General features: G+C 56.9%; 6 protein-coding genes across 14 annotated transcripts; 2 read left to right on the top strand and 4 right to left on the bottom strand.

Annotated features, from left to right (window-relative positions):
- Nucleotides 1–4,060: 4,060 nt before the first annotated feature.
- Nucleotides 4,061–4,998, top strand: LOC309793816 (transmembrane emp24 domain-containing protein 2-like). The gene has a single exon (XM_082604598.1). It carries the CDS (start codon nucleotides 4,151–4,153, stop codon nucleotides 4,754–4,756), a length of 606 nt encoding a protein of 201 aa, XP_082460724.1. The 5' UTR covers nucleotides 4,061–4,150; the 3' UTR covers nucleotides 4,757–4,998.
- Nucleotides 4,999–7,706: 2,708 nt separating this feature from the next.
- Nucleotides 7,707–21,560, top strand: PGAP3 (post-GPI attachment to proteins phospholipase 3). 6 transcript variants are annotated; one of them, XM_082602899.1, is made up of 9 exons: nucleotides 7,707–7,921; nucleotides 9,150–9,247; nucleotides 10,041–10,193; nucleotides 15,487–15,762; nucleotides 17,950–18,012; nucleotides 18,678–18,739; nucleotides 19,083–19,219; nucleotides 19,459–19,663; nucleotides 19,834–20,171. In XM_082602899.1, exons 1-9 carry the CDS (start codon nucleotides 7,741–7,743, stop codon nucleotides 19,895–19,897), a joined length of 1,239 nt encoding a protein of 412 aa, XP_082459025.1. In that variant the 5' UTR covers nucleotides 7,707–7,740; the 3' UTR covers nucleotides 19,898–20,171. The 6 variants fall into 6 exon arrangements, with proteins under 6 accessions (XP_082459025.1, XP_082459030.1, XP_082459026.1 ...); XM_082602904.1 differs by lacking the exon at nucleotides 15,487–15,762 and having other exon boundaries at nucleotides 20,007–21,560; XM_082602900.1 differs by lacking the exon at nucleotides 15,487–15,762.
- Nucleotides 21,561–22,147: 587 nt separating this feature from the next.
- On the bottom strand, nucleotides 22,148–23,780 carry PNMT (phenylethanolamine N-methyltransferase; the record flags this gene model as incomplete). The annotated part of the gene is made up of 3 exons (XM_082602866.1): nucleotides 22,148–22,714; nucleotides 22,839–23,046; nucleotides 23,579–23,780. The coding sequence occupies 3 exons, from the start codon at nucleotides 23,778–23,780 to the stop codon at nucleotides 22,273–22,275; spliced, it is 852 nt and encodes a 283-aa protein (XP_082458992.1). The 3' UTR covers nucleotides 22,148–22,272.
- A 1,845-nt stretch (nucleotides 23,781–25,625) lies between these two features.
- TCAP (titin-cap) lies at nucleotides 25,626–27,375 on the bottom strand. The gene is made up of 2 exons (XM_082604921.1): nucleotides 26,684–27,375; nucleotides 25,626–26,427 (listed from the first exon to the last, which is right to left on the bottom strand). The coding sequence occupies exons 1-2, from the start codon at nucleotides 26,791–26,793 to the stop codon at nucleotides 26,034–26,036; spliced, it is 504 nt and encodes a 167-aa protein (XP_082461047.1). The 5' UTR covers nucleotides 26,794–27,375; the 3' UTR covers nucleotides 25,626–26,033.
- A 1,218-nt stretch (nucleotides 27,376–28,593) lies between these two features.
- Nucleotides 28,594–51,100, bottom strand: STARD3 (StAR related lipid transfer domain containing 3). 4 transcript variants are annotated; one of them, XM_082603628.1, is made up of 15 exons: nucleotides 50,988–51,100; nucleotides 41,078–41,185; nucleotides 38,848–39,107; nucleotides 35,893–35,970; nucleotides 35,250–35,504; nucleotides 34,734–34,851; nucleotides 34,444–34,542; nucleotides 34,181–34,236; nucleotides 33,721–33,813; nucleotides 31,932–31,994; nucleotides 31,670–31,765; nucleotides 31,221–31,300; nucleotides 31,027–31,131; nucleotides 29,804–29,897; nucleotides 28,594–29,349 (listed from the first exon to the last, which is right to left on the bottom strand). In XM_082603628.1, exons 3-15 carry the CDS (start codon nucleotides 39,055–39,057, stop codon nucleotides 29,245–29,247), a joined length of 1,452 nt encoding a protein of 483 aa, XP_082459754.1. In that variant the 5' UTR covers nucleotides 39,058–39,107; nucleotides 41,078–41,185; nucleotides 50,988–51,100; the 3' UTR covers nucleotides 28,594–29,244. The 4 variants fall into 4 exon arrangements, with proteins under 4 accessions (XP_082459754.1, XP_082459755.1, XP_082459756.1 ...); XM_082603629.1 differs by lacking the exon at nucleotides 41,078–41,185 and having other exon boundaries at nucleotides 35,250–35,303; nucleotides 35,427–35,504; XM_082603630.1 differs by lacking the exon at nucleotides 41,078–41,185 and having other exon boundaries at nucleotides 31,932–32,047; nucleotides 35,250–35,303; nucleotides 35,440–35,504.
- Nucleotides 51,101–52,278: 1,178 nt separating this feature from the next.
- On the bottom strand, nucleotides 52,279–59,844 carry PPP1R1B (protein phosphatase 1 regulatory inhibitor subunit 1B; the record flags this gene model as incomplete). The annotated part of the gene is made up of 7 exons (XM_082604576.1): nucleotides 52,279–52,338; nucleotides 52,442–52,561; nucleotides 53,883–54,086; nucleotides 57,211–57,286; nucleotides 57,742–57,764; nucleotides 58,050–58,110; nucleotides 59,764–59,844. 7 exons carry the CDS (start codon nucleotides 59,842–59,844, stop codon nucleotides 52,289–52,291), a joined length of 615 nt encoding a protein of 204 aa, XP_082460702.1. The 3' UTR covers nucleotides 52,279–52,288.
- Nucleotides 59,845–63,894: the final 4,050 nt, after the last annotated feature.

Below are 63,894 nucleotides of genomic sequence, written 5' to 3'. Positions count from 1 at the left end.
AGGGAGACAGACAACTGCAGAGGAGAGGGGTGGCAGTACAGCAGAACTGCTGAGACGGCCTTTGGGTGGCGGGTGCTGGGTCTGCGGGCAGTGGAAGTGACTGCTGGCACTGAAGAGTCAGGAAGGGGCCCTGGCTTAGGGAGGTGACCTCGGGGGTCAACAGGCTGGGGTCTGGAACCAGCGGCCTGTGAAATGCCAGTCAATCATTGACCAGCCCCCGAGACTGGGGGCACAGGAGGCCGTGTGTGTGTGTGTGTGTGTGTGTGTGTGTGTGTGTGTGTTGGCACCAGAGTCTCCTCCTCTCTGCCTACCTCACCAGCCAGTCTGCGGTCAGAGGATTGAAAACAAACAGAAAATGGGAGGAGATGCGGTCCACAGTCCGAGGTCCAGGCCACAAACTGGGGCCTACCCCACAAGGCCTCTAGTCTGGGGCATAGTTTGCTGGGGAAGTGTCTGTATTAATTAGTTAGTTGGAAGGAATACCCTGAGAGTAGGCACAAGGCCTCTCTGGGGCCACAGGAGAGTAATCTAGAAGCTGCTGATAAGAAAACCTGTCCTTCCTAAAGGTGGCCTTTTCAGAACACTTGCAACCTAACCACTGGGAGGCCCCTCTGTGGGCCCAGGATTAGCCCCAGTCCCCAGGTTAGCAAAGGAGCAGGGCCCAAAGGGCACAGCAGACACGTTAGACCCTGAGCATGCCGATTGCCCCCCTCAGCCCCTCACCCTCGTCTCAGGAATGCAGGCCCAAGGCCTGCGTAGTTTGCCTTCCTCCCTCCCTAGGCTGCTTGTGCTCTGGGCCTCACCTGGCTTTAATGCCTGTGCATGAAGCACCGGGGCCGTCCATCTTGGCCTGTGCACACACCGCTGTCACGGTTTGTGATCCCGTGTCCTGTGCCGTCGGTGTGTTTGTACTGGCTGCTCACCATGTGTCCTTACTTTCTCTGGGGGTCTGTCCTCAGACAGTAGCTGGGCCGTGCGGCCTTGAATAAGGCTTCACCTTGCCATCTGAAATATGAGAGAGTTGGACTGAATGGTCCCTGGTCACAGTGTTTTAGGATTTGGTGTGGGGGTCGTGACCCTTTCAACCCCTACACTTGTCCCTTGAAAGCCCCATTGAGCATTCTGTTGGGCAGATTCCAGATTCCTTGTTTCACAAGCACTGGGTCTTCCTGCTCCATTCAAGCCTTCAGGACCCCAAGCTCACCCCACTTGCTGCTGTAGATACAGACCGCTGGGGTGTGAATGAGGACACTCTTGCCTCTGGCTTTTGGTTTGGGGAAGAGGAGGCTAGGAAGCTTCCAGAAGCATAAAGCTAGGGCAATCATGAAATCCTGATTTGGGGGGACAATTCCAGTTTCAGATGATTTCATTCATGGAACCCGCATTGTTTATGCCTGCCTTTCTTTGCCCTTTCCATCCAATCATCTTTAAGATCTATCAATTCCCCTTCCAATACATCTAAGCTTTTCCCACCACCAGTCTAAGCCTCTGTCAGTTCTCAGAGATGAAAGCGCTGGCCTTTGATCTTCGTTCTACAGCTCTTGCACCCTTTCAATCTGCCCCCTTTTCCCCCACAATACCAAAGTAAATGTTTTACTATAATTCAAAAAGATACATGCACCCCATGTTCATAGCAGCACTGTTCACAATAGCCAAGACATGGAAACAACCTAAATGTCCATCTACAGATGAATGGATAAAGAAGATGTGGTTGGGCTTCCCTGGTGGCACAGTAGTTGAGAGCCTGCCTGCCAATGCAGGGGACACGGGTTCGAGCCTTGGTCTGGGAAGATCCCACATGCTGCGGAGCAACTAGGCCCGTAAGCCACAACTACTGAGCCTGCGCGTCCAGAGCCTGTGCTCCACAACGGGAGAGGCCACAACAGTGAGAGGCCCGCGTACCGCAAAAAAATTAAAAATAAATAAATAAATAAATAAAAATAAAAAAGTAAATGTTTTAAACATAAATCAGATCATTTCATTCGCTTTGGTGCTAAAACACCTCCTAATGGCTTCCCATTGCCTAAACTCTTCCCTGTGACCCGAGACCTTCTAGAATCTGGTCTCTGGCCTTTGCTTCAGGCTCACAGCCTTCTACCCATGCAGCCTTCTTTTCTATTTTTCAAAGATGCCAAACTTGCTCCTGCCTTAGGGCCTTTGCACTGGCTGTTCCCTCAGCCTAGAACAATCTGCCCCCAGGTGTTAGCAGGGCTGGTTCCCTCTGGTCATGAGAGTTTCAGTTCAAATGTCACTTTCTCAAAAAGTCTCTGACCACCCAATCCAACGTAGCCTCCACCTCCCTCCCCACTCCCTTGCCCTCCCTCCCTCACTTACGTTGTTATCCAATTATATAACTCAATGCTTGTGACTACATGAAGTTTTTTTTTTTACATTTTCTCTTTCTTTTTAACTGATGACATACACAGATGGCAGAAATTTTTCAAAGTACAAGAATAAAAAATATCCCTCACTTCCCCATCACCCAGACACACAATTCCCCTTCTCCCCAGAGACAACAATTATTTCCACTTTCTTATATATCTTTCTAGATACAGTCTCTAAAATAACAAACATAATATATACTCTTATTTCTCCTCACATGAGGTGATGTGTAAACACACACACAGACACACACACTGTTCTTATACTTACCAAAACTATCATGAAGACTTTTCTATGTCAGGACATTATAAATCTGCCCCATTCTTTTTTTTTTTTGGCTATTGAAAATAATGTACAATGCTACCATGGACAGCTTTGTACTTACCCCATTTTGCACTTATGTAGGTATACCTAGAGATTGTGTAGCTATACCTAGGAGAGAAATTGCTGGTTAGAGAGTCTATGTAAATTACTGGACTACAGGGTATGTATATTTTACACAGTGCTAAATGATCCTACCTAGTGATCATATCACTGTGCCTTTACAGTAGCAGTGAAATTATCTTAGCCTTTTATTTGATACTCATTTATTGTCTGTCTCCCTCCTCTGACCACGAGAAGGATGGCACCTTGTTCATCACTGTCCCCAGAGACTTGCACATCGTAAACTGCAATACATATCGGATGAATTAGGAACCCTCATTGTAGACTATCTTCCAATTTTTATTCTAAGAATATGGTCAGTTTGCCTATGAGCCATCAGCGCACTATAATGTTTGCTTTGTCTTTCTCCTCCCTGGACTGGGCAGTATTTCTGATTCACCTATTTTTTTCCTAGTGCAATGGCTGACACCCAGCAGGGCTCAGTGAGCCTGAGTTGAAGGAATGAATCAATGACTTTGCAGGCTGTGAGTCACATAAGAAACCAAATGCAAGGTAGGAAGCAGATTAAGCTGAGGGGGCTCTGTGGGGAAGGAAAGGAGGGTCTCTGTGTTGAAAAGTGGGGAGATGGAGAAGCCTGGTAATTGTGTAGGGCTCTTCTGGCAGGCAAAACTCTCAAGAGATGTCCCAGAGAAACAACACCTCACCTCCCACCAGGACAACATGGCAGAGGTCTCCACCGCCCTCTCCACCTCTAACATAGGATTGTTTTCTCCATCAGGTAGCCATGAGTTTTCAAGGACCTATGAAACGTTTGAGACATGAACAAATTTTCAATGTTAGCTCCAAAATACGATAAGAAAACTACAAAAAATTAATATTTATTCAAAATGTACAAAATGTAACAATATGTCAACTATTTACAGCAACTCAATTCAACTATATATAGTTACTTATACACTTCTTTAATGTGGGTGTTGCCACATTTTAGTATGTTTGATATAATATAGGATGAGGCTTCCAAAATTGGAACCTTAAAAGTTTTAAAAGAGCTCTATTTCTACCTTGGTTTTCTCTCAAAGGGAGAATTCCTGCTTTGTCCGTATTTCATCCTCTTTAATCCTAAATTTCCCCACCTTTAAATGGGGATCCTCATAAAAAGGTTCATCCAAGCGTTATAGTAAGGACAAAATAAAATAATGTATTATAAAAGAACTGATCTATCATACAAAATTGTAAATAACCTATACTTCAATTAAAAACTAAAAAATAAAATTTTAAGATAAAAAAACAATGGGGTGGCGGCGGCTGAGACGACAGCGGTGGCAGCGGTGACGGCGGCTCTGGAGGCCGCAGTCCCGGTCCTGGCTTCGGCCCCAGACCGACCATGGTGACGCTCGCTGAGCTGCTGGTGCTCCTGGCCACCCTCCTGGCCACGGCCTCGGGCTACTTCGTCAGCATCGACGCGCATGCCGAGGAGTGCTTCTTCGAGCGGGTCACCTCGGGCACCAAGATGGGCCTCATCTTCGAGGTGGCCGAGGGCGGCTTCCCGGACATCGATGTGGAGATTACAGGGCCTGATAATAAAGGAATTTATAAAGGAGACCGGGAGTCCAGTGGGAAATACACATTTGCTGCTCACATGGATGGAACATATAAGTTTTGTTTTAGCAATAGGATGTCCACCATGACTCCAAAGATAGTGATGCTCACCATTGATATTGGGGAGGCCCCCAAAGGACAAGACATGGAAACAGAAGCTCACCAGAACGAGCTAGAAGAAATGATTAATGAGCTCGCAGTGGCGATGACAGCTGTAAAGCATGAACAGGAATACATGGAAGTTCGGGAGAGGATACACAGAGCAATCAGTGACAACACAAACAGCGGAGTGGTCCTTTGGTCCTTCTTTGAAGCTCTTGTTCTAGTTGCCATGACACTGGGACAGATCTACTACCTGAAGAGATTTTTTGAAGTCCGGAGGGTTGTTTAAAAAGCCTTTTCCTGATGATCTGAAACTCATAATTCACTGTTTACCAAACATCTTGGTCATAATAATGTCATTAGTTTCTACATTTTTATTTTCTAAACTGTACATTCGCAGCTTCTATTTCTTTGTGATTAATAGATATTGGGGAAAACACTTTTTTAGGAAAGTTATAGTGAAAATTTGACATGTGATTGGCATGATTTCATATTTCAGTTCTTTCTCCATATACAGGTCCTTCCAGAACTCAAACACTGTAAGTGGACTATAGGTGTATAGTCCTTATTATATCTTCTTTCCTTTTGTTTTCATAGTAAAATGCAGTCTGTTCAGGATAGTACTTTACTGATAGTACTTTACTAAAAATGATTGCATTCTTGGGATCCCTTATCCTGCAGTTCATGTCATTAAAGCTTCATTTTGTTGTTGAGTCCTTATCAGAAACAACAATCTGAATCTTGACATTTTCTATCCAGCCTAATGGCAGAGCTCTGTGACTAGAGGATGCTACGAGGTTGGTACTTTTATACTTTGTCTGTCTTGTTTTTGCTTTAAAGATAAGACTTAAACCAACAACCTTTTTCCCCTTTAAAGTTTTACTTTGAACCTTAGAACTCAATCACCTCCACTTAAAATTGTTGACACAAGCAGCTAATAACCATTTTTTGGTTTCTGCCTAACCTTGTAAGAAGTCTCTATTAAAGCCAATTCTCTGGGTGTTGCAGTGAACGGTGGTTCTTTTTCTTTCTATGCTGGCACATCCACTTTCTCTACTCTTGGAACGGAGGAGGTATGCAGTCACATAATTGGAAAAATCTGGATTTCTGAAGCCAAAGGGTTAAAAGCCTCTTGGATTTCTTTGCAGTGATATACAGCCACTATTTTATTTTTGATCAGTGGCATTTTGGCCACTGTTTAATTAGTGTACTGAGCATTACTGTCAGTACTAGCGTATTTGGGTCTTTCTTTTTTTGGCACATGTGAATTTTGTATAAAGCGAAATGACTTTCTCTTGGCCTCTGATGATGGGTTTAAAATTAAAGGAGCATCTAGTTTGGGTGTGGGGATGATCCAGGATTATGTTGTGACTGATGTATATTGATTACTTGTACATTTGTTTTGGATCTTTGCAAGGGGAAAACTACAAGTAACGAGTTTTATATAATTAATTTAAATTTGTTACAGGTTTTCATGTTCAGGATAAACAATTTTTCAACCTTGGGTGAAAATACTTGCAACAGTTTAAGGTGACTGTGTTTTACCTTAGGACAACTGTTGCATGCCAATTTGTGTGCGTGTGTGTGAAAACACTTCAAAATTGAGTAAAAAGATGTAAATGTAAAATTGGTTGTGTATCTAATCTGCCCCAGGTCCAGTAAATAAACAATTCTTTAAAAAAAAAAAAAAAAGAACCGATCCATCAGATGCAAAGTAGTATTAGCACTCTATTGTTTTCCATCAGCTCCTGGAGGGCTGAGTGGTTGTTTTGTTCATTTCAGCTTTCCAATCAGTATCAACTGGGTGCCCAACTCCAGGGGACACTATTCATGTTATATTTAACTGGAAGAGACACCATTCACAGAAAATATAATGTGAATGAAGCACCCCTGAGCGCCATTCACAGGACATACAGTATGAATGGTGCCTCCTGGAGTTGTGCCTTGCCACCTTGGTGCTAGGGCTAAGTGCTCAGGAAATGTTTGCCAAACGAGTGAATGAATAGAATCCAAATCCAGTTTTACTTCCAGCTCATTTCACCTCCCAAGATAAAAAGCTGACCAGGGGTGAAGAGAGTGGAGAGGAGGAAAGGCAGTCATTAATCTACACGCACACTAATTATGCATCTAGCTACAAGGCGTCAATGCTCCAATGAGACGGGTGTGTGTGTTTGTGCTGGTCGTAGTGTGGGGAGGAGGGGTGATACCAAAGCGAGTGTTCTCCTAGTCCCAAAGATTCTCCGGTTAATTTTTCTTGAAACAGGACACCTCTCCTATCTCAGCGTGGTCTGAATCACACTGGTGATTTGACAGCCCTGGTTTGGCGCCCAAATTCTTTCGATGAATTACGTTGTTCATTTACTTAAAAAAACAACAAACACAAAAGCAAAAACAAACAAAAAAACAACGCGTTCTTAGCGAGCGCCTACCCTGAGGCAAATTCTGTACTAGTGCTGGCAGTAGAGCGGTAAACAAGACAGAGAGACCACTGTATGTTATAGCACCCTCCAGGTGTTATCACCCCCAGAAGTAGTGTTTAAGTTGAGACTAAAAGAATCAGCAGGAGTGATAGCAAGAGTGATACAGACGAGGTAGAGCCACGGGGCTTGAGAGACATGACCCCTTGAGGGGAGTCTGGGGCAGACGAGTGAGGGAGACCAGTAGCCAGGGGCCAGATCGTGCAGGGCTTGTGGGGTTATGATTTTATCTTGAGGCAAGTGGGAGCCAGTAAAGAATTTTATGAAGGAGGATGACATGGTCAAATTTGAATTTTTGGAAATAGAGCATGGGCTGGAGGGGTTTAAGTAGAAGTAGGGGGATGTGTTAAGAGGCTAATGCGGCTGCCTCGGCGACAGACAATGATGTCTTTAACTAGGGTGGCGGTGCCAGTGGAGATGGAGATAAATGGACAGTTCCGGGTACATTAGGGAGTGGAAACCCGACAGGGCTGGGGACAGAAAACTAGCCTTACAGAAAACTAGCCCTACCTGAAATAAAGAGGCCCTGGAAAAGAAAGAAGACGGATGTTGATAAAATACCACCTTATTTTGCTTCTTAACCCACCTGGTGTCTCCCCTCCCCTAACCCTGACGTCTGTTACATGCAGATAACGTTAAGGCGAGGGGCGGGGCAGGCGCCCAGAAAAATCCGGGAACGTTTATTTAAACTGGGGTGGACTTCAGCGGAGAGTAGATGAAAGAACACAAGGCACTTCCGGTTACTCCGGAAGTGGACTCCTAAGCTCCTCCGCCGGCGGAGGGCCAGGGTGAAGGGATGGCTGGGCGAACGGTGCGGCTGGTGCTGCTGGTTGGGGCAGCCGCACTAGCAAGCGGCTCCCAGGGCGATCGCGAGCCGGTGTACCGCGACTGCGTGCTGCGGTGCGAGGAGCGGAACTGTTCGGGGGGCGCACTGAAGCACTTCCGCTCCCGCCAGCCAATCTACATGAGTCTAGCAGGTAAGCCCCACCCCGCGGTAGGCCCCGCCCATTGGACTTGCCCTGCCCCTTTCGACCCCGAAGACCACTCTGCAATCTGTACCTTAGTTCCTCCCCCGGGTCCATTGTGAGTGTGAATGAGTGGAGTCCCAGAGTGATTAGATAGTCTGTCAACCAGGAGCTTCATTTACTTTTTATTTAGTGAGTCAAATGGGCATTTACTACCTCCTGGGTACAAAGACCTGGAAGGACACTGAAATCAGACCAGGGTCCTGACTTCGGGGCTCACAGTCCCCAAGGGGACTTTAGCCTTCGCAAGTGCAAGGGAGAGGATGATTTGAGCCCCAAAGGACTCTTAGATTAAGTAATAGGGAGGAAGAAATCGTTTCTGGCTTTGAGGAGGTGGGGGCAGTGATTATCTTGGAACATTCTCGAGAGGAAGGGCTTCTGGATGGATGCATTAAATTTAGGCCTGTGGCCATAGTGGGCACTTACTTTGTGGCAGGTGTCAAAATAGTTATTTTTCACAACAACCCTTTGAGGTCAATTCTCTTAACCTGATTTTTGCAGATGGGGAGACTCAGAGAGGTTAAGTGTCCTGCCCCAAATCACACAGCCAGTAAGTGGTGAAGTGGAGTTTTTAGTTCTGGCCTGTTTGACTACACGTTTCTTCTCTTTACTATCCCTTTGCATACCAGACAGAAAGAACAGAGAGTGGAGGCCCTGGACAGACATGGACACATCCAGCAGCTTGGTTTACTCAGGGAGCAGGGTGCATGAAAAGGAGTAGTGGGAAATAAAGTTAGAAAGGCAATAGGGGGCCTTAAAAGTCAGACTGAAGAATCTGGGCTTCATTTTCATAGATGGGGTGTAAAACGGCAAGGGTTTCTCCCTGGTGAGTGAGAGAAAATCCTGTGTTCAGGAAAGGCAAACATAAACCCAGCTATCCACAGATGAATCCATCAGATGCCAAAGTCTCCATCTTGGGTGAAAGGAAAAGAGAAGAAACATCTCTCCTTGCTCACTGTACACTCCTACCCCCTAAAACACACACACACATGCCTTTCCCTTATGTATATTTTACACCATCTCTCATCCGTCCAAGCAGGAAGCTAGAATTTTCTGATTTCTTCTGGTTCTGTCCAACCTGCAGGACCTCTTGGCCTGTGTTTGAGTTTGGGCCCCATTCGAGCTCTCTCTGTGCCTCCCCGTGCTGGGGAGTTCACCAGGCCATATTTATCTGTTTCAGGCTGGACCTGTCAGGATGACTGTAAGTATGAGTGTATGTGGGTCACCGTTGGCCTCTACCTCCAGGAAGGTCACAAAGTGCCTCAGTTCCATGGCAAGGTGAGTTGGAGGGTCAGGGTAGGTAGATGGTGGGAGTAAGATGCCTCTAGTTGGACCACACTGTCCAAGCAGGCCAGGGTGTGGGGTGATGAGTGTGTGTTTGGGGCAGGTACCTGTTTTTCTCAAAATATGCTGGTTATCATCAGATGGGAACAATGTGTCCTGCCTCTGGATTTGAGGATCTGGGAGGCTTTGGAGTCTCCTCAGGGAGTGGTCCTGGGCTGCTTAGGGTGGTTGAGATGCCCACCTTGCTACAAAGACAAATTCCCTGAGCATCCCCCTGGCACACTTTCTGTTGCTTCTTCAGTAGGAGTCTGGATTAAAATAATAATACCCCCTCAGATTGCCCAGCGAGACACAGTTTGCTGATGCCTTTTGATCCAATATGATCTTGTTCTAGAGTGTTGAGGTTGGCAAAAATTATTCTCCCCAGTTTTTCACAGAGTAAGCTGAGGCTCAGAGGGCCGTGGTTAGTGGTAGAGGAGGGATTAGGACCTGTGTCTTCTAGATGGCAGGTCTGCGCTATTTCCACCAGGCCATGCTGAGCCATCCACACTGCCCCGCCTGGTCTTCCCAGTGCTGTGAATGCTGTCCAGGATAGAGGGATAACCCTCATCCAGGGACTGCAGGGGAGCTTGTTGATCTGAAGAGGGACTGCCCCAGAGGCTTTGGCCAAGGTCCAGAGCTGCGGAGCCGGCCGGGGGCCTGGTGATGCAGCAGGTCAGGCAGAGGTAGGTTGGACCAACTGGGCGTTGCTTGCTCCTCAGGCCCCCTCCATGTGCTCCTTTTTCAGTGGCCCTTCTTCCGGTTCCTGTGCTTCCAAGAACCAGCTTCTGCTGTGGCCTCTTTCCTCAATGGCCTGGCCAGCCTGGTGATGCTCTGTCGTTACCGCACCTCCGTGCCAGCCTCATCCCCTATGTACCCCACCTGCGTGGCCTTCGCTTGGGTAGGTAACCTGGCAGGATTCCTGCTCGACACCCTCACCCAGGAACGAGGAACTCTTAGAGCCCCATTATCACCCACCTAGCCTCCCCTCTGTTTTCCAGGGTTAAAGTTGCAGCTATGGGATGGTCGAGGCTGGGGAGAACAGGGAAGGTGCTGAATCAGGCCTTCCCTTTCTAGCAAAGTCCTAGGTCAGGCTGTTTGAGAGAGAGGGAGAGAGGAAAGAAACATTGTTCTTGTCCTGAAGCAGGAAGCTGCTAAAACACCCAGCAGGGCAATTTACAAACACAGAAGGGAGATGGGTGGTAGGGAGCATGCGGGGACCACAGGTCTTTCCAAGGACCCCTCTGGAAGGTTCAAAGCACTGTCCACCCCAGCTGAGGCCTGGAGGCAGTAGCGGCCACAGCACTCCATCTAGAGCTCAGTCTGGGCTTAGCCCATCCCTGGAGAAGCTGAAATATGTTCCATCTGAGTATCCAGAGAGGGCTCTGAGCTTCACAGAACGGCTGGTCAGAAGAGCCCGCATCCAGAGCCTGGAGTGGTGTGAGAAGCAGGGACTGTGGTACAGATAGGAACCACAGCGGCCTGGGGGAGGGTGTGAGAGTAGGAGGTGGCAGTGGGTGTCTCTGGAGCAGAGCTGCCACTGTGAGCCTTAGGGACACACCAGCCCACACGTCCTGCCATCAAAGCAGACGCTCGTTCATGTACTGAGCGCCTGCTGTGTGCCAGGCACTTTGCTGGGTGCAGGAGATCGACCAGTATATAAAGACAGACGGGTCCCTGCCCTCTGGTACTAATCACATAAGCACACAATTGAATATAAAAGGACAGCTATGAACAAGTGCCGTGGAGGATAGATGTGTGCTGCTGTCGGGGTGTGTGATGGGGTCTAGACCAGCACAGGGCAATCCAGGGAAGCCTTCCCTGAGGAAGGGGTGTGCGAGGTCACGTCAGAATGGTGAGTGAATGTGCACTGGCAGGATAGAGTGCAGGTTATATGAGGACCTGAAAGGCCAGGAGGCCGACCAGGCAGGAAGCTGGGAGGGGGTGTGAGGCGGGTGGGCAGCTGGGCAGCAGGTGGAGCCTGGAGATGGATGGGGATGGAGAGCCTGGAAGGCACAGTAACACTTAGATGTCGACTGTCGAAGCCTCACGAAGCAATGAGGGTTGGAGAGAAGGGGCTTCGTGAGTAGATTTGCTATTCTGGCTACTGTGTAGAGACCAGGTTGGAGCGAGCAGGAGTGGATGTGGGGCCTAGTTGGTAATTTTAGCATAAGGCACAGTAGCGAGACCAGAGAGGTAGCCTGGGTCTTGGGAAGGAAGGTATTAAAGAGAAGTACGTTTGAGCTGTGTTTTGGAGGTGACATTAAAATTTTTAAAATGTATTTATTTTACAAACAACTACTTGGCTGTTACTGTGTGCCAGGCACCGTTCTAAGCATTTTATAAATATTAACCTTGTTAATACCATAACAAGCTTATGAGGTAGGTAGTATTATTGTCCCCAGTTTACAGATGAGGAAACCAAGGACTGGAAAGGTTGAGTAATCTGCCCCGGAGCCAGGGTTTGAATCTAGGCATCTGGCTCCAGAGTCTACACTCTTAGCATCTTGGCTGTGTGGATGACCCCTGTGCTTCTGCTTAGGAGACAGTGATAGAGCCTGTGGATGCGGTCACCAGGGGGGAACTTGGTGAGAAGAGAAGGGGTCTAGGATGGAGCCTCGAGGAACCCCAAAACTTAATGGCTAAATAGAGGAGGATGAGCCAGCAACAGAGACAGAAGGAGTGGCCAGAGGGGGAGGTGGAAAGTGAGGCCATCGTGTGGCTGGGGGAGCCCTGGGACAAGGACAGGAAGGAGAGAGTAGGCCATTCTCCTGAATTCTGCTTCAGTCAATAAAATGAGACTTGAAGGCCGCCCCTAGATCTGGGGACCCTGAGATCTCTGAGGACCTTGGGGACAGTGATAGCGTTGGGGTGCCGGAAGTCCAGGCCAAACCTCAGACTTGAGAGATGGGGATCGGAAGCAGGGCGGCAAGGAGGCTGTCGAGCCTCTGGGTGATGCAGCTCCTCCCTAGAGCTTCCCATTCAACAGATGTTCATAATTTTTATCAGTTATGGAACACAGATTGCGTGACGGGCATGGTCCTCAGTTCTGTACATACATTTCCTCACTTAATCCTTGTAATACCACTGTGAGCTTTGTGGAAGGCTCAGAGGGGGAAACCCTGCCCCAAGTTAACAGCTAACAAGGTAGTGAGTAGTGGAGACGGGCTGGCACCCAGGGCTGTCTGGCTCCAGGGCCCGAGCACCTAGTCCCTCTCTGGGCTCTTCCCACGTGCTGTGCGAAATGCTTATGGAGCATCTGCCGTGGGTGGAGAAAGGGGTTAGTACTTGTGGTAGCTGAAGCCCCTGCGCCAAGGAGCTAAGCGAAGCGGGAGGTCCAGGTCCTGCCGATCTGGGCGGCAGGATGGAGGCAGAGGTGAGGAGGGCTCAGGGAGAGAGCTTTGGGAGCTGGGGAGATCACATCGTCTCGGGGAGAAGTCTTTCAGGGAAGCCCAGAGAGGAGGAGAGGCTTCATCCGGGATTCGTAGGCCTGGTCAGGCTTAGACATGTGCACATGGCGGGAGAGGAGGTTAGATTCCAGCATTCCAGGCTGGGGGCACAGCAGGAGCAAAGGTCAGTGTGGGGCCTGGACAGGCAACCTTGGGAAGGTCAGCCTGACCACAGCGTGGCTGGGTGAAGGGGGGTCGAAGGGGGGTAAGATGAAGCAGAGAGGGCCCCACGTGCCAGGCTGAGGGGCAAGGGCTCTTGTGTAGGCAAGGGCCTGGCATCAGCCCAGCCTCTCACAGGCATGGGTGGGATACAGCCACCACTTCCTGTTTTAGGCCTCACACGGAGAAGGGAATTTGGTCCTGGCCAAGAAAGCAGGAAGGGTGGGGAAACTGAGGACAGTCCACCCGTCCCCTTTCCCTTGGGGCTCTTCCAGGGACACTGCTTCCTGGCTCACCGCTGTACCGCCCCCTCGCCCCTGCCCCTGTTAGCACAGGACAGCCCTGCCTGATCCCTCTGAACTAAACTCAGAGCCTCCTTGGGTAGACGTGCTGGTCTGAGGGTCCCAGCCTTCATCTTCACGACATGCGCCAGAGGCCAGTGGTCACTTCACAGCTCTTGCCTTGATCTCCCTGTTTCTTGGGCCTTTCATCTCACTGGCATCTGCCACTCAGCTTCCTTCTTGGTGAGGATCATACCTCCCAGGTGTACCCTGCCGTCCAGCGTGACCAAGGACCCTTAGGGACAGATCAGGAGATGTTAGCTTGAGAGAGGACAGATACCTGGGGCCTGTGTCACAGGGCATCCGACGGGATGTGGTGTCCTGGGACATGGGACCCCCTGCATGCCACCAATAGGCCCTTGAGGGACACAGTCTCCGTGCCCACACTCCCTTTGATGATCCAGTTTGGATTTTACACTTGATCTTTAGTCCCGTGTATGTTTGCAAGCGCGAAGGATCCCAAGCTCTATGGAGGGTGTGGCAGTGGACTTTGTCCTGGGCTGGGTTTTCTGGAACAAGTGGGGCTCCTGATTTCTGGTGGGGTGAGGTGGGAAGGCCCCCCCCCACCTGCTCCAGCTAAGGTCTTGGGGAGGGGAGTGGGTCTCAGTCTTTTTCTCTGGGAATTAGCAGAGCTAATGAAGCTTTGGCACAAGAAGTCAACCCCTGCCTTGACATTTAGACCTGGACTTAGGCTGGGCAGCAGCCGGGCTTTGGAGGAGCCCTCCAAAACTCTGCCCTCCACAGACCTTTGACTTCGTGGAATCAGGGGCCCCTGCTCTCTGCCAAAGCTGCCAGGCCAGGCCAGTGCTGTGCTCCTTCATCCAACAAAGAAAGGTCCTCAGGGGTAGAGGTGAGGCTGAGTGTGCCGGGAAATCCCAGACTGTCTCTGCAGGCTGATTCAGGGAGGTGGGGACTAACTGTACCCTACCTCTGCTGAGGAAACTGTGAGAAGAGACAGGTTAAGGCTACAGAAGAATGGTGGCTAGACTTCAGGAAGGACTTCCCTACGGTCAGATAAGAGCCAGTGGAACAGGCAATGGCAGGAAATCAAGGGGTCCTTTTTTTTTTTTTTTTTTTTTTTTTTTTGCTGTACGCGGGCCTCTCACTGCTGTGGCCTCTCCCGTTGCGGAGCACAGGCTCCGGACACACAGGCTCCGCGGCCATGGCTCGCGGGCCCAGCCGCTCCGCGGCATGTGGGATCTTCCGGGATCGGGGCACGAACCCGTGTCCCCTGCATCGGCAGGTGGACTCTCAACCACTGCGCCACCAGGGAAGCCCAAGGGGTCCTTTTTGATGGTGGAAAAAGCCCCCCTTCTCTAGTCTCCATCCACTTCTCGCCCACTTCTTTCTCAGGAGTGAACTGAGGCCAGCTTGCCCTGCCTGAGGCCTCTGGGGGGGCCCAGGATGGCAGCAGGCATCATAGTTAACATTCTGCCTCCCCCACTTCTGAGACACCGAGCTATTTAAAGACCCACTTGTCCCCACCTCGGTGGTGTCAATGACAGCCCCGAGCGCTGGGGCTTAGTACTGGGGTCGAATTCCTGACAGATCTGGCTCACTTGGCATCCAACCAGTTTCACGGCTGTGATATTTTTGTCTCAATTTTCCTATTTTCCAACAGACTGAAACAGCCTCCTGCTCTCCCTCCGCCCAGCCTGCCTTGTCCCCCACCAGTTCCACCCTCTTTGGCAACCTGCCCCGCCTCCCCCTTTCCTCGGTGTTTACGCAAAGTTCTTGGCGTCCATCGCCCTCCTGGCCTGACTGACCAGTTATCCCCCCCGCCGGCCCCCATTCTACTCAGGCTCGGCCGAGGAGTCTGGGAGCAGCCGTACACTCGGGCTGTCCCTTCCGCTTGAGTCTTGATGACAAACTCGAGTGAAGAGAAGTAGCATCTCTTCGGTGCATCCTGGTGGGGCAGTGGCTCAGGAGCAGGGACGAGGGGCCTCTTCCTACAGCTGAGGCATCTGCGTTCTGGGATCAAGAGACCCTGGGGCCCTGTGGTTTGCCCTGGAACATTGTGACCTTTGCGGGGGTGGGGGTGTGTGTGTGTCAGGTGAAGGGAAGTGGTAGGGGGTCAGTCCCTGGACATGATGAAGGAAACTGACATATCTGGGTCACCTAGCATGTGCCAGGCCACAGGAACAGCCACCACTTACTGAATGGCTTCTTTGTGCCCCGTATTTTGCAGACATCGTCCTCACAACCCTCTTACGCTGTGGATGCTATTATTAACCCCGTTTTGTAGGTGAGGCAGCTGAGGCTCAGAGAAGCTCTTATTTGTTCAAGATCACACAGCTGTTTAGGGGCCGAGGCAGAACTTGAACCCAGAGTCCATCTCCTTACGGAGGCTCCAGACATCCTGCCCCCAGCCTGGAACTATGGGATGAGCCTAGGCGGTTGTGGGGAGACCACCCCTTCTTGGCCTAGACCTCCCTGGCCGGCAGGGAGAATGGGAGGCAGACTTGGGCTCTTTGGCCTCAAGTCTGTGAAGTGGTGTGAGGATCCCACACTGGTCAACAAGGTGGGGAGAAGTAACTCCTAATGTTTAACCCTGTTCCTGGGCACTGTGCTGGGCACTGTACTTGTATTGCTCATTAAATCCTTATCAATACTATGATTATTCCCATTTTACAGATGAGAAAACTGAGGCACAGCAAGGCTAAATAACTTGCCCAAGGACACACAGGAAATGCAGAGGCAGGATTTGAACCCTGGCAGTCTGGCCCTAGGGTCTGCATTTTTAATGACACTATCTCCCAAATCTGTGGAGAGGGTCAGAAGAGGAGCCCCCCATAATGGGACACTCCCCAGGGGAGAGGGGACTTTTCAGGGGTGCAGAGTCCAGGCTTCAGGTGGGTCTCTGTAAGTGGAAGGCCCCCTGGGGAGGCGGTTGGACAGGGGACCAAGCCGCCCCCAGCCTCATGCCATAGAGCTAAGCCCTAGCCCTGTGCATCCACCCCAGCCCCCGGCCACCACTTAGCTCAGTCCTCCTGTCACCTCCCCCTTCCTGCCATGGGTGACAAGGAGGCCTGGCTGGCTGCCATTCCCTGCTGCCTTCCCCACCACCTCCCCCTCACGTTGGCTCCAGGGCTACTCCTCCCCAAAGATGTCCCTGTTCCTCGCCTGCCCAGGAGACCTGGCCCATGTGATCGCCTGGGCCCCGTCTCCAGCCCTGGGCCTGCTTCTCTCCCCACGCTGACCCTGAGTATCCCAGACTCTGCAGAAGCAGAGTCTGAGAAACGACTCTGCTGTGGAAAACGACCCGTTTTCCGGCCTCCGGACCAGGCCTCCATTGCTGTCTCTGGGGAAGGAGTAGCACCAGGGGTGGGACAGGACGGCTGTCCTCAAAGGAGGAAGCAGCCTGACCTGGACTGATCACCTGACAGCAGGGCTGGAAAGGGGACAAAGCATCACTGTGACCAGCCCCTGATTTGTCCCGGGGGAAGCTCGGGCCCAGAAGGACAAAGCCTGTGCCCAGGTCATGAGAAGCATAAGCAGCGAGAGTCAGCCCTGGACCCAGGCCAGACAGGCTTACAGCGGCCTCCCTGAGCCTCCAGACACTGCCAGCTTTGCAGTAGAGCCCAGGCCTCCAGCCCGTCGCTCTTCCCATTTCCTCATAAGCCCCCTCGAGCCTGCATTAGGGAGCTCATCCCACCCTCTGACCTTGCTGCTGCCTACCGGACGGAGAGTGGCTTTTTACCCTGCTCCCTCTGTCCCCTGCCTGGCCAGTTTTCCTGGTGTACTGGACCCCACTGAGCAGCTCCGGGCCTTTACCCGTCTCTGGCAGGCCTGTACCACCCTAGTGCATCCATCCCCACCTCCAGGGCATTCCAGGCCAGACTTTGGCTGTTTCTCCCTTTGACTGGTTTCCCAGCCCTCCAGTGTGTGCATCTCCACCCCAGCCCACCCTTCTTTCAGTACGTTGGGCTTCTGCTGTGGACACAGCAGTCCCTGAAAAAAATGCCAGCGCCAACTCCCACAAGAGGTAGGCCTCATTTGCAAGATGATCTGTGCTCTCTCCTTGCAGTTAGTTTCCAGGAGGAAGGCCTCCAGCGTTCCCTTGGGCCCTTGCCCGCCGCTGCCCCTCCAGCCCCGCTCCTCCCCTCCTCCCAGAACTCAAGCAGCAGCCACTGGCCTGGCGGGTTGGGCCGGCCCAGCCGGCAGGAGGCTGGGCTCCGCTGGCCAGGCGCCTCCTCAGAGACTTGGCCCCAGTGGGATCTCCTTGATCTCCCTCCCTTGCTTGCTTGCTCTGGACACACCCCAAGCTGGCTCGAGCCCCTCCACCCCACCCACTTCATTCCCGCCCCCAGAGGCTGAGGTCACTGGCTCACCGGGCCCGGGTGGGGCTGTCATCATCACCTGCCCGTTGGGGGAGGAGGTGAGGTCCCCCGGGGGCTGTTGTCTTAGCCACTGAGTAACCAGGGAACTTGACTCTGCTGGAACTGGTTCCCAGGCCAGGCCGGAACCTGTGGAGGCTGCAGCCCCTGTGGCCTTGGGGGTTCAGGGTGGTGGGAAGCTGAGCCTGACGGCCCCGGGCCGGGTGGAGGTGGAGGGACACGGGTTTGTCCAGTCCATGGGCTCCAGGGCCCAGGGGAAGCATGTTTCTCAGCTCTGTAGATCCCTTTCCCCAAAGTGAGATGGATGTGAGCTCTCTGGGGGGTCTTCCCCACCTTGGGGCACCACACTCACCAGCCACTTCCCTCCTCAGGTCTCCCTCAATGCTTGGTTCTGGTCCACAGTCTTCCACACCAGGGACACCGACCTCACAGAGGTGAGCGCCCTCCCACTCCAGTTTCTGCTGGAGACGGTCCCCAGCGGAGCCAGGAGTGGCGGGGCAGACCTGGCTCTTGGTTCTCTCTTAGTTCTCGTCCTGACTCGGTTTATGGAGCACTTGCTCTGTGCTGGGCGTTTTAAACCTATTCGTGCACTTGAGCCTCACTTGACCCTTGTGAGGCAGGTGTGATTATTGGCTCTTCTTCACCGATGCGGCAGCTGAGCCTTGGACGGGGTGAAATCGCTCGCCCGGCATCATGCAGCCAGTGAAGGGGTGCAGTCCACACTTGAGCCCACAGCTGCTGAACTCCAGACCACGCTCTGAATTCTGCGCATGCTCTTACGTTCTGGAGTCTTGGCGGGCACCCTCTACCGATACCTCTAAAGCCTCGCTGCTGAGCACACTTTTTTTTTTAAATTGTATAATGTGAATACAAGGGTCAGTCCATTGAATTCAGGCATGAAACAGGGATAGACAAAAGGAGCACGAGACACGTCCTAGCCATAGGCCTAGGACTCCCACGTTAGACTCTGGCTGGGCCTCTGCCACCCCTCCCTGCCCCCATCCCTAGTGGGTCCTCTCTGGAGCCTGCCCTCCACGAAGCCTTGTCTCCCGCCTGTTGCCCACACACTGGTCCCTCATCCAGCTCTCCTTGTCCTCAGAAAATGGACTACTTCTGTGCCTCCACTGTCATCCTACACTCAGTCTATCTGTGCTGTGTCAGGTGAGCCCGCCTTGGCTGCTGTGGGAGCAAAATCAGACCCTGGGGGCAGAAAGGGGTCACCAGTCTCTCCGCTGGGGGTGCTGTCCCAGGGCTTTCATCTCGCACATGCATACGCTCCAGACAGCTCTGGATAGGGACCCTGTGGTGGGACCAGGGGCCCTGGCTCTTTCCAAGGAGGTTGGCAAAGGCCCCCAGGAATTGGAGGCCTGCCCTGCTAGCCTGTTTTGATGGGGGAGGGGGCAGCGGCTCCCCCACACTGCTGCTGGCGTGAGGGGACGCTTCAGGGAATGCTGCTGCGGGGACGGGTCACCCTACCTCTGAGCAGCTCTGGGTGGCGGGGCAGGACCGTGGGGCTGCAGCGCCCAGCCGTGGCCAGTGCCTTCCGGGCCCTCCTGCTGCTAATGCTGATGGCGCACGTCTCCTACCTGAGCCTCGTCCGCTTCGACTATGGCTACAACCTGGCGGCCAACGTGGCTATTGGTGAGGTGGGACAGGGTCTCTGGGGGGGCTGGACCATCTGCAGAGCTGCTGGCTTGGGGTGGAGGTGGGCATTGGTGCTGTTCCCAGAGAAAGAACTTCTAGAGAGACCCTTAGAGGGAGGGAAGGGGAAAGAATCGGGGGTGGGAGGAGCCCCTGAGGGGGGCCCTGGGGTCACAGAGCTTCCTTCGCAGAGAAGGAGGTCCGGGAATGAGCCTCTCCCCGCCCCCACCCGCACCCAGGCCTGGTGAACGCGGCGTGGTGGCTGACCTGGTGCCTGCGGAATCGGCAGCGGCTGCCCCACGTGCGCAAGTGCATCGTGGTGGTCCTGCTGCTACAGGGGCTGTCCCTGCTCGAGCTGCTAGACTTCCCGCCTCTCTTCTGGGTCCTGGATGCCCACGCCATCTGGCACGTCAGCACCATCCCTGTCCACGTCCTCTTCTTCAGGTGGGTACTCCTCCCTGCCTAGTGCTCACCTCCTCCGTGCCCGTCCTTGCCTGCTTCTTAGAGGCCTCTGTGCACTGGTCACCCACTGCCCGCTCGCCGCAACACCCCACCCAGCCCCCAGGGGACGCTCTCAGAGCTGTGCCTCAGTGGGCTCCTCCCTCGGCCCACAGCTTTCTGGAAGATGACAGCCTCTACCTGCTGAAGGAATCAGAGGCCAAGTTCAAACTGGACTGAAGGCCCTGGAAGCGGGTCTGCCCTCTTGGCGACTCTGTCCCTCCCTGCTGGCTCCCCTTTCCCCCCTCCTCCCCGCCCCAGTCCTTGAGATGCCTTTTTTTCCTTTTAGCGTCTTGAACTTGGACATGGAGGGTGTGGGACCAGAATCATGTAACCTGCCCACCCCCTTGCTCACCCCCACATGGCCCTCACAGTTCTTGGTGTCAGTTCAGACCTGGCCTCATAACATCTGGGGCTGGAAAATGGGCAACGCCTCTGGTCCCTGGAGCTGAACTGGGCTGGAACTGTGTTAGCTCCACCGAGAGGAGGGCTGCCTCTCCCTCCCCATCAGCTTCCTCCTCCCATCCCGTCACTGCCTGGGTGGTTCCCAGAACCCTCTGTCTAGCTGGGAGACCAGGTACCACAGGCCTTTGGGGATATAGTGGGGTCCCCTTCTGTTACCCCCATGCCCTCCTCCGGGGCACCACTAGGTGGCACTAGATGCTTGCTCTTTGGCTGCGCAAGTTTCAAGGCAGGTCTCAGTCTCCCCATGGGATCTAGAGGGACCAAGCTGTTGGGATTGGGGAGCAGCCTCACCCAGACTATTGCCCCAGTCAGACCCCCAGGAGGCCTCGCCACACTCCCTCTTCGGGGCCAGGACCCCAGAGAACCCAGGACAGGAATCCCTTTGGCCCCTGTGCTGCTGTTCTGGTTGGGAGCCCGCATGTGAGTGTGTAAGGGAGACCAAGTGTGTAGGTGATGGGATGGTGGACACCGGCCTGGGGTGTGTGGGATGCTGGGTGGGGCAGTGTGTGTGAGCATTGGCCTTGTGCAGTGTGGAAAGCGGGGGTGTATGTGAGTGGTTTTGAAGTGTGGTGTTGGGGGGCAGGCGGGTTAGTGTGGGTTAGGGGAACGTGCAGAGACTGAGTGGAGGTGCAGGGGAGTGTGAATGCCACACAGTGGGGGGGAGAATCAAATCATGTCGACAGCTATTTACTGAGCACCAACCCTATACACAGCCCCAGGCCAGGCAGAAAGCCAGAGTGTCCCCAAGATCTGGCAGGGGTAAGGGTGTCCAGGCTGCATGTGTGTATATGTGTTCCTTTCTTTTGCCCCCCTCTTTACGAACCTCATTGGGCTTCTGCACAGCCCAAGATCTCCCCCAGAATCAGCCCCTTGGGAGGCAGAGGGAGGAAGAAAACTGGGGATCCTCCTTGCCTAGACATGGTTGGCCAGCCCCTACCCCAGCGCCCTGCCTGCTAAGCCCCTTTGCCACTGCCTGACCCAGGGGAGGGCGGGGGCAATCTGAGGGTGGAGGGGAGAAGGCTTTGGCTGGGTCTGGTTTCTGATCTTCCCAGAGGCAGGCAGGGGCCGTGCTGTACCTACACCCTGGTAAAGGTGACCCCTGCCCGTTGCCAGCAGCCATAGTACATCCCCGCTCCACAAGGACAGAACGTGGAGCTGCAGAAACTTTCCATCCAAAGGCAGAGACTCTGTGACTGCAGCAAGGAGTCTGGAGTCTTGCTTGTTCTCTGCCCTCTTGCCTCTCCCTGGGGGTAAGGGTGCTGAGCTAGGGCTCCCACCTCAGGGACTTGGATGACCTGTAACTTCTTTTGATACTAAGAACTATTTTAAGGTAGGAGGGTGGCAAGGGACATTCTTAATAAACCAATTCTCAGACTCACCTAGCCTTTTCCGGCTCATTTGTGTAAGTAGGGTGGGCTGGAGGGAAGAAGACAGAGCTGGCTGGAGGCAACAGGCAGATGGCGTCTCTACCTGGGCCCATGGGAGTGGGGATGGCAAGGACCAGATTCAGGGCAACAGCGGATCTGGATGGAGCTCCCGTCCCGCCCGTAATGGGGGCTGGCGGGGGGGGGGCTGGTGCCTGTTCTTCCCCTCTGACCTCCCTTGGCCTTTGGGCCTGGATTGTAGCCCCACCCCCTGCGCATTCTCCTAATTATCCCCCTTCACCTCCCCTCCTGGGCTCCGCTAAGTGCTAAGCTCCCCTACTATTTATTTGTTCCTAACCTTTCTGAGCCTCACCTGCAAGCAGGGTAACAGGACCTGCTGCCGAGTGTGAGGACTGAATGGGCCTAGCAGGTGCCTGGCGCACAGCAGATGCTGAATGAGTTTCCTCTGACCCTGGCTTTCCTTAGTTTGGGAAGAATGAGTGTACGGAAATCTACCTTCATGGAAGCTTCTGGAGAAAAGGCCAGGGTTGATGCCTCCCATATGCCCACAACACAAGAGAGAGCTCTGGGCCCTTGTTGCTTCCCAGGAGAGCCAAAGACTGCAGTTACACCAACCAGCATGGACTTATTTCTTTATTAGGTGCCACCTCAGATACCAGGGAAGCTCGGTGGGTGAGGGCCGCCGGCACTGTGTGCACTGGGGCCTCACACCCCCACCTTCTTCTGGGCCCAGGCAAAGAAGATGCCCTTGACATCGTCTACGCCTGTCCGAAGGTGGGAAGGCATGATGTAGGTGCGCAGATCCCTCACCTCATAGCCGCTACGCACCAGGGCCTCCCTCACCTCCTCCTCGCGCACTGGCACCACTGCCAGCCTGGCCTCCCCAGCCAGGTACCATGACTCCTCCAGGGCCCCGATGAGGAGGAGGTGCCCCCCAGGCCTCAGCAGTGTAGTGATGTGGTCCAGGGCCCGCTGGAAGCTGGCAAGGTCCGGACTCACAGCCTCTAGGCAGAAGGTGGAGACCAGGGCATCGGCAGGCAGGGGCGCCAGGCTCCCAGTGCCCAGGGGCTGGGGCTGGTGCACGTCGATGGGCAGGATCCGCTTCACCCTGGCTCGCAGCTGGCACTCCTTCTCTTGGCAGGATTCACTGTTTGACTCAGAAGGCAGAGTCAGGACCAGGGCTCTGGACTGCCCACACCCAGTTCTCTGTTGCCTCCCACCAGCCACTCCGTGGGAAACCCCCTGCCCAACCCGCACCCCCCAGCCCTTACCCCTTGCCCTCGATGAGACAGACGTGCTGGCTGTACACGCTCCAGTCGAAGGCCCCAGGCTCGTCTCGCAGCCAGAGCCCCAGCTCCTGGCGGTTCACCTCCAAGAAATCTGTCATGGTGATGTCCTCAAAGTGGGCGCAGGCGCTGAGCAGCTGGTAGATAGTGGGGCCTGAACCAATGTCAATGAGGGTGCGTCCAGACACCTCACCTGGGTGGGGCAGAGGAAGCAGGCCCTGGTGCTAGGCCTGTGCCTGCAGCCCCCAGCCTCAGTCACGGCCTCCCTTACCTGGGGCTTCTTTCCCCTCTCTCTGTTCCTTCTCCCCCTGGAAGTGTGTCTCTGTCTGGAAAAAGCATTAGCTCTGGAGTTAGACTAACCAGGGTCTGAGTCCAGCTCCAACATCTGCTGACTTTTACCTTGGGAAATGAACTTAACCTCTGTGACTCAGGTTCCACAACTATAAACTAGTCACCTACCAGTGGGGATTAGGTGGGGGAAATCTCAGGTGCCTGGCAGCTTCTCTCCTCCGCCTGTGCCCCGCCCCTCATTCTGCATTCCCCACCTCACTTCTCAAGTCTGGGTGTTCTCCCTCCCGACCCCCCCTTCTCTCTCCTCTCACGTGAGGGGTGCTGCTCCACTTCCTCTTCTGTTTTCACCTCTTAACTACCTGTCCCCATCTGGCTGTCGCGTGCGGACCCCTTTGGCTCCCTGATGACTCCTTGTCCTGTTTCCCCGCGCTCACCAGTGGCGAAGGTCTGCGCCAAGCAGCGCAGCTTCCAAGGCCCGACGCCGTCGGGGCCGCTCAGGTCCCCGCGAGGGGGCGCGTAGTTGTTGCGGAGGTAGGCGCGGGGCTCGAAGCGCTGGTAGGCCAAGGCGACTGCCGCCCGGCCCGGGTCTGAGTCGGGGGCCGCGCCCGCAGCGTGACTCAGGTCTGTCCCACTCATGCTGCTGCCGCGGCCGCCCTTGTCCCCCGCTCGCCTTTATCTGCGGCCGGACCCCCGCCCCGACCTCTCCTCTGCGGGGGCGGCGGCTGAGTGATGAGCCGCCCGGGGCCACGCGCGCTGCGTTTCCCCACCCCATCCATCTCCTTTAGTGTCGGAGCAGCAGACACACGGGGGGAGCATCCGTCCCCGCCCCTGCTCCACAGTTGCTCCCGGCTGCCCTCCACCCTTTGTCTCACCTGCCCTGGTCCAAGGCCAGCTCCCGCGCCCTGCCCCTCCGCTTCGTACCCCCAGACTCCTTAGACCCCTGCGTCCGCCAGCCCCAGCTCCGCCCTGTAGCTGTTCTCCAGCTCCAGCAGCCATGCACCCCTTTTGCCTGGCATCCCTTCCCTTCTTTTTTGCCAGGGTTCAAGCTAGCCCTTTCCCCCGTTCCCAGCTCCCAGCGCCAGGGACATCTCCGGGACACCCTGTCCAACATCCACCCCCCTTCCTTAGTGAGGTCACCCCAACTCCCCTTCTCCGCCTCTCCTCTAGGCCTCTCTTTCGTCCCTGTCCTCCAGCGTTCCCCCCGACCCCGCCCCGACTCCAGAAAGGACAGTCCGTTCTGGCCTCCGCCACGGTCGCCCCGGGGCCCCAGAGCAGAGCTCCGGCCCCGCCCGTCAGATGGCAGCGACGATAGGGCAGGCGAACAGGGATAAAGCACTTAGCAGACGGAGCAGCCCGGGCCTCCCCTGCGGGCCCTGCAGGCTCCCAGCCGCGTATCTGGGGGCTGCCGAGGGCGGAAGGCTCCGGACGTTCCTGTCACGTCCGGGGCGAGGGACCCAGGTGAGGACGGAAGGGCGCGGGGCGCATTCTCCAGGCTGCCAGGGGTACCAGGGTACGCGATCCGAGCCTTCGGGTGCCAAGGGACTAGGTGTGTCGCCTGGTCTGGAGTCTGACCCCTCTCATCTCCCAGCCCACACTCCAGCCCCTCTGGGGGAGCAGGGCCAGGCCAGCCCTGCAGATTGCTTAGCACTCCAGGTACCAACCAGGCTGTCAAGATGCCAGGGTCTCCCTTCCTATCCTCACAAATGAGAAGTGGATTCTGCGGGGCCATCTCCATGGTCTTCCTGGAGTGGGACCCTCCTCTGGCTAAGTCTAGTGCCTCTCGGCCTTGGGTAGGCTACCAGCCCCTGGCCTCCTCTGTGCCACACCCTTACCCTCACCTTGTCCCAAAGGGAAAGCGTCTTCTTGTTGGACCAGGCAGCCAGGTTGGGACATGAGTCACCACAACAGCTGCAGGGGTCACAGACAGGAACCTGACCCCCCCACACACACACACACCCTACCCCCAAGAACCCACCTTGGGCTCCCAGGGCAGGGAGGGTAGAACACCTGACCCCAGCCAAGGATTGATTCTGTCTGGATTCAGAACCAAGAGAGAGGTCAGCCTTGGGGTCACTGACCCCATCCACACCCTGAGGCACAGCCCCGGTGCCAGCCCCTTCCATATTCTTCCTGAGGTCATTTAAACAAACCCTGGATGCCAACTGGCCTCCTGGGCACTGCCCAGTGCCAGGGGACTCACACAGAGGCCAGGACTGCAGAGCAGAGTCAGGGGCACTGGACGGACAGCCACCCTGTTTACATCTCTGTCCCTGCCACCCTCCCCCCGCCCTGCCCGGGAGCATGGGGTGACCCACTAACTCTGCCATATTTAGCTCAGATGCAGGGCCTGTTCCCGGAAGTGAGCGTGGGGGGAACACCAGTGGGCGGGCCCCTCAACCACCAGGAAAGAGACGAAACTCTGGCGTGTGACTGAGCGTTTATTGCAGCGCTAACAGAGGGTGCTGGGGGCTCCACCCTGCCTCTGCCCTCTTCACGTCCCCCTTCCTCCGGTCCTCTCCAGGCCTCCCTCCTTCCCTGACCATTACAGGTCCCCTTACGCTTTTTCTTCATCCTTCTCTGAAGCTGAAATCTGGACTGGGGTCATTCCTCTCAGGGACCTCTTACCCTCACCAGCATTTTCTGCCTTTCCTCCTGGGGGTGCTCGGCTGTGCTGGCCCCCAGCTCTCCACCCTTACTGCCCACCGTCTTTGCTCCCTCCCTGTGGGAACTCAGGAGACCCAGGCATCCTGGCCTCTGGCTCCCACCTCCCCTAGCCCCCAACTCTGGGCAAACTACAAAGCTTCCATGGCCAGCAGCTCCCCTCCGTGGTCCTAGCCAGGAAGGGCCCAGCCCAGGGCAGGCACTGTGGAGCCCAAGTCACCGTCCCTCTCAGCCTCTCTGTGCTTCCTGGGACATGGAGCGAGACAGGGTGCGGCACAGGGCGCCGGGCTTGCTGACAGGCACCACAGGGGGCAGCTGCTTGGTGATCTCGGCCACGTCCTGGCGGTCCACGCACTGGCCACCCAGGGCTGCTTCCAGTGCCAGCAGCTCCCGCAGCTGGATGGGGGTGTCCTCGTGCTCCTCCTTGGTGGCGCCCACCTTGGCAGGGGTGAAGATGGGCAGCGGCAGCATCCGCTGGTAGGGCAGCTGGTACTCCTGCAGCCCATGGCCCAGGATGCCCATCCGCATCACCAGCCAGGGCGAACGCTGCACCAGTGCCTGGCACCGCCCCTGCCGGTGGTAGGTCTCCCGCCGCTGGGCATCTTCCTCATGCAGGGAGCAACTGGGAAGGAGAGGGCACGGGGACACTGAACTCCTGAGGGCTGCTGCCCTCCAGTCACACGCTGAGTGGCAGGGCTCCCCGGGACTGCCAGGACCTGGGGTGCTGGAGGGGTGACTCCACTTTGCTCCCCCCAGCGGGAACTCTCCTGGCCCCCACCCCCCGAAACTTCTCCTGGGCTTTGTGCTCTGGCTTCATAAGGCTCAGGAAGGGTGCTCTAGGGGAGGGGAGGAGGGACCCCCAGCTGGCCAGCACTCACCCCTCCTCAGGCCGTGTGGACAGTGTCAGATCCTTCCACTCAGCCCAGAAGGCCTCTCGGCGCTCACAGTTCTCCTCGGACACCTGGCAGCTCAGCTCTGAAGTGGCCATGATGACCGCTCACTCTCTCTGGGCTCTGTTCCTCCCAGGCCCTTTAAATAGCCCCCTCCTCCCCCTCCTCCAGGGGCTATTTTCAGGCCCTCTGGCGTCAGATGCTACAAGCAGAGCCAAGACTCACTGCTGGGGGATTCTGGGCCCAGGGTGGGGCTTGGGGTACCTGGACTCTGGCTGCCCCCAGGTCAGAGGTCAGCTTCTGAAAAGCTCAAGATGCTCCCGTGGGGGCGGGGTCCTCAGCGTGACACCTCCAGGTGTCTGACACTCCTCAGGCACCGTCTGGGACCAGGCACGTGCCCAGCCTCGTGCCACCTTGGCACTTGCCCTCTGCCCCGCCCCTTCCCCTAACCCAGGGAGGACAGCGGCTTGTCTGTAAACAGAGCAGGCCACAGCGGGAACCGAGGCCCCCTCTGGGCTCTGTACCAGGCCATCGTGTCCTTCCCCACTGCCTGGGCTCAAGGGCACAGCCCCTGACTATCCCCTCAGCAAGAAGGGACAGTGCCGCCATGTCCTCGGGCATCCGCCCCTGAAGGCCTGGCCCGCGACCACCACCTCACCAGCAGGGGCAACGGAAGTTAATTCCACACGTGGGATCCTGGACGCCAGCCTTTGCCAGGTGTCTTCCTTTCCCATTGGGCCAGCAGGGTGGGGGGAGGTGTGGGAGGTGGCCCCAGCTCTACCCCAACACCGCAGGTGGGGGGAGGTGGGGATCCAGGGGCTCCAGGGAACGGCAGCCAGATCTGGCTCTAGCCCCAAAGCAGCCATAAACAGGCTGTGTGACTATGGGTCAGCTTCTACCCCTCTCTGGGCATTTTGCCCCCTTTCTGTTCACAGTGGCCGTACCAGAAGAGTTCTGGGTCCTGCCAGCTCCTGGGTGCCACTGGGCAGGACCTGGCTCTCATCCCCAGGGAGCAGGCCAGTAGGAGGGCTGCCAGGACAGCCCAGCACCGAGAGCAGCGGCGCGTGCTGCTGGGAGCTGGCACACAGGGTGGAGGGAGTGGGGGAGGAGGAATGAAGGCGTCACTGAGTGGACGAAGCAAAGGGCACCAAGAGCGGCAGGGCCGGGAGCTGAGATGAGAACCTAGTGGTAAGGCCCGTGGGCACCCACCTGCGGCAGGACTGCATCCTCCTGATGATCGAGCACTACACCTGATCCCTGGTATCTTTTAACCTTACAAAAGCCTTTATAAAGTAGGAAATGGAGGCTCAGAGAGGTAGATTTGCCCAGGGTCGCACACCTAGCCAGGACCAAGAGGAGACCCCGCCCCCACCCCGGCTCTAAGCAAGTCAGCTCCTCGGGAAGCCTGAAGGCAGGGAGGGAGGAAGGCAGGTTTTCTGGTGGCCCCAGGGTGTAGGGGCAGAGACGGGAGGTTAAGTGGACCCCAGAGGCCGGCATCCCGGAGGTGCATCAGTGACCCGGAAGGCCAGGCCCCACGTCCAGGCTGCCCCCCGGACCACAGCCTTGGGACCACAGGGGCAACCAAGGCCTGCTGTGGGTACTGCCAGGTCTCTCCCTACCTCCCTCCTCCCTATCCTGGGCTGGAGACCTTAACCTGACCTTCCCTCACCGGAGACCCGGCAGGGAGGCGGGGAATTTTTCTCTGACCAGTCATCTGCCCAGCTGAACCATTCAAGAAAGTTGGGGGTGGTTCCAGGAACTGGGTCTCCACTGGCTCCGTCCTGGCTCTGCGAGGCTGTGAGAGGGTGTGTCATGTGGCGGCTGCAGCAGTGGCTCCTTCCCCCACCTCCGAGGTGCTGCTCTTCTCTTCCCTCAAGAGGCCAGGCTGGAAGGACTGCTTTTTTTTTTTTGAGTTCATGTTTTTAATTGGCTCAAATTACAAAGGTCCCCAAGGAGGCCCTGGGCTGGGGGAGGCAACCTGGAGAGAACCTGGGAGAGGCAGGTCCGTGCCAGCACCCACCACTTCCACCTGCAACCTACACCCCCACAAGTGCAAGTGGGAAAAGGTCCCAGACCCTTTAAATAATCCTAAAACACCGTGATGAGAGAGCAGGCGGAAGAAGGGGGTCCTACGCCTGCACACTGGTGACAAGGCTGCCCTGACTTCTGTCCTGCCCAGGGTCCTCCCCCGCCAAGTCCGAGGTTCCCATTCCAGACCCCGGCCTGGCCAGGTGGGGACAGCGGATCTCCTCTTCCAGGAGGCAGGGACGCCAAGTAAACGTCGGCAGGATGGATGGACCCCACTGGCCTCAGCGGCAGAGTCAGACGCTTGAGCTCTCGACCTGCCCACGGCCAGGGCTCCCAGGCACAGTGAAGTGTGTGGAGGGTGGCAGCTTGGGGCCCAGGGGCTGCTGTGGGAGGAAGCTCCTTCCTCCCCACTGTTTGAGGCCAGGTCCTCTGTGGGCAGTGAGAAGCCCAACCGGCCCCTCCTCTGGCTCTGGAGGCCGTGGCGACAGGACCCTGGCCCGCAGGGTGGTGAGGGGGCATGCTCATGCCCGTGCACCCAGCTCTCCGATGCGCTGCCGCAGATGAAAGGCAAATTCAAACATGGTGGCTGCGAGGCTCTGGTGGATGAGGTACCGGGGCAGGCGGCCCTGGGGGAGGCGAGAAGTTCCAGGAAGGCTTGCCCTGGGCAGGGGCTCCCCCTCAACAACTGGCACCAGCAGGGGCTGCTCTGGTCCAGAACACAGGTGCAGCTCTGGAATGCAGCCTAGGCCGCCCTCCCCCCGACCCCCTGGCAGGAAGAACATGCCGTGCCTGGGGCTTGGCGTGAGTCACACAGACAGACCCGGGAGGGGCTGGGCTGGCAGCCAGCCACCCTTCCTGGGGGCCACGGGAGTCAGAGGTAAAAAGCGGAGGCACAATTCCTCCGGCAACTCAGGGTGAGAAGACCATCTGGACCCTGCCCCCAGTTTTAGAGCAAGAAAGGAGGCGGAGAGTAGGGGAGGCTCTGAGCAGAGCAGGGAGCGCCCAAGGTCACACAGCAGAGTCCCCTCCCCTCCACAGAGCCTGCCTTGCAGCCCTGGCATGCCCACCCGGCATGCCCACCTTGAGATCTGCATTAAGGATCCAGATGAAGGTGCAGGCTCCAGGGTTACTGGCTGACTTGAGCACGACGAAGCCCCCGGGACCATTCTCTCCCCTGAGGAGAGAGGTACCAGTGGGGGACCTTGGAGCCAGGCAGAACCCCTGACTCCCCACCACGCCCCATTCTTGGCCCACCCTGGACTGGGGTGGGAGAGGGAAGGGAGCTGCTGGTCCAGCAACCCCCTCGCTGCCTGAGCAGGGCCCAGGACGGGTGTCCCAGAGGCCACGGCATACAGCCCTCCACCCCCACCTGCCATGTGACGCTCGAATCCTCCTACAACTGCCTGCCGATGTTTGCACACCCCCAGTGGCAGGGAAGCCCCAGCTCACCACCTTCCCAGCCCTCATCTAGTCGGTCCAGGGATTCTAGGTCCGCTCTAGTCCCGAGGGGGTGGGCCGGGCGGGCACTCCTCACCAGGGCCCAGCTCTGGGAGGGGTGCAGTGCCACTGGGCCCCAGGAGGGGGCGCTTTATCAGGAGGCGTCAGGCCTGAGCTGTATGGTGCACATCCATCTCCATTTAATTCGCCTACAGCTCCCCTGACTCCATAGATAAGGAAGCTGGCACCCAGAGGGGAAATGAGCTTGCCCATCACCCAGCAAGTCTGCAGTGGTGGCGAGACCAGAGCCCCAAGCTGACACTCAAAGAACAGTGCTCTCTGGGGAACCCCAGGACAGAAGGGGAAGAGTGGGTATCTGGGAGGAGGTCACCTGCAGGGCTAGGATTAGACAGCAGGGCAATTGGAGGAGGCCCTGGAACGGGCAGCAGGGAGACTAAGGCCTCTCCCTTTGGAGGCACTTCCAAGCGCTGCGGGAGAAAGGCAAGGCCGCGGGACAGGCAGAAGGGGATGAAAGCGACCCGAGTCTCCTCAGGCAGGAAGTCGATGGTTCAGAACACAGAGCCTCCTGCTCAGGTCCCCCAGACCAGTGCAACCTCATGGCTCCCAGCACCCTTCCCCGGGCTGCTCCCTATTCATCCCCATTCACGGTCTATCCTGGAGCTGCCCTCCGGCCTGGTGGTGGGTCCAGCCTCCAGCAGATAAGCAGGATAGGGACAGCGGGACTGGGGACAGGAAGGCAGCCTCGGCAGGAGAAAGTGCCCAACTGTACACACCGACCTTGCCCTGTCCCCACAGCTACCAGGGGAGGGGCCGGTGCGGACGACCCCAGGCAAGGCTCAGCTCACCTGACATATTTGTGTGTCGGGGGCTTGGCGCAGTGGGTGGTGGCGATGCCCGATGACAGGTATCGGTCTCTGCGCCGCTCGATGCGTCGGACGTTCACAAAGTCCCTGGAGGGGGTAGGGTTAGGTCAGGGGTTGCCGAGAAGGTCCAAGGACAGGCGGCCTGGCTGAGAGGAGGGAGCTTGGGGGCCACTCACCTGGGGGAGACCACACCGCCTGCGGCCCCTGAAGACACATCGTAGGAGATGAGGGTGTTGTCTTCTACACGCTGCAGGATCTGCGGGCGTCAGGGCAGACGTGAGGTGTATCCACCCCAGGAAAACCCCAGGGAAGGGTCCCAGCATCTCAGGAAAGCCCCAGGCCAGCCTGCTCTGCGCTCAGGTCCCTTAATTAGGAGCCATTCCCATTCATGGGCACTGGCTGGGCCAGGCGCTCTGAGCATTCCCTCCTTCCATCTTCCCCACCCTCTCCGGGAGGCGCTAGTACCACCACCCCCACTTTACAGATGGGGAAGCTGAGGCACAGAGCAGTCCAGTGACGTGGCCTGGGTCCCCTGGGGGCCATGATCACGCTGGGGTACAATCCGCCATGGCGCTCTGCCTCTGCCCTGAGGGGTGCCCAGGCCTGGCCCCCTGGCTCGGCTCACCTGGCAGGCTGTCACCGTCTTGTTCCACAGCACCATCCTCTCGGGCTGCAGGATCACCTCCTGGTATACCAGCTCCGCGGGGCAGGGCAGGAAGGTCTGGAGCGGGGCGGGCAGAGGGCTGGGTGGTGCCAGGTGTACGCGGGCACACCAGCCCTTCCCTCCTGGTTGGGAGAAACCTGCCGGCAGGTCCCCCTACCCCCGGGCTCTTTCCTGGAGTCCCAGGCAGAGCAGGAGGCTCCAGAACACCTCTTCCCTCACTCACCTTCAGGATGAAGGTCTTGCCATGAAAGGGAACCTCGATGGTGTACACAGTGTCCCCATATTCCTGTGGCAGGGATGGAAGGGTGGCAGGGAGGTGGGCAGAGGGCAGAGGGGAGCCTGGGGGACAGGAGTGGGTGACAGGCAGGGCAGATTTTTAACAGCTCAGGGTAGAAAACTCCGGGAGTTTCGGGATATCTGAGCAGCCATTAAAGAACAGTGGTTCTGGGACCTCCCTGGTGGCACAGTGGTTAAGAATCCGCCTGCCAATGCAGGGGACACGGGTTTGATCCCTAGTCCGGGAAGATCCCACATGCTGCAGAGCCACTAAGCCTGCGAGCCACAACTACTGAGCCCACATGTCACAACTACTGAAGCCCACATGCCCACACGCCTAGGGCCCATGCTCCGAAACAAGGCAGGCCACCGCAATGAGAAGCCCATGCACTGCAACGAAGAGTAGACCCCGCTCGCCGCAACTAGAGAGCCTGCACGAAGCTATCTACAAAGACCCAACGCAGCCAAAAAACAGAAAAGTGGTTCTGCCTCCTTGCCTCCTTCATTGTTGGTGGGAATGTAAGTTGGTGCAGCCACTATGGAAAACAGTATGGAGATTCCTCAGAAAACTAAAATTAGAATTACCATATGATCCAGCAATCCCACTCCTGGGAATATACCTGGACAAAACTATCATTCAAAAAGATACACGCACCCCTATGTTCATAGCAGCACTGTTCAAAATAGCCAAGACATGGAAACAACCTAAATGTCCATCAACAGATGAACGGATAAAGAAGATGTGGTACGTATATACAATGGAATACTACTCGGCCATAGAAAAGAACAAAACAATGCCCTTTGCAGCGACATGGATGCAACTAGAGATTATAAGTGAAATAACTCAGAAAGAAAAAGACAACTACCATATGATATCGCTTATACGTGGAATCTAAAATATGGCACAAATGAACCTATCTACAAAACAGAAACAGACTCACAGACATAGAGAACAGACTCGTGGTTGCCAAGTGGGGTAGGGGGAGGGAGAGGGATGGACGGGGAGTTTGGGGTTGTAAGATGCAAACTATTACATTTAGAATGGATAAACACCAAGGTCCTACTGTATAGCACAGGGAGCTCTCTTCAATATCCTGAGATAAACCATAATGGAAAAGAATATAAGAAAAGAATGTGCATATGTGTATAACTGAGTCACCTTGTTGTACAGCAGAAATTAACACAACATTGTAAATCAACTGTACTTCAATTAAAAAAAAAAAACAGTGGTTCCGACAAATGTTCTGCAATGAGGAGAGAAAGGCTTTTGATATCAAGTTTAAAGGCAGGAGCACAGCTGCGGCTGCAACCACGAAGGACCATGTCTCCAGTCCAACAAGGGCTGCCAGAGGAACTGGCCAGAGAAAGGGATGAGGATGTTTTCCCTCTGTTTTCCAAGCTCTCTGCCATCTTTTTAGATAATACTGTTTTGACCGTGAAACAAAACACCAGACACAGGGCCGAAGCCTGGCTTCCCCTTCAAAGCTGGAGCCAAGCGAGCAGAGTAGCCGGGGGTGGGGGTGCGGTGGGGTGGGGGGAAGCAGGGGGAGGGGCGGTGGGAATGTCCAGTGTAGCCCAACCAAGTGGCTGACCCCAGGGCTCAGCCCCCTCTCCTGGGGTTAGGAATATGGTTCCAACCCGTGCAATCTTTGGGCTTATTTCTCAGGCCTCAGAAAAGGGAGGGAAAACTCCCCACAGGAAAACTCTCAGGATCAGGTGGGAGACAGGTCTCTTACATTATTCTTCTCAAACTTCCAGTTCTCCTCCTGGGCCAAGATCTGGTCCACCACCGCCATAGCCTCCTTCCCCTGGAGGATGTACTCCCGTTCCTGGCCAGGGATGGGAGTCAGGAAGGGGTCAGCCTGGGGTCTGCACCCCACCTGCTCTTTCTGCACCGGGCTGGGTGGGAAGCCTGACTCAGCCAGATGTCCAGATGCCGGGTCTGGGCCGGTCTCCCAGGCCCTGCGGGCTTCCTGGGACCAGGTGCCGTGGCTGCGGCTGCTACCCCCGGGCCCCAGGCAGGAAGCAGACCAGTGGGCCTGACCGACAGTGGGGCAGACACCCAGATGGACACGGGCTGGCATTCAGGCTGCCTAAGGTCTGCCTTCTGCTGGGAAGCCCCTGCCCACCGGGCTGAGTGCAGCACTGGCCCCTCCTCCAGGGTGCCCACCCGGGGCAGGGTAGGCAGCCAGATACCTGGGCAGAGAAGCCTTTCTTCCCAACAACTTCTTCATCTGATTCATTGTCAGACCCTGCAGAAAACAAGCAGAGGACAATGGGAAGAGGTGGAGAGAGCCGATGGGGCGGGGAGGTCGGGGTACAAGTGCAATGGTGTAGGGGTATGAAAGTGGGTATGGCAGAGGGCTGCTCGCTTTCCCCGGGGAGCTGACATGAACAGAAAGAACAGACCCAGCCAACACCCCTCCCCGAAGGCAGTTCTCCCACCCACCAGCTCGCACCTGCAAAGGATTCTGGGGGTGAATAGAACTGGCCCTCGGACAGGGCGCCGGAGAAGAGCAAGGGTCCTCGGGCAACAGCAGCCTGGGCAGCAAGATACCCTGAGGGAGCAGACGTGGGCAGCCATCGCCCCAGACCAAGGACAGTCATGCCCCAGCAGCCTGGGGCCCCCCGGCCCAGGCTCACCCTAAGGCTCCTAGAGGCAGAGCTCAGAACTGGCTCTCAGGCCCCAAACGCTCCTCTCCTGGGTGGGGCTGACCCTCACTGCACCCCCTCACCCCCCAGCACTCACATCGCTCCTCCTCAGCCTCCTGGGGTAGGACTTTGAAGTCAAGGAACCAGGTCTCCAACCAGGCGAGGACGAAGGAGACGATAGGGAGCAAGTAGCCGAAGGCCCCTTTGCTGAGCAGCTGTGGAGGGAGGGGGCTGAGCTCCACGGTAGGGAGTCACCTCAAACCCAGAGCCCCACCCTGGGGCTACCAACTCTGGCCTACACCCCACTCCCGGTACCAGCTGTGGGGACCCTCTGTGGCACACGCCTTCGAGACGGATGGATTAATGAGTTCTGCAGCAGGATAAACTAATGTTAGGCGAGAGGTGGAACTTTCCGTCCTTGGGGTTGCAGCAGCGTGAGTGGGGAAAGCCAATGAAGATGATCCCTTAGAACTCTCAAAGGACAGGATTCCCCCTCACCCCAACCCCGACAGCAGGGTCAGACACCCAAAATCAGAGGAGCGGTCCCTTCTTGGGAGAAGCCCATCCCTCAGGCCAGATGCCCACCAGACCAGCCAGACCCTGAGTCACTGACCTCAGAGAGGATGACCTTGACAATGAGGAATGCACTGGACACCAGCGTGGTGACCTGCCCAGGGGAGGGAAGGAGGAAGAGAGCGAGCACAGAGGCTGGGGAGTGAGTCCTCCTCCATCCCATCTCTTGTGCCAGCCCCGCCAGGGCCCGAGAGCTGCCAGGAAAGTGGCATCTTACCGCAATCACCCACCAGTGCCGGAGCCGCAGCACAGCATAGCCCAGGAGCAGTCCGGAGAAGCGGAAGAAAGCCAGGACCTGGTGTGGGGGCCGGGGAACCATCACGGGCAAGCCAGTGGCCCTACCCCTGCTGAAGGCGGGCCTCCCCGTCCAGTCCTGCCACCTGAGTTTCCCTCCTCATGGTGTGTACACCCCAGGAGAGGATGGCTGAGGCAAAGTCAGTGTTTCTTTGGGGATGATCTGGATGTGACCTTCTTGGATAGGGGTCTCTCGTCTTCCCCTCCCACTTGGGGCTCTCTGAAGGTGGGGCCTCATTTAGGAAGCCGTTTGAATACTGAGGGTTCCCTGAAGATAGGAGCAAGTCTCCCTGATCAGATTAGGATGTGTGTTGCGACAAGGAGAGAATCCAGCGCAAGAGTCACGCTCTTATGCCCTCCCTGTCCCCAGGATCTCCAAGGCCACTCACAAAGATGTCAAAGAAGGAAGTCTTAAAGCTGTAGTGGATGATCTCCTGCTCCAGGTTCTTCTGGATGCCTGTGTTGGTCTGGAAGAGAGAGATGTGGATAGCTCTGCAAGCAGAACCAAGTCCCCAGGGCTGCCCCTTGTTCTCCGGGGGGTGGGGGGGGGAGGGGCGGGAGGGGGAGAAGGTAGAACCGGGAGGAGAGGCTGTAAATGCTCAAGAAGCCCCTGAAGCAGCAGGGGAGCTCAGCCAGGGACCTGAGACCCCGGCACTGTTACTGTTTCTCTAAGGATCCAGGCAGCCCAGACAGACACTGGCGCGCACACTGCCCAGGAAGAGGCAGGCCTGCAGGGCTCTGGGGCTGTGCAGGAGAGGCGATGAGCCCTATGCAGGTAGGCAGGGCTGGCACACAGGGTGCTGGGAGCATGCCTCTCACATAATTTCATCTCCCTCCCACCACTGCGGTGCTCTATCTTCCCAGCCGAGCATCCATCTGGGGTGATGGGGGCCAGGGGTGGGCAGTGGTGTCAGACGGAGCCCCAGGTGGCAAATCGATTGATTAGGTTTGTACTTAATGGGCAAAATCCATCATGCTGCTAGAGAGGATGGCATTCAGACTGAGAAGACTGGTCCTTGCCCCCGCCCCTGCCCTAGCCACCCACACATTTTCAATGGGACCCCTGAGACCCTGGCTGGGGAGTGAGGGGTCTGGATGGACATTGAGAGCTAGAGCCGCCTGAGGCTTCAGGAGGAATGGGGTGGCAGGCTTACGCCTCTGCAGGTGGGGCACCAGCCCCCGGAAAAGCGGGGCACAAGGGGACTCTCAGGAATGGGGCCTGGGAGCCTGAAGGGGAAGACCCTTCACACCTAGACCGGGGCTTCTGATCTCCGGCAGATGATATGAATTGGGGCAGTGGGGCTTGGGGGGCTTGTTAAAGATACAGATGTTCAGACACTGGGTCTGAATCTCAGGCTGAGCTGAGCATCTAGAATGGTTATAAAACTCCCAGGTGATTCTGATGCTCGGGGCAGGAGCCAGCAATCTGGACAGCCCCTCACTGAACTTCGAGCCCCTGGCACATCCCCACTGAATGCCTCAACCTCAAGACCGCTCTGAGCCCTGTGGAGTCTGATGCCTTGCTGCCCCTGGCCTGACACCCCACCCCGCCCCAGCTCGGTCCGCCTCTTCCTCCTGACTGCTCCCTCTTGGGCTCCAAGGCCCCTCCCACCCCTAACAGACCCTGCCCCTCAAGCTCTGTCTTCCACCTTTTTTCTCTTTACGGAGAACTCTCCCTCTGCCTGGGTACCCGCCTGCCCACTGCGTGACGACTCAGGACAGTGGAGCTCCAGCCCCTGCTTTGCCACGGGCTACGAGACTTTGGCACAGGTCTTAAAACCCGGCCAGGGTCGTTGCATCCACTGGGCAACACAGTCTGTTAGAAAATTAAAAATACGTATGCTCCAAAATATGAAAATAAGATGACAGAACTGAAAATTAATAAAATTTCAGTGAAGTGTCTACCGAGTGAAACATTCTGTTGATTCTATGAACTATTAAATCCAGCACTCTGAAATTTTTCATCACATTTGAAAACAATCTGGAGGTTAGATGTTCGCACTTTGCAAGAATTCCCAAGTCTGCATGAGGACTGCTAAGCTATTACAGCCAATACAGCCAGAGAGTTTCAAAAGTAAAATTATCAAAAAATTTTTTCAGCTCTTTTCTGGCAAGAAAATATATATACTGAATGAAGGATGTGGGTGAATTTTAGTGCCTGCTCTGAGATGCTGCACGGGACCTTCAAAAGCAAGAATGTCTAAGACCTCGGAAGCTCTTTAAGCGGCCCTGAACCTTGCTGGGCCTCAGCTCTCTCATCGGTAAGATGGTCCCAAAGGCCCCGTGGCTGTGGCTCCTTCTCGCTGAAGGGGCCAGCTCATCCCTGTGCACAAAGGCCAGTCACCCTCAGAGCCCTGCCTTGCTTTCCAGCTCAACACGCCTGGAATCAGAGTTACCCTCTTCACCCCTAAACCAGCCCCTTCTCCAAATTCATTTCTAGCACCAGTCACTCTTCTGACACCTGAGCTTGCGATCTGGAGGCAGGGCACCTGCCATCCAGAACTCTGACCCACTTTGTACAAGGAGAACAGGGGGTCTCAAAGAGGCTGAGTCCCTTGCTGAGGTCACACAGTTACTCCAGAGAAGCTGGCACGGGACCAAGCCTGGGATGCCCTGTTCCACGGCTCCTGCCTCTGTGTCAGGTCTTGCCCTGCCCTGTTAGCACCCGGGGATTAGGCCCCACCACCAGCTGGCCAAGCACTGCACAGGGGGAGAAGGGGGCAGACCCTGCCCCGACAGGCAGCTCCGCCTGCAGACTGCTAGGTGGCATCTCACCAAACCCAAGAGGCCAAACTGGGGGGCACTGAAGAATGCCCCAGGTGGGGAAGGAGAGCTGGGCGCCACTGGGAACTGGGAGTGTTTACTGGTTGCTCCCCACTGTACCCTCTGCTTTTAGCACAGTATCTGGGACACAGCAGGGGCTCAAAAATGTTTGTTGAATGAATGGAGCCAGAGAGTAATGTAGAGCAGAAAGAAGACAAAGGTTTCAATAGCTCAACCAGAGTCCTCTGGGCTCCCTCCTCCTTTCTCAAGAGTGTCCGCTAGGGGGCAGTATGGCGCAGAGGTCAAGAGTGCGAGCTCTGGAGCCAGAGTCTGGGTTCAAACCCTGCCGCCTTCACATACGTGCTGAGAGACTTCAGATAAACGACTCAGCCTCTCTGAGTTTCTTTCTCTGGAAGATGAGAACAGCTCTTCTTATCATCTCATTCTTCCTTTTACCTGGAAATCAACGGCCCCCCCTCCCACCACCGCCAGAGGCAACCCTCCCATACGGCAGACGGAGTAACTGAGGCCCAGGCAACCCCCACAGTGCGGCTTGTGCCTCCAGCCTTGGCCCCACTCACATTCAGCTCAATGATCCAGAGCAGGGAGATGAAAAGCAGGTCGAAGGTGACAAAGAGGCAGAAGGTGCGGCGGACGTCGGAGATGGCCCGGCGCTTCCTGCGAGGCGGCGAGGACAGGCTCTGGCTGTGGGACAGCGACAAGCCGAGGGAGGCCACGGCTGGCAGGCTGCGCTCCAGGTCGCGGGCCGGCTCCCCGGACAGCTTGCTCATCCTGGCGGCCCCCACCTCCAGGCAGAGAGGGCCGGGCCTCAGCGGCACGGCTGCGGGAAGACGGGTCGGCTGGCTCAGGTCCTGCATGTCAGGGTCCTGGAGGTCCCGGTCACCTCCCTCGTCCCTTCCCACACAGCCCCCGGGGACCCCCTCCGCCCCAGCCTAACCCGGTGGCCCAGGGCCCTCTCTGCCTAATTTCCCACTGCGGCCTGACGTTCAGGCTGGAGGCGTCTGAGCATCCCTCTCACTTGTCCTGCTTCTACACCCGCCATCCCCGGCAAAGTCTTGCAGCCCCACGGTCACCCCTGGAGGCCTCTGGGATCCTCCCCGATGTCCGGGGGCACAGCCTGCTCCTGCCAAGCGCTGCCCTGTGGTTCAGCCTCCGGGCCTGCCCCCACCCCCAGGAGAAGTCAGTCCCAAGCTCTGTTCTTTGTTTTCCAAGCACAAAGCCACATTCCCTCCCAGCAGCCAGCCCTACCCTCCCACCCCCTAATCCACGGCGACTGGGAGGGACTTCCTAGAGCACAGTGCTCTGTGCTGGGGGCGGGATGGCGGGATGACATCTTCATCTCCAGCTATGTCCCCACCACTGCCACCTCAGGCCCACCCAGCACGGCTCTCTCCCAGCGCTCCAACTTGCTCCTAGTGGGCGTGTCTCCAGGCTTCCTCTCCCCCGGCAGCAACCACTTCCCCACACGACAGCCAGAGAAGGCTTTTCAGAACATGAATCAGATCCTGCCATTCCCCACTTACAGCCCTTCAGGGGCGCCCCCCGGGTCTGAGGATAACAGCACCCGCCTCGTGATGCCCTCGCAGGACGTGGCTCTGCCTGGCTCCTCGCACCACTCCTCGTACAAGGCACGGGCCCCGTCTCACTACGACGGCCGCCCGGGCCTTCTAGGTCCCTACACGTGGCAGCCCAGTCCTGCCTCGGGGGCCCTAGGCCTAGCTCCCCGGGCTGGGTGGAACGTTCTCCCCAGGCCTTTCGACGGGCAGCCCCAAAGCCCTCTCCTCAGAGCCTCCCACCCTCCTGTCCCCAGTCCCAGTTACTTTACGGAGCTTCACCTTCTTCAGTGAAGTCTCACCATCTGAAACCACCTTACTGATTGTTCTGCAGACTCCGCGGTGCAGGCCTTTATCGGACTTGGTCCCTGCCGTCTCCTAGGACCTAGCACGATGCTGGCACTTAACAGGTGCTGGATAACTGACTGTTGAATAAATGGATGACCCAGAGGGTCTCCTGGCCCGCAGCTCCATGCTACATGGTAGAGAGGACCAGGGCAAACCCAGCCACTACCCAAGGCTCGCCCAGAGCTCCAGGGCCCACAGAACACTGCGCCCATGGCCGTGTTTCGTGCCCACACAGGGCAGGATGGTTCCTCCTATTCTTCAGATAAGACAGCCAAGGTTCCGAAAGGGTGAATGGACTTACCCATCCCTCACCTGCCTGTGCAAGCATGAGGCTGAAATCCTCATGAACCCTAGAGACAAAAGGGGCCCTGGAGCACTCCCTCTCTGCCATGCAGGCCCCAGGCCTAAGGTCTCTGCTCTACCAATTTGCTGGCGGGGGCCCTCAGAGGCCCTGTCCCCTGCGCGGGGGAAGGAAAGGTTTAGTCTAGAGCCAGAGAAGAGCTGATGCAGTGTAGTGGGGCCTGAGTTTCTGGGACCCCATCGAGGGTCTCCCTGAGTATTCTCACACGCCAGCACCAGGGGGCCGGTGGAAGGGGAGCCCTAGATCTTTGTGCTTGATCCTGGGAAGGCAAGATCTAACCAGTCTCCCCTCCAGATTCGCCGTCCCCTCCATACCTTTGCTACGTCTGCTACCTTCCACGCCCCACTCCATCTACTAAGTCCAAAACAAGCCCCCCGTATGTGGCCAGCAGGGGGTTCTGAGCAAGCCGGATCACCCATCCCTCTGCCTGTGTGCCAGTGGACACAGAGCTGACTGCTCTCAGCAGAGGCACCAGCCCAAGGCCATCCCCCCTCTACCACACCCTTGGGATCCCCGTGACAAGCTCACCTGGAGGGTATTGAAGGAAGGCTGGGCCCAGCTCTAGAAGGCGGCAGTCAGAGGAGGGGATGTGACAGGCCGCAGGCAATGGGAGCCCCCGATGTCCATCAGCTGGATCTGGTGCCAGACTGCACACTCAGCACATCCCTCACCGAGAGAGGGCCGCAGCCCCAGGGCAGGTGACATTTGCTTGTCTCTAATAGCCCTCTTGTCTCCTGCCGGACTTGTCTCCCTCTCTCCTCCCCCTTTCTGTCTCTCTCGCAAGCTACCTCTCTCCCTTTCTTTAGAAGTGTCTCTGTACCCTCTCCCACGTCCATCTTTATTTCGCCCCCTCTCTGGGTCTTCCTCTCCTTCTCTCTCCCATCTGTGAGCTCTCTCCACCCCCATCGGATCAGTCTCTCTCATGTTTCTCTCTCTCTCTCTCCTCTCTTCTATCTGCCTTCCCCCTCTCCCTCTTCCCTATCTCATGGCAGGGCGCTGTGACTTCCCCACCCCCAGTCTGCTCCCGGGTCTGTCTGTCTTTCCCCCTCCCTCTCTGGGGACAGGACTTGGCTGGCAACAGCTCGGGTGTGAGACACACTCAGAGTGGCCATAGCAGTGACACCCACACACCCAGATATCCCTGTGGAAGCGAGACACAGACGGGGGCTGAGAGCAGAAGTGCTGGGGGAGCCCGGGCGAGCAGCGGACGCAGAGCTGTGAGGGAGCCGACCCCTGGAGCTCTGAAGCAGGGGTGGGGGCGGCTGGCCAAGAGGCAGAGAGAGAAGCCTTCTACATTACCCTCCCCCAGGAAAGAAACTCCGGGTCCAAATAAGCAAGAGCTGGTAGGGCAGAATGGGCCCTGGTCAGGAGTTAAGACCTGAGCCCCAGTTTGAGGGCAGCCACTAACCCTGAATAGCTTTGGGCAAGTCCTTCTTAGCCAACCTCCGCTTCTCTATGTGGGAAAAAGGTCCATGGTTTAACTTAAAACGAAACAGCAACAAGAAAACCTTACTTAGAATCTCAATAGATGGGAATTCCCTGGTGGCCCAGTGGTTAGGACTCTGTGCTTTCACTGCCGAGGGCCTGGGTTCAATCCCTGGGCGCAGCCAAAAAAAAGAACCTCAATACAGAAAACAGATAAAAGCAGGACTGTATGGGTCCTGCCACAAGACGCGGCCACAGAGAGCCCCACCGGCCAGCCTTTCCTCAGACTCCATCCATGGTCACCCCTGAGGCGCCTCCTTGGGTGTGGTTTGAAAAGAACTCAGACAACTTCAAAAGGCTTTTGAGCTCCCTCCGACCACCTGCCAGTCTAAGAGGTGAAAGCCACCTTGGCCTGGAACTGCCCTGACCCTGGAGGATGGAAGGTGGCAGCTGCCGGCAGAGCAGCTTGGCCTGGCCTCCTCGCACCGCCCCCGCCAGGGCTGCCACCCAGCCCCCTGGGAGCAGCGCCCCCTGCCAAGCCCACCACCTGCTGTCACCGGCCCTTCCCAAGTGCCTTCAGAGGCGACGGGAGCGGAGCAGCACATGTGGCGTGAAGGAGTCCGCCTGGGCTGCCTGCAGACTTGACACTTGATGTGTTTGAGGAAGCTGAGCTGCTGAGCCTTGGGGAGAGTGGCGGGGAGGGAGGGGAAACTGGAGGTTTTATCGTCTGTCCTCGGTCCGAAGGGAAAGAGGCGTGCGGAGGAGTGGGCAAGGCAGGTCTCTGGGCCCAGGCAAAGCTCAGCGGGCAAAGGGGAGGGGTGGGCCCTCACACCCCCTCCCAGGCCTTCTCTTACTCGCCCCAGGAAACACTAGCCCGAGCGCAGCAGCAGCTTTGGGTGGGGCCCGACCCAGCAGACAGCAGCAGGCAGCTGGTACTGTGCAAAGGGAACTGGACTCTGCGGCCAGGGCTCAAGTCTCAGTCTGCCCTTCCCAGCCGTGCGACCGGGGCAAAGGGAACCATCCTGAGACTCGGTTTCTTCAGCTGCATTAAATAAAGGGAACGATAATATACTTAATGCCATAGAACTGTCCACCTGAAAATGGCTGAAACGGTAAATGCTACGCTGTGTGTGCTTTACCACAATAAAAAAGGCGGCAATAATTGCTCCCGCCTCAGGCTGGCATTTATGTACGGGTCGGGAGAAGGACGGCAGGTGCTTGGCCGGTGGGGGTGGAAATGGAACCAGCAGCCGGCAAGGCCGTCCAGGTGAGAGGGAGATTAAGTGGGGTGCGGGAGGGGGTGGGGCTTACACCCCACAGTAGTAAAATCACCCCCAAAGGCCTGAGTTCAAATCTGAGCTCCGCAGTTCACCCGCCTGGTGAGCCAGAGCAAGCTGTCCGAGCCTTCAGCCCAGGTTCCCTCATCCTGCGCACTAAGGGCCCAGCTACTGCAGCTCCAGGCAAATGTGTCTCCCCAGGGAGGGGCTGGGCTCTGGAGCGCGGGGCCTGGGACTGATCTCTGATACCACCCCTTCCCACTGGTGCCTGCTCCCCCCGCCCCGGCCTCGCCCAGGGTCCAGGGTCCAATCTCCACGGTTCTTAGGTGGCAGGGCCCTTCCCAGGCCTCAGCCACACCCGAGGCCAGAAGCTCCAGCCATCTCTCGGCAGCTCCCGGCCGGCGTTTCCTGGCCAAGGCAAGTCTGCGATGTGAGCAATGTCCCTCCCTCCCTCACTCAGCAAGCCTCCAAGGCTGCACCTGGAAACGGGGGATACCTGTATTGAGCCTGGGCCACCTGGCGGATCAGAGGAGACAGCGGTGCGTGGGGAGCACGTAGGACAGCAGCTGGCACCACAGAGTAAGCGCGCCATAGACGTCAACCACGGCCACCAGGCCACCACGGCTCCCTCTGAGGTCCTCTCACCCTCTCCTCTGCCCAGCTTCCCACAGAGGGCTGGGCCAAGCTGCACAGGTTCCAGCTAGTGTTCCCTCCACCAGCTGTGCTCTGTGACCCCGAGGGGACGGAACACGTCTCATCTATATCCAGAAATGATTCTCACTTCGGAGCAGTGCGGCTCCTCCAAACCCTCTCCCCAGGCTGAGGGGACAGGAGACACGGGCTCAAAACACATCCCCCACGCTGCATAGCTCAGGAAATGCTGGCACTAGCCACGAGGGCTTCCCTGAGGGGTCCCTAACTCAGCACAAATCAGGAGGAATTGATGAAGCCAAGAAAGGACTGGATGTCAAGCCAGGAGAAGATTCAAACCCTGGATTCCCACCTTACTAGTCACTGAACCCCTCTGTGCCTCAGTTTTCTCCCTGTAAAATGGGGGTAACAGTAGTACCTACTTCTTGGAGGTATTATAAGGATTAAGTGACTTATTACACATAACGGCCCAGAACAGTCCCTGACGCAGAGTGATCGCTGCGGAAGGGTGAACTAACATGACACCCCTGCCTCTTCTTTGGCGGAAACACAGCCTTGAGCTCTGACTGCCTCTGGGAGATGGCTTCAGGCCAGGGCTGGGGTTGCTCTGGATCAAGCCACTGTTAATGCCCAGGTTAATGGAGAATCCACAGGGGGGTAGGAGGCAGAGGCTCTGCGTGCAAAAGAGGTTGGCCTTGGCCTGTGCCCTGCTGGCCGGCCTGGGTGGGAGCTGGCTCGGGGACAGAGGACAGCAGACAGAACAGGCCTGCAGACCATCCACAAGAAACAAATCTGGGCTGGCAGTGGCCCACGCTGGCCCCCTGCAGACATCCTCTCCTTTACTCACTGCACCCACTACCAGGAACTGTGGAGATAAGGACACTGAAGCTCAGAGAGGCCTGCCTACAGCCCCCCAGCCTGGATGGGTCAGAGCTGACCCCAGGGACACGTGGGCTTCCCTCAGTGCTGGGCTGGGACCCTGTCAACCCAAACGTGGCTGCCTCCAGAGCCTGTGCTGGCTGGGGAGCGAGGTGTCAAAAGACCCCAAAGAGCTGAACAGCCCCCCAGGCAGGGCCTGTGGAGAGCCCAGTGCCCTCCGCTCCACATCTGAACGATCAACAAATCCTTCAAAATCCAGCCAGTAGCTGCCACTGCTCGCCACTACCATCACCCTGCCTGAGCCACATCTGTCACCTGCTACAGCTTCCTGACCACCTCCTTGTCCTCGTCCCAAGTCTATTCTCAACACAGCAGAGAGATCCCAGTAAAAGTCAAACCACACCTCCCAATGCCCCAAACCAACAGCTTCCAGCTGCCCCAGAGTAAAGGCCCAAGTCTCCACCCTGGCCTGAAGCCTCCTCCTCCCCTGGAACCCTCTGCTCCAGCCACACCAGTCCCTCACTGTTCCCTGGACACATCAAGCATGTTCCCACCCCTGGACCCTTGTTCCTGCTGTCCTGTCTGTTCCTCCCCTAGGTCTCTGTAATGTCCCCTCCCTCCATTCTGGTCCCTTTGGAGAGGCCTTCCCTGAACAGCCTCTTTAGCCCCACCCTCCACCCCCTTACCCTGCTTTATTCTTCTTCACAGCACACATCACCCCAGACATATTATATGTTTGCTGGGCTGTTTCCTGCCTGCCTTCTTCCACTGGAACAGGGACTCCCATGCTCTTCTCACTGCTGCGTGCCCAGTTCCCAGAACGGTACCAGGCTCACGGTAAATATTCACGAAATGTGCTGAACGGCTACTTCCACCCTCTCCTGCAGCATCACATGCACAGGTGCACGTTCACACCCAGCCCTGGAGGAGCGGCCCCACCTGTCCAGCCTCTCCTGGAGCTGGACTCCACCCTCTCTTGGTGTTTCGTGCTGCCCAGAGCCCCGGCACCTCCGCTACCAACGGGCAAGGGGGACTGGTTTCCTGGGCACCCTCACGCAGGGTGGCAGCTCCCCTCCTCTTCCCTGAGCCCCAGCTCACAGACAGAAGACTGGGTGAGGAGTTAAATCCCTCAGATAGCAAGGGTCCCCAGCTCTCTTCTCTTGCTATGGGGTTGATACCCCTCCCCCAATTCTCTCCAGATCACTGGCTGCTCCCAGGACACACCACGGCCAGCTGGTCTCCCTTCTGTGCCTCCAGTGCCTCTGTTTCCTCATTTTGGAATGACCTCCTCCCCCTGGGGAACTCCAACTCCTCAGAGACCAGTTCACAAGGCACCTCCTGGGCACACCTCACCCTCAGCCTCCGGCTTCCCCAGGCCTACGTCTCGGGACTGTGCCTCAGCACTTCCCTCCCAACACGCTAGACTTGAGCCTCAAAGTCATCTCTCCTTAAGCCCCTGAGGCCCAGTCACAGTGTCTGGCCATACATGGCACATATCTAGTAGGTTCACTGGCCTGTGGACCTGTAATGCCTACCCTGGAACAAGGGAAAGGGTGTGGGTTTGGGGGTGGGTCAGCAGACCTGGAGTTGAAAGCCCAAGGCCATTCTTTTTTTTTTTTTTTTTTTTTTGCAGTACACGGGCCTCTATGGCTCACAGGCCCAGCCGCTCCGTGGCATGTGGGATCCTCCCGGACCGGGGCACGAACCTGTGTCCCCTGCATCAGCAAGCAGACTCTCAACCACTGCGCCACCAGGGAAGCCCCCAAGGCCATTCTTTATTAATTAGGCTGTGTGCCCTTGACCAAATCACTGAGCCTCTCACCTGTAAAATGGGGATGGTAGAATGCTCACTTCACAGAACTATTGAAAGGATCAGAAATAACACCTGCAACGTGCCTGTGTTTAAATAACAGTAGCTATTACTACTATTAGGGGCCACAGTGTTAGAGGCAGGGCCCTGGGCCGGGCATGCGTAGCATGGCACTCTGCCCAAACTGAGGGTCCATCAGTACTGCCAGATGGTAGGATGGGCCCTGACCTCAGGGAGCTGCTCGCCCAGGATGGTACACATTAGGCTCTCCTGTAGTTCAGGGCTCAGTGGCCCATGCCATCAGCCTCGACACAGTTGGCTTACTGGCACCTACTCTGCCCCACCCAGAGGGCTTGGGAAGTTCCCTGGAGAGGTAGGAATTTAAGGAGAGGACACGGCAGCAGTGACAAATAAGATATCAAAGCCCAAGCCAGGCTCTGTTTCTCCCTTCCTTTTGGGGAAGTGGAGACTGAGTACAGTCAAGCCAAGAAACCATATTTATCACTGTACACTCCCTACCCCTCCCCAGCCCAGAAGGCTCTGACGGTACAGTTTACTGGAAAATCCTAACAAACTGAGATCTACTCAGCCCTCCAGTTCCCTCTACATGCCAGGCCCTGTTAATGTTGGAGATGCCCCCTGCTCTGGGATTCTCTGACCCCTGGCCTACTCAAGGGCTGGTGAGTCAGGCCCCACCCAACCCCTTGGTGCTGTTGGATAAAAATGGGGGCTAATGAGGTCAAGTTCTCAAGGTCAGTCTGGAAAGAGCCAGTCATCTTCCAGGGCGATCTCAGTCCTATCAGCCTACTTGAGGGAAGGGCTCTGCAGGGGTGGGGGTGATTCAGCACAGACTCCTCCCAGCACCAGCTCTGACCAGACAAAAGCCAGGATCAGCCTCTTCCCAGGCAGGAAAAGTTCAGAGGGACACACAACGGGCCGGATGGGATGCTTTCCTTGTCCCTTACCCCACTGATGTGGCAGCTGCCCCTTTGAGGGCTGGGAGCCTGAGGCACTTTCTGGGAGACAGCTGTGGACCTGGAGTCAGAAGATGGTTCCTTAAGTTCCTGCTGAGACACCTCCCAAGTCTCAGCTTCCTTGTCTGTAAAATGGGGCCAACCATCTCTACCGTTCAATGCAATAAGTGTGAGCTGTCAAACGTACAGGATTTTTGGTCTCACCCACGCCCCCCTCCTCCAAACAAGTCTAGGTGTGGGAGAGCTCAGTTTACCGCAGCACGAGAACTGAGAGCGTACAGGGTGCCAGACACTGTGCTGGTCCCTGGGGATATTCAGGGGCTCCAGGTCTGGTGAGGGAGGCTGACAGAGAAATGTACAGTGCCATGCTGTGATCAGCACTTCCAGGGAGGAACGAACAAAGGACCGTGGGCTCCCACAGAAGGGAGCATCTGACCCCGGCTAGAGTGGGTGAGGCCAGGAAAGCCACAGGGAGGAGAAGCCATTTGACTCAGGCCTCCACGTCTACCAGCAGGAGGCAAGGAAGATGGGCATTCCAGCCACTAACAAAAGCCCAGATTCAGGTTTAAAGCACAGGCCCAGCCCACAGGAGTGCATGCTGACCCTACCCCAGGGACCTGTCCCCAAACACGGGTACCAGGCCTCCAGACCTCCCCAGGGCATGGTCCCTGCAGGGGACACTTCTTCATGGGGACACTTCTTCATGGCCAGGTGAGGAAAGGAATCCCCAGCCTTGGCAGCAGAGACTGCCTCTGCCCTCCTGCCCACCTCAGCCCCCTCCCCTGCAAGAGCTCTCTATTGAGAGGACCCAGCTCTCCATTCTCTGAGCCCACCCTGGTCTCTACCTCTTTCTGGTAAACTCATTTTCTCACTCTAATGCGCCTCACTAATTGTCAGCTCCTCTGGAAAGCCATCCTTGGTCTTTTTCTTGCTTGGGTTTCCAGAGCTCTGTGTACATTTCTCTAGAATTAACGCTTGCCATGTAACATTTACCCATTTCCAGATTCATTTCTTGAGCAGAAATGACAAAGAGTCATTGAGAAATGACAAAGAGTCATATTCATTGACAAAGAGTCAGGCTTTGGGGCTCTGGGACAGAATGAGAAGGAAGCCACATCAACTGTCCTCAAGCACTTTATAAAACTAAAAGTTATGGGCTTCCCTGGTGGCGCAGTGGTTGAGAGTCCGCCTGCCGATGCAGGGGACACGGGTTTGTGCCCCGGTCCGGGAAGATCCCACATGCCGCGGAGCGGCTGGGCCCGTAAGCCATGGCTGCTGAGCCTGCGCGTCCGGAGCCTGTGCTCCGCAACAGAGAGGCCACAGCAGTGAGAGGCCCGCGTACCACAAAAAAAAAAAAAAAAGTTATACCCACTGTTCTATATTATTCTTATGTAAACCATAATAGCTAACACTTATTTATTGAGCACTTATTCACAAATGAAACATACACTATTTCATTTAATACTCACAATAACTGTCAGGCAGGCACAGTACTACCTCCATTTGACAAATGAGGAAACCGAGGCAGTGACTTCATCAAGATCACAAAACAGTATCAGAATGCAGGAAGTCTGATTCAGGAGTCTGTATTGTCAATCATCATGCTATTATGGACAGCTGCTGCAGGGATTCAGATGGGGCAATATTTAGCCTTGGGGGTGGTGGGGGGAAGGTGGTCCAGAGGTGATGCTGCCTGAGCCGAGCACTGAAGGACAAGCAGAAGGTAGCCCAGCAGGTAAGAGAAGGGGCTTTCAGGCAATGGGGCTGGTTCATGCAAAGGCATGGAGACACAAAGTGTGTGGAAAAGCGCATCCTGCAATGCCATATTATTGGACCTTAGGGTACACACAGGGTAGGGAAGAGGTCAGGTCATTGAGAGCTCTGTAAATTGTGCTAAAGATTCAGTCTTTCCCATAGGTAATGGGAAACCATCAAAGGGTTTTAAACAAGGAAGTAACATTATGAGATGTGTTTCTAAAGCCTCCTAAGAGGCACTTCCTGGTGGCGCAGTGGTTAAGAATTCGCCTGCCAATGCAGGGGACACGGGTTTGATCCCTGGTCCGGGAAGATCCCACATGCTGCAGAGGAGCTAAGCCGGTGCGCCACAACTACTGAGCCTGCGTTCTAGAGCCCGCGAGCCACAACTACTGAGCCTGCGCTCTAGAGCCCGTGCTCTGCAACAAGAGACGCCACGGCAATGAGAAGCCCTCGTACCGCAACAAAGAGTAGCCCACGCTCGCCGCAACTAGAGAAGGCCCGCGTGCAACGAAGACCCAACGCAGCCATAAATAAATAAATAAATAAATTAATTAAAAAAAAATAAAAGTAAAGGATCACAAGAGTTACAGTTTGGAGGCTGGGTTGCAGGCAGCCATGATTGGAAGTTGCTGGGAAGTCACTGCAGTCATTGTGGTGAGAAACACATCAACAGGGTGGTAACAAAAGAGTTAGAGGCACAGGACCAGGTGTGAAGCATGTTCAGGTCACCTCTTAGATATGGAAATTGAGAAAGAAGAGGAAGTATAATTCTCAGGTTTCTGGCTGGGATGGGGCGGTAGAGAAAGAATGAATCTGCAGGGGAAAAGAGCAGCAGTTCAAGTTCAGACGAAGTGAGTGGCAGGTGAAGTGGAGCTGTACAACTGGTAGCTGGATGGCCAAGTCTGAGGCTCCAGGGGGGGCACTCCGCTGAAGATGCAGATCTGGGCGCGTTTCGGGTATTTAGGTGGTGTAAAGCTGAAGCCATGAGAGTTGGCGAGACCACCCAAATTCAGTGTACGGAGTAAGGGACTGGGCAAGAGAGGAGAATGTGAAACGGTATTTCTACAGTCAGAGAAGAAGGAAGAAAATAAGGGGATGCTGACGCGGAGGAAGCCAGAAAAGGGGGAGAGAGGCACGTATCAACTACTTCAATTACGAGTTAGTATGCACCTCTAAGAACTCAAGAAAGATACTAAAGGGCCCTTCTGATGTCAATTAGGAAGTCATTCACTGTCATTTCCAAAGGAAGTTGAGGGAGACCGGATGACAGTGAGACGAAGACCTACCGTAACTTGTAGATATATTCCTCCTCATTCTCAGGCCCTGACCCCTCCCTATATCCAACTCCTGCCCTTTCATACCCAGATACCGCCTCCTCGCTTCTCCGCTCACAAAGAAGACGTAGGCTTTGGAGGCCGATCCGGGACGCCCTTCCCGGGCTCTCTCGAGTGGGCGGGGCCGCGGACGGTCAGCGCCCGAGACCCTCGAACCCGGCGCGGGGTGGAGCAAGGCCAAGCAGAGGAAGGGGGCGGAACCTGGGGCGCAGGGGGTGTGGGAAGGGTCGGACGGAACTATGAACGGACACCGGCTAGAGAGGCGGGATCTGCTGGCAAGACGTAGCCTTCGTACCACCACCCGGTCCCACTGACCTCTCGCGGACCCACCTGCTCCATGTCAGCCACGGCCCCAGTTCTTCTTAGCCCCAGCCGGTCTCCGCGGCCCCAGCAGCGCCTCCGAAAGGAAGGGGATCTCCCGGCGGCGCCACTTCCGCCACTGAGTCCGCCCCCGAGAGCGAACGTGCGTAGGACTGCAGCCCCGCCCCCAAGCCCTCGGGCCCCACCCCCAGGGGGCGGAAGTGGGGGCTGCAGCTAAAGTTAGGCCTGAAAGGATCTTCCTAACGGTAGGGGAGTTGGAAAGAAGCCCAGGGGCATCATCCTTACTGGGCCACATAGGCCTGGCACTGTGGAGAACAAAGGGGATCTTCCTGAGGGGAGGCCTGTGGGGCTGGGGGACAGCCCCTCTTTCAGCCATCCCCAGCAGGACCTAGAACTCCTGTGGTCCTTCCCAAGAGGGCTCGGAGCTTGTCAGCAGTCAAGGCTGCAAACTAGAGGACTGGACACTAGGGTCGAGGACCTGACCCTTGGATGACCACTACAGGGTAACAGGGAAACCTGTTACCTCCTCCCTCTCCTTTCCCCTGAAAGAGGAGTCTCAGCAGTTATTTACAAAGATTTATTACAGCATGGGAGCGGTTCAGTCCTGGAGTCAGGGAAGGAGAGAAGGGGGCACAGCAGCTGGAGGACAAGGAGAGCCTGGCTCCCCCACCATGTGCCCCCCTAAGGACTTATACTAGGCGGCATTCCTGGCATCAAAGCACAAACAAAATGCAACAAAGCAGCCTCTGCCAGTCCATCTTCCAGGCACCCAGGCTGGGGAGCAGTTGATATGGGGAAGATTTCCAAAATGTTGAGGCTGTGGAAAGGATGCCTGAATCCTGGGCCCTGGTAGAAGCCAGTGGGAGGGGTGGTGACTTGGAATTCCCCAGGGGATGCAGAAGGATCTATGGGCACTTCAAGTTCTCAGTACCCTCTTTCCCCAGATCTTAGGGTCCTGCCCTGTGGGTTTCCTGTGCCCAGGGGAGAGGGTCTGGGGAGTAGACTTGTGAAGGATGAACCTTTGTCCCCCATTTACTGGATTTCCCAATGCAAGCTCTCTCACATCCCACCACCCACTGGGTGAATGGGGGAATGACTGGCAGGGGTAGGCATCAGGCAGCAAGTGCCCAGGGACTCTGGGCATCAGCCAAAGGTGGGCAGACAAGCAAACACAGACCAGCCCTAGTCTTCTAAGTCAGAAGCCGCAGCCCTAGCAAGTGAGGGGAAGGGTACAAAGTAGGGTGGGGACAGGGTGGGTTTCTGGGGAACAGCAATGCCCTCGCCACTTCTGGGAGATGCAGGGCTGGTGCCTATGTGCCAGGTTCAGGGTGAGCAGGGCGCTGTGGCTCCTCCCCAGGTTCTGCAAGGCAAGCAGATGGACTTAGGGTCTGGCCACGCCCACCAAGATCCCAGCCCCGCCTCCCCAGCCCCCCCCCCCCCGCCCCACCGCGCCCAAACCTCACCATTTAATGCCGGATCTTCCACTTGGTCCTCAGAGCTTCCGTCTCTCTGGGGCTCATCCAGAGGAGGCGGGCGCTCCCAGGGACCCTCCAGACCTTGGCCACAAGTAGTCTTCTGCCCAGCTGGGGACGGGAAAGAAGGGATAAAAGCACGGGCTCTGAGTATCCATCTGGCTGTCCGGGAACAGGAGCTGAGTCTCTCAGCTGGCTGTGGCTAAGCTTTCGGAGGGTATCATGGTATAGTGGAGAGAGCACTGGACTAAGACAGCTCTTGCAACGACTAGCCATATGACTTAGATTGGTCCGTTGTTACCTCTTTCAAGGGGATGGTAAGGGAAATTGTGTAGACTGCCTTAAATAATAGTTACTACCCTGCAGCCCAGCACTGGCACTTAGGAGCTGCTCCAAGATTGGTGGCAATTGATATTGCTCCTTGGTCATCTTGTCATTTGACCCACCGCCCTGCTGCTTTCCTAAGGGAACAGTCTCCTCTCACCTCCTCTTCACCTGTTCTGGGGGGTCCCAGTGGGAGTTGACTCACCTGTTCCAGCTGGAGCTTTTGCTCCCATGGCCGATGCCCCCGCTGCCAAGGCAGAGAGGAGGCCCACGCCATTTTTGAGGGGTGCAAGGGACGGACACTTCAAGCAGGAGTGGTTGGCTATTTTTCATCCCCATAAATAATGGCACCAAAACGTTTAAGGTGCACTGGGAGGGATAGATGTGGCTGGCCTGGGCCTAGAAAGAACAGTCCTGGGAGGGCTGAGATCTTCCTGCCTAGGAATTCTCTGGGCCTTGAGACTCCCTGTGGAGATTTTGGGATTTGGGGTCTCTAGCTCTGAGGCCTTCTGTGTAGGTTTCATGCCCCTCCCTGGCCCCTCTCTTCCCAGGCAGTTGGGGTTGGAGCTGCAGCCAACGCAGTTGGTTCTTGAATCCTACATTCTCCATCTAGACACTAGAGGGCACCCTCTCACCTCCAGCCTAGGAAATAAAAAAGGGGGAAAGAGCCACAGATTCCTGGAGAGGACTTATCAACCAGCCCTGTGCCTCCCAGCAGAGACCACATCCTGTGTTCAGAAATGCAGGCGATGGGGGCACTGGGTACTCTTAGTCCACTATCCCCCATCTCCTTGCACCTCCCAACTGCCGTGGATGGCAAGTCCTTTCTTGGGTCTAGCCTCAAACCTCAGGTGGCCTTGCCTTAATTCTTAGGGAAGAGAGGAATTAGTAGAGGAAACCTGATTGGGAGAAGGACTGAGTCAAGGATGGGAACAGCCCAGGTGTCAGGTAAGGCTGACTGCAAGGCATCCTGTGGGATGAGAGAGCGGGGAGGCCCTTTACACGTGTGAGAAACTGTGAACCAGGAGGGGGTGTCCCGGGACACTCAGGGGGGATCCCACCTGGTCTGTGGTGGTGGGACCCAGGCTTCACAGCCCGGTCAGCTTACCAGACCCCCTGCTGCCCCTCAGGATTTCAGCCTGGCTGTCCTCCTCCTCCTCCTCTTCTTCGTCATCCTCCTCCTCCTCCTCGTCTTCCTCTCTTGGGTAGCCCAGCTCCCGCAGCTCCCCCAGCTCATCCTCCTCCTCTGAGGCCTGGTTCTCACCCAGGTTGCTGATGGTCTGCAGGTGAGACTCAGCAATGCGCTGCACAGCTGGCACAGGGGGACCGGGAAGGCAGGGGTCAGCCAGGCCCAAGAAGCAGGAGAGGCATGTGGCCCAGTCCCCAGCCTCCTTCCTGTGGGCCTGGGGCAGAGCTAATCCCCCACAGGGGTCTAGTTCAAAAGCTAAAAGCTGCAGGTCAGCCTGCTGGGGGCCAGACCAGGGCAGAAGCAGCAGGGGGTAGACTCTTGATCATGTTTGGCTCTTAAGCTGTCCAAAGGTGCTGCTCTCCCAGAGGCTGGCACCAGGCAGCTCCTGCCAAGCCGGACAAGACCAGGCGGGTACAGCAGCAGTTTAACATTCCCTGGCTGGGGGGCTTGTCCACCAGCTACAGCCCCTGGAGAAGGCACAGGGCCTGTGGGCCAGGCCCTGGGGGATTTGTCCCTTTCAACTTCTAGGGGAGTGCCCAGCCTGCTTAGGGCTCACTGCTACCCCGATCCTGCCCACCACACCATGCTGGGCTTGGTCCCCACTTGCTGGCAGTGCCCCATCATAGATGCTACTCCACACACCTCTGCCCCAGGCTCTAAGAGGTAGGAACAGTTCTGAGGCTGAGGACATAATAGTCTGCAGCCAGTGAAGTCCGTGCCTGGGGATGTGGCGTGCTCAGACACGGCCCCCACAATCTTGACCCACATCCCCAAGCTTCAGCTCCCTCTGCGGTGACCTAGAAAGCAGCGAACACCCCCCACCCCCCCAACGCCACCAAGGCCTGCTGGGATAGGACCTAGCGAGGGAACAGTGTGGGCAGCTGGAGAGAAGTTTCCAAAAGATGGAAAGGACTATGGGGTTAGGAGAAAGGGGCCAGGGCTGGGGGACTCTGGGAGGATGGCAGGGGTTGAGGGGACCCTGGGAGGAGTGGCTGGGACAGAGGCAGCAGGGGGGCCAGGAGCTGGTGGGATTTTAGAGCATTTGGGTCACTGAACTCAAGGCCCAGAGACCAGATGCTGATGAGCTGGGACCTGCAGTTGCTGCCGCTACTCCTTGCTCCGCAGGCAGCCCCTCCCCTCAGAAAGCCCAGAGCAGGCAGATCCAGGCTGGAAACCTCCAGTGTAGGGAGCAGGGCACCGCTCTCCTGCCAACTCAGGGACAGGCACAGAGGGTGCATTGTGTCTGCCCGCTGCCCTGCCTTGCCCCGAGCTCCACCCGGTGCCTCCTGCTGGCTCTGGGCAAGCTACCCAGGCAATAAAAGTGCAATAAATTACCCCACCCTGTCCTTGGGGAAAGCTTCACCTTGAGGCAAGTGTGAGGGCTCGGCCTTGGAGGACCCCCCTCAAGCCAAGACTCAGTGTCCACCCTTCCTTGGGGGCCCTGAGCTTCTCCACCTACAAGTCCCCCACCCTGCCAGATGCTTTCCCTGCCCAGAAAGGAGCCAAAGCCTATAACACAGTGCCCTGCAGGTTCAGAAGGGTCCCCTGAGCGTTGGGGAAGGGAGGAAGGGAGGAGAGGAGGTGGCAGCTCGAGCAGCCGGGGGAGGAGAGTTCAGTTCGTGAGCCACAGCATCAACAATAGGTGTGCGCAGCCCTGTGCTGGCGCCCCGTGAGCCTCCCGCGTGCCTCGCCTGCCTCGTGCCTCGCAGGGCTCTCTGGGGTCTCCCCCCCATCCTCCCAACTGTCTCCTAATCCCTCCGTCTCCAGCTCTGGGAACCTGAGTTCCCCCCATCCAAGTGTCCCTTTTTAAGCCCCAAGGTCCCCAGCACAGCCCCCGCACCCCTCTCCTGGCCCCTTTCCACCACCCTGCCTCTCCCCACTCAGACCCTCCTTAAGTTGCAGCCCAAAGGGGCCGCGGGGTGGGGGCACATTTCTGGCCATCTTTTTCACCCCTGCCCCTTGCTCACAATCAAGAGTCCAAGGGTGGTTCTTCCCTCTCACAGGCACTTGCCCCCAGCCCAGCCCAGGATGGGGAGGAGAGAGATTTCTCATATTCTCTCCTGAGAAGATGCCACCTCCTCCCTCATGCCTGCTTCAGGGGCTGGCCTTCCCCACATCCCTACAGGTAGGAGGGCCTTCCAAAAGCTGAACCCACGGCCCGCTAGCTGTCCCTGCATCGTCCTGTCCTTGAGGAAGAGAAAGGGCGCCTGCGCTTCTCGCCTCTCCTCCCAGTCTCTCTGCTCCCAGCCTTGGCCGGCAGGCTGACAGTTGCACCTGTAGACCTTGGCCGGTTACTGGGAGCTCATTAAACCCACCCCGGAGGGAGCTCTCCGCACACCCTTCTGGTCCCCTCCCTCCCAGCCTCCATGGGAGGAGGGGCTGGCCAGGCAAGAAGAGCCTCAGGTGGGAGCTGAGGTGGGTGTAGGAAGGCATCCTAAGGCTTAGTTAGGAAGAGACCCTCCCCGCACCCCCACCTGTCCCACCTTCTCCTCCAGGTGTATCTCCCCCAGCTCCCCCTGTGGAAGCCAAGTCTCCAGGCCGGCCCTGAAGACCCCTGTGATTTCACACCTGCTTCCCTTTGCACACCTTCCTCCCTGTCCCTGGAATGCCCCTCCATGCCTGGCCTGCCTGTTGAATTCTTATTCTGGCTTCCCATGCAAGCTGAAACACCCTCTCCTCTGTAACTCTCCCTGACCCTTTGAGGTGAAGGGCCCCAGGAGGGCTGAGGCCAAATCTTACTCTTATTCTTGCCCAGCACCCACCAGGGGGGCCTGGCATACACTAGGTGTTTGATAAGTGAGTGCTATAGGAATGACTTGCCTTTTGGTGTAGAAAGGAGAAGCAGGAACAGAAGCATCAGTGTGCAGACCTGTGCAAATGGCACGGGAATGGGAGAGGAGAGCAAGGGGTGCAGCCCAAAGAAGGTGCCCTTCGGGGAGAAGGAGGGGGAGGTGGTCCAGTGCATGCTTGCAAAGGAGGTGCAGAGACGATGCCTACTTGTTACGTGCCTCTTTTCTTTCAACCCCACAACCTGATTGTGAGACCCATGCCACCCTTTTCAGCCTCTGGGCTCCTTCTTTTTACAAGGCCAAATTAAGAAAGAATTGGTCTCTAAGTAGGGATTGGGGTGGGTACCCAAGACTATCCGTCCCCACCAACAAAAGCTCAACATGTCACACACACACCCCATGTCAGCCCAGTTGCAGGGGTCAAGGGGACAGCCCAACTGATGGGTGGGGGACAGTACCTTTCAGCGAGGGGGGTGTGTAGGCACAGGGGTTGGGTCTCTTCGACTTGAGGTGGTGCCCCTCTCCTGAGGCTCTCTGCTGGGGAAGTGCCAGGTTAAATGGGCTTACAGAGGCCCCTTGCCTTCACCCTCCCTCCATTCCATCCCACCAAGGCAACCCGGGCAGACTGGTCTAGCCTCTGTTCTCAGGTCCAGGCCCAGGCACTGCCGCCCCTCGGGTCCTGCACCTCCTGCACCAAGGCTGAGGCTAACTGGTGGCTTTGGGAGGGGCTCCAGAGCCATGGCCTGACTCAGAGCAGGACCCTGGGTTCTGGAGGCCCAGCCTGAGTCTGGGCAGAGGAGAGACAAGGGCAGAGGAGAGACAAGGGCAGGGTGCTGGTGGCACCCTGGCACCAGGCACTCTCACTGAGGTGCCAATTGATATGCTAATGTCCTCCTGGGTGGCACCCTGTGTTAGCTGGGAAGTAATCCCCTCCAGCCCATCACAAAGGGCCCTGGCATCCCTCCTTCCAGCTGCCCCTGGAAACTCACCTGGTGGGGTGAGGCCTCCTCCTCTGAGGGAGGCCACCAGTGAACCGAGCCAGGAAGAAGAGAGAAGAGGAAGAGAGACAAGAGAGAAAGAGTCTGAATTACTTTCCCCAAAGGCTCAGCCTCTGTGCCCTTTCCCTCCTGGTGTTGGGAGGTGCCTGGTCAATAAATGAACCCAATGGAGTTGGGCTCCCAGACCTTAACCCCCGCATCTTCTGCTCAGTCTCCTACTCATGGGACTTTGGCAGGAGCCCCAAGAAGGCATCAGGGTTAGGATGGGGCCAGGACTAGGGGGCAGGGTAGGGGCCCACCTGGCGAGGAGTGCTCTGAGAGCCGGAACAGCATGGCAGGGGTTGGTCTCCTGCGCCGGATCTAAGAAGATAGAGAAAGAGATGGGGAGGAGGGGGGGCAGACAGACACCTGCAGCCCACTCCCCACCCCCTACCCAGGCAGCAGGGGACAAACAGTGCTTTGGAGTCCCCAGGGAACCTTTGAATCAAAGACTGTCAGAGCTGTAAGGAACTCCATAGCTCACCCAACCCCCTCATTTTACCAAGGTGAAAACCCAAGGCTCAGAGAGGTTCAGCAAAGAGCTCAAAGTCACACAGCGTGCCAAGGCAGGGAAGGGACAAGAAAAATGTATCACTGGCTCCCAGCTGACACCCATCCCACTCCATGGCTACTCCAGAACTGCCACCTCCCTTTCTTTCTTCCCCTACCAAGTCCCTTCCTCTCTCATTTTTGAAGACATCAGACCTCAGGACCTGAAGCTGGCTGTGGAAGATGCCCCTTGGGCCATGGCACCCACATGGCCCTGCCTACCTAAGGTCAGCTCAAGGGCTCCAGGGAAAGTGGAGGGAGGCTGAGCCTGGTACTGCAGGCACCTCCAACCTCACACTGAGGCTCAGGTGTGGGTCTGACCCCCAGACCCACAGGGGCCTGGATGTGGTCTCTGGGGGCCTGGCTCTGGGTCCCTCTAGCCGTATCTCTCAGGCTGCAGAACTCTTCACCCAGTCCTCATAAAAAACAAAAAGTTGCCCTCCTTGGTACATGAGCCAGGCTGAGCCGGGGGGTGGGGGGCGCACTGAGCACTCCTAGTGACTCCCCCCCTCCCCCCAGCTTGGCAATCAGACCAAGTGTCAGTTAATTAGGTCCCCTCTGAGCTCCAGGGAAATGCACAAAGAGAACCAGGTGAATTAAGCTGAAACTGCCACCTCCCTCTGCCGAGCTCCCAACACTGCCCTCCAGACCAAAAGCTGCTTGGGCCGGGGACCCAACCCGCCCCCATGGCCGCCTAGCTCTCCCCAAAATGACTTGGCTCCACTCTCACCGCGCTGTGGGGTGCCAGCTGCATCTCAGCAACAAGTGAATGGCTAGGCTGCGGGGTGGGGGGCAGAACCCTCTTCTCTCCCTCCATCACATCCCACCCCCCACCCCCACCTCAAGCCCTTGGAGGCCTCCAGTCCCCAGAAAGGCTGTCCAGAGAACTCAGTTGTCTGTGGGAGGACTTCTGGCTTCTGTGATGACTGGTCATCATCCCCCCCTCTCCCCCGCTTGTTGCCATGTTGTGGCTCTGTCTAGAGGTCAGAACAAGGCTCTGGCGACCCCAGCCCAGGTACGAAGGGTGGAACTAGACAGAAAGCCAGAGCGTGGGGCAGCTGGGCGGAGGCCTGCTCTGTGTAGTGGGTCAGTGTACCACGTTTCTCACATCTGAGCGGCACCAGTGGTCCGCGTGGGAGTTTAGGGAAGGAGGACACTGTGCAGGGTCCAGAGGACCGTCTGCCCTCCCTGGGGCCGCCCGGGATTCTTCCGCCCCGGGATCAGGACCGAGGCCCCAGGCGAAAAAGTTGCATGAGTCTCCAGCGAACTTCACGCGCTGCCCCACGTCCCCGCCGCGTCCGAGGCGGGCCCGGGACTCCTTCGCCCCCGTCTCCCAGGCCAGTTCAGACCCCGGAGCGCAGACGAGCCCGGGTGTTTAGCGGGGGTGAGGGGGGCGCCGCCGGGGCTGGGGCGCAGCCCCCTTACCATCTCCACCTGGCGGGGGTCGAGCTGGCTGGGGGGCGCGGGCACGGAGAACTGGATCTTCTTGCGGTCCTTGGGGTCCATGGCGGGCGGGTGGGCGGTGGGCGGGGCGCGCGCCGCGGGGTCGGGGGCTGCGGTCCAGGCGCGCTGCTCAGGGCGCCGCGGCGACAGCGGGCTGAGTGCGGCGGGGAGGAGCAGGAGGGCTGTTCACGCACAGATAAAAATACCGCGCCGGCGAGGGGAGGGGGCGCGGGGGCGGGGGGCGGCCGCCTCCTCGCCTACCCCGCCGGGCTCCGGGGCTCGCCCGTGCCTCGGTGCCTTCGCGCCCGCACCCCGGGCTCCCCGGCTCGCGGGTCTGGGTCCCTGTCTCTCCCCTCCTTCCCTCGCTCTCTCTCAGTGTCTCTCCGCCCTTCCTCTATCTCCCTTGCTCCCTCTCCGCATGCCTGTCTCTGTCTCTGCCTCGCTCCGTCTCTCCGGGTCTCACCCTCCGGCCCCAGCCTTGGGGTGCCCAGCCCGTCCCCTCAGCCTGGGACTGGCGCCCGGGAGCTTGGTGGGAGGACTCAGGAGACAGGGGCCAATGAGCGCCGAGGAGCGTGTTCTCCCGGGGCCGGGAGGAGGGCGGGGAGTGTGAGCCAGGACCCGGGGAGCGGGCTGGGGGCCCCCTGCCGTCTCCCCAGAACTTGAAGCTGCATTATTGATGGAGTCCAGCAGGGAGGATAATGCGGGCAGGCCGAGGGGAGAGCAGCAGCGGGGACTCTGGCTTTAACCCCTTCCTGGCGTGGATACTTGGAGTTTCACGGGGAGGCCTGTGAGGTCGTGGAGAGAATACCACCAGCCTGCCACGCTGTGAATGGGGGTGTCCTAGAAAGCGAGTGAGCGTGGAGCGGGTTGTGCGTGGGAGGACACGTGTCAGTCATCATGGCAGGGAGTGTGTGAAAGTGAGTGCCAGGGGCCCTGTAGTGCCTATAGCTAGGGAGTGTGTGTGTGTGTGTGTGTGTGTGTGTGTGAGGGGGGTGTCGGTGTGGTGAGAGTGTGTGCGAGTCTATGTGAGTAAGTGTGTCAGAGTGTCAAGGATGCGGGTGTGAGTGGCAGGGTGTGGGAAGACTGTGTGTGTGCGGGGGAGGGGGTGAGGTGGGGGAGGATGTCAGAGGCTGTCAAGGTGATGGGCAGGCTGTGCCAGCTTGCGGGGGGCGGGGGGGGGAGTACTGTATCCACAGCTCCAGCCTGTACAGTAGAAGGGGATGAGGCTGTGATCCTGGGAGCACTCCCGTGGGGGCGGGGAATGTGTCCCTGCCGTGAAATATCCTGGATTCCAGTGCCTCCCCAGATCTAACGTGGGGGGGACAGAGCCAGCCCGGGGGAGATGGAGTTGGGGGTGCTGGGGGCCAGCCTGTACCAGTACACGTGCCATCACGTGTGTGAGTTTGGTGCAGGAATAGAGCAGGGGGGAGAGGTGTGTGCGTGCTCGTTTCTGAGGTGTGAACCTCTCTCTCTCTGCACAGGCGTTTGTGTGTGTCTCTGGAGGGGAGAAAGGGGAGGAGATGGCCCTGTGGTTTGGAGTGTCCCTGTTTATCTGTCCAGGTCCTGGGTATCTTTGCAGGAACCGGTGTTTCCCTCTGTGGGCCTAGGGGCGAGGGACGAACCGGTGTTTCCCTCTGTGGGCCTAGGGGCGAGGGACTGAATGTCCCTCTGCGGTGACGAGAGGGTGTGTGTGTAGACGTGTACATAGGCATGTGTCTTCCTGGGGCTCTGTTTGCCCTGGCTCTCTTCTCTCCTGGTCACCCTCAGGCCTGGAACAGTCAGGCGTCCCCCTCCCCCCACCTGGCAACTTTTCCACTCCCAGCCCCAGTGTGCTGGGTCCTTGGCAGAGCAGAAGGAGCAAGAGGCCAGAGGAGTCTTGTGACAATGGGGTCAGGGGCACAAGGCAGAGCCCCAGAGTCAGCGCCCACTCTGGGGGTGAGGAGAGGGAATCAGGAGGGCAGAGCTTTGCCCATGGGCACTGGAAGCCCTGGCTGCTCAGCGCCACTCCCCCCAACCCCCAGGCCTGGCTCAAGTCCCGCTGTGTTTGTTGACTTTTATGCTTGTGGGGAAACAGCCAGATGCCAGGTTGCTGGCCCAGGGGTGTGGGCATCTCTGGCAGCCCCTGGCTTGGCCCAGACCCCTCCTTCAGCTGGGTTACGGTGGTAACGACCAATTTGGCCGTGCACATGAGGAGGTCCTGGGAGTCGGAAGGGGCACAGGAAAGCCATGGCTCAGGCAGTAACCTGAGTGGCCACCGGGCTAAGAGGAGGCTGAAAGGCCTGTGGCTTCCAGTGCTGGGGAGGTGGGAAGGTCCTGGTTGGGATGAAGGGGACAGAGGACAGCTGGGTGGGTAACGAGAGGATGGGGACAAGGAGGCGTCACCACCAGTGGAACCTCACAGCCCATCCGAGCTGAGAGGGCCTTGGGGAACACAGCGGCTGAGACTCCTTTGACCAGGGAGGCTTGGAGCTCTGGGTGGCCCTGAATCAGGAAAAGTTCCCCTGACCCGGGCTGGGGCAGCTGGGAACGGAGACTCTCCTCTCTTGGCTAAGCTTGGAAGATGGGGTCTTCAGGGACAGAGGGGAGGGTCTTTGCCCTCTTTCCCCAACCTTTGCCCAGGCACCCACAGCTCTGGCTGCTAAACCCTGGAGCCAAGAGGGACGGGGGAACCTCGCTGACAGAGGAACAGTCACAAGGGACGGACAGGAAGGAGGGGAAAGGGAAGGAAGGATGGCAGAGACAGGAGGTGAGAGAGAGAGAGGAGGGGGAGGTAGGAGACATCGGAAAGAAAGAGCGAAAAAACACGTGTGAGAGATGGAGAGACAAAGCGGGAGAGAGAAAGCCTCACGACAGAGAGAGGCAGGAGACAGAGATGGAGAGGGAGCAAAAATAGCTCGGCATTAAGATAATTGCAGCTCACAGCTCTGCCCTCCGTTAGGAATTAAATGAGGTTTTATTACTTTGATTTTTCTCTCCTGGATCCTACGCGACTTCTCAAGAACTTGGGGAAAAGTTTTTCAGGTGGGCGGCCAGGTGGCGGAGGCTGCGTGGGTGACAGAGGAAGGGAAAGGGACTTCTTGGGGGAGGGAGGTGCGGGCAGGGGCAAGGAGTGGGGAGGGGCTGGTGAGGATGGGGGAGCCCAGCAGGGGCTGGGGGAGGTGGCCAGCGTCAGGCACATCCCAGGGGAGCTGAGAAGCAAGGGGCCAGGGTGGCCTCCATTTTCTTTGACTTAGAATTAATCATATGCAAATGAGATGTAAAAATAATATGCCACTCCTCGGTTATTATTCTTGAGTTAGAAACACAGGCGTTTGGGTCCAAGGAACAAATTCAAGACCTTGTTTGACTTAACTCCCATTGAACTATGGGTCTTTCTGCTTGGACTGACAAAGTTTGTCATAGGGTGTCTATTAATGTATAGTAGGTGTGAGCACACTATTTTGGGCACACCGTTTCTCCTCACATCATTGCCTCTTGCCTGCCACATTGTCCGGCATACAGGAGGCACTACATTCACCTTCTCTGGAAGTGTGAAGCCTTTGTTCTCTTTTGGGGAGGTGGGGAAAGAGTTCAGTCGTGAGTTTTCCCTCCTTTCTTCCAAGCAAGATATAGTCTAGTGGACATAATAAACTAGGTAGACTGGACAGACCTGGGTAGGAATCTTAGCTCTGTAACTTACTGTGTGACCTTAGACAAATTCTTAGCCTCACCGTGCCTCAGTTTCCTCGTGTCTCAAAGCCCACCTTACATGGTACCTGTGACGATTCGAAAAAGTGAAACGAATGAAGTCCCCAGCCCAGTGCAGGGCTCCCCGGTCAGCATTCAATAAAGGTTTCAGCTTCTCTAGAGCGCTAGGCGTGCAGTTCGGAAAACAGCCAGAAGGTGGCGGGGTCGGCCAGTGTTTGGGCTGCTGCGCTGCTGGCCCTGCGGGTCTGTAGCTGGGCATCACAGCCCTGACCTTGGAACCCCGGAGCTGAGTCAAGCTGGCTGGGTTGGCATGTGGCAGCTGGAAGGGAGGCCCCCGGAAGCCCCTGGAAGCAACCTTAGAGAAGCCAGGGAGCGTTAGCTGGGCACTCTGGGGCATCTTTCCCTGCCGCAGCTGGTGGGGGGCGG

Source organism: Mesoplodon mirus (genome assembly GCF_964341445.2).
Source record: "Mesoplodon mirus genome assembly, chromosome: 18".
NCBI classification, from domain to species: domain Eukaryota; kingdom Metazoa; phylum Chordata; class Mammalia; order Artiodactyla; family Ziphiidae; genus Mesoplodon; species Mesoplodon mirus.
This window is presented reverse-complemented; position numbering and strand designations above follow the sequence as displayed.

Excerpts from the sequence above, each read along its gene's own strand:
- LOC309793816 (XM_082604598.1), top strand. The coding sequence starts at position 4,151 with ATGGTGACGCTCGCTGAGCTGCTGGTGCTCCTGGCCACCCTCCTGGCC.
- TCAP (XM_082604921.1), bottom strand. The coding sequence starts at position 26,793 with ATGGCCACTTCAGAGCTGAGCTGCCAGGTGTCCGAGGAGAACTGTGAG. Across the intron at positions 26,428-26,683 it reads TCCACACGGCCTGAGGAGGG|TTGCTCCCTGCATGAGGAAG; the intron begins GTGAGTGCTGGC and ends TCTCCTTCCCAG.
- STARD3 (XM_082603628.1), bottom strand. The coding sequence starts at position 39,057 with ATGAGCAAGCTGTCCGGGGAGCCGGCCCGCGACCTGGAGCGCAGCCTG. Across the intron at positions 34,237-34,443 it reads ACCCCCAGAATCCTTTGCAG|GGTCTGACAATGAATCAGAT; the intron begins GTGCGAGCTGGT and ends TGTTTTCTGCAG. Across the intron at positions 31,766-31,931 it reads GCAAGACCTTCATCCTGAAG|ACCTTCCTGCCCTGCCCCGC; the intron begins GTGAGTGAGGGA and ends GCCCCGCTCCAG.
- PGAP3 (XM_082602899.1), top strand. The coding sequence starts at position 7,741 with ATGGCTGGGCGAACGGTGCGGCTGGTGCTGCTGGTTGGGGCAGCCGCA. Across the intron at positions 18,013-18,677 it reads GGGACACCGACCTCACAGAG|AAAATGGACTACTTCTGTGC; the intron begins GTGAGCGCCCTC and ends CCTTGTCCTCAG. Across the intron at positions 19,220-19,458 it reads GGCGGCCAACGTGGCTATTG|GCCTGGTGAACGCGGCGTGG; the intron begins GTGAGGTGGGAC and ends ACCCGCACCCAG.